Below are 72,089 nucleotides of genomic sequence, written 5' to 3' on the forward strand. Positions count from 1 at the left end.
TGAGAGAAAGGGAGTTATGAAAATGTGAGAGGCGATTCGTTTTGGTTTTAAAAAATTATAACCGTCGGGTTATGTATTTAAACATAACCGATGGTTATGTTTTCTGTTACGGGCTGTAACATGTTATACGGACCGTATCACGTGTTACGGTCTACAAAACGACCTCATTTCACTTATTCATTAATGACCTGGCAATACAGCCTACAGACCGTAACCTGTGATACGGTCCGTATCACCTGTTGTAACATGGTCAAAATTTCCAGTGAATGCCCAGATTTTGTATCAAAGTTACGACCATGTGTTACGGTCTGTAACCTGTACGACGGTCCGTAACTCAGACCGTAACACTATTCCTCCATCCTTCAGTGATTTCTGGGTTTTGTTCTAGCTTGTTACGCTCCATGATACGGGTCATAACATTAGTTACGGTCCGTAACGTGGACATCTCATTTGGAAAAACTCAGCAGGTGAATTGCCTCTTCGGTGCTAAAAATCCTACCACATTAGCACCTCAAAAACACACAAGAACACAAAGAAAATACAAACTTTAAATTACTTACAAAGCAGTAAATGTGAGTTGCCTCCCACACAGCGCTTGGTTTAACGTCACAGCTCGACGCGGTACCTCCTTTTCGAGTTCAGGAGCCATATTTCAAACTATACCTATCCACGACCTTACCATCATCAATACACCAATGGTAATGCTTCACTCTTTGTGCATTCACCTTAAAAGTCTTAGTGTCATCCTCGGATTTCACCTCAATGACGCTTCCATTTGGGGATACACTTACAATTTCAAAAGGGCCAGACCACTGAGACTTTAACTTGCCCGGAAAGAATTTTAGGCGCGAATTGTACAACAAGACCAAATCCTTTGGCTGAAAATCCCTTTTTAGGATCTTTGAGTCATGATAGTATTTCATCTTTTCCTTGTACAGTGTTGCACTTTGGTACGCATTGTACCTAAATTCATCCATCTCGTTGATTTGAAACAACCGCAGCTTGGTTGCTTCATGCCAATCCATATTCAGCTTTTTCAATGCCCATAGGGCTTTATGCTTAAGCTCAATAGGCAAATGACATGCCTTCCCAAATACCAACTTATACGGTGAAGTCCCTATAGGCATTTTGAATGTCGTGCGATATACCCATAAACCATCATCCAATTTTTTAGACCAGTCAGTGCGATTCACATTGACCGTCTTGGCCAAAATGCTTTTTATTTCTCTGTTTGAGACCTCAACTTGACCACTCGTCTGAGGATGATATGGAGTGGCAACCCTGTGATGCACGCCATATTTTTCAAGAAGATCAGCAAATGGTTTATTGCAGAAATGAGAGCCACCATCACTAATAATAGCTCTAGGAGTGCCAAATCTGGTAAAGATGTTCTTTTTGAAGAATGCATTTACTCTCCTACCATCATTGTTAGGCAAGGCCACCGCCTCCACCCATTTGGAGACATAATCCACCGCGACAAGAATGTATTTCAGGCCATAGGAGCTTACGAAGGGCCCCATAAAATCAATTCCCCATACATCAAATAGTTCCACCTCAAGCATAAAATTCATCGGAGTTTCATGCCTCCGACCTATTGTGCCCTGGCGTTGGCATTTATCACAAGAACGTGCCAACATATTTGCATCACGATATATGGCTGGCCAGTAGTAGCCACACTCTAGCACCTTGGCTGCGGTTCGATTTCCACTGTGATGTCCACCAACCGGAGAATCACGACAAGCCTTCAAAATATCCATCACGTCAGATTCCGCCACACATCTCCGGATCATGTTGTCAGCACACGTTCTGAACAAGTAAGGCTCATCTCAACAATACTTTTGTCACGACCCAACTAGGGGTCGTGACGGGTACCCGTGGCTAGCCACCGAGCACCACTCGCTCTAATACTCATTTTACTCATTTAATGCCTTTTTACCTATTTTATACACGAATTGTAAGAAAATCATATTTTATATAGAAACATAAATACTTATATACATTTGCCTCTCGGCCATCAAAATAATATATACATAATAATAACATCTTGTGAGACCATCTGACCCACACTGCGTATCTACGAGCCTCTACTGACATACTAAACATATAGACGGAACAAGACTCCGTCGTGCCCAAAATATGCATATATACCAAAAGAAGAATCATAAGCACCTCCGGACAATGGAGTGCTCTCAATCAGCTGACAGCTACTAAGGGTCTGGACCAAGCTCACCTCCCTGTCTACCTGTGGGCATGAACACAGCGTCCAAAGAAAATGGACGTTAGTACGAACATTGTACTGAGTATGAGAGGCATAAACAATGAAGAAAGACAGTGATAATATAATGTGAACATCAATATGAAACATCTGAATGACAATCATAAAAGAAGTAATGCATGCTATCTTACTCATACTCATCATAATCTCATATATGCATAATATGCAAGTTGTCCGTCCATATCGGAACGGTGTGATAATCAATAACATTAGCCCGCGTCCAGGCCTCCCGCTTCTGGGGTACCATCTCATGCCGCCCACTAGTGGTGTCTGCCCATGCCAAAAGGTCATGGTGTATTCGTATAGCTGCCCGCCTTGGCGGTGACTGCCCGGCCAACTAGGCGCGGTGTAATATGATCATGACATGCTAAAAAAAAATACTTGTAATAATATGCTTATCATATTACATGCATAAGACTCAAGATCAACTGTACTCTGTCGGGGTGGCGTAAGGTCGTGATCCCCCGATTTCATTATGAAGCAATTATTGACATTCTGCCTCACCTTGAAGGAATTAGTACATAAGGTGGGTGTAAGAAATAAATAGCATCATTATCAATATGGCATCATCGTATCATATCTCTTATCTTATACAGACATTTATGAACTTAAGCTTCTATCTTTCCGGAAAATAGGAACTCATGAAGAGGAAAAGAGCTTATGCTATAGGATTCATGCCATTCGAAAGAAAGGACTAGCCTCACATACCTTTGTCGTTTAGCTATGTTATCGTTCACTTGCTCTCCCCAATGTCACGTCATTACCTTCACGGGAGAATTCATATTAACATTAGTTAATAGATTATAAGAACGCATCGAAAATTCTAGAGAAAATTGGGAAGCATTTCCCCTTTAAACTTAACAATCCTCGAAATTCCAACTTAGCCAAACGTCAATCAAAATACCAACAACACCAACACCAACAATTTCATATCAAACTAGACTTAAATCCATTCTTTAATTACTCCCAAAACAGCCCAATATACATTCGGATGCCAATGCTTGTATACACTTCTTTATTTCCGTATATTCATAACATAACAACAACAACTACATCCAATCCCCCGATATTTCAGCCCACAAAACAGTCCATAACGACCATAAAACAATCCCGAAAATATCATCGCAAAACAGCCACAATTATTATACCAAACAGCTCCAAAATATAGTCACAAAATAACCACGAAAATTACATAAAGCAGCTCCAAAATATTGTCATAAAACAGCCACGAAAATTACATAAAACAACCCCAAAATATTGTCATAAAACAGCCACTAAAATTACATAAAACAACCCCAAATATCGGCACAAAACAGCCCGGTATACGCTTTGTATACAATATCTTTATACACTTTATTCTTCCAATTCAAGAGCAATAACTTATCAACAACATCAACAACAATATCAACAATTATTATACATCATAACTCAGCTAATTCCATCCATTTAATCCACCTAAAACAGCCCCTTAATCCATAAATCCCAACAAAACAACAAATGAGTTTATAATGTTATTTTCTCCGTTCTAATCCGTTAAAACTCTAAATAAACTTGTTAACCATGAAAAATAGTACTTAATCTTACCTTAAGTATGCAGCAACCACTTCCACCCTCTCCTTCTTGGCTGATTTTAGCTCAAATTGAAGGCAACGCGACATACAACACTTTTCTCTTCGCGCTTCGCGATTCGGGGCTTAGATTGTGGTCAAAATTCGGTTTATTTCTCTACCTCTCCTCTCTCTCTCTATCTCTGAAATTTTCTGGGTTTGTTGAGGTCAAAAAATGAAGGAGAATACCGAACTTTTTCATTAAATGGCAAAGAAAATGGGCCTGACCCGACTTGGAATCGGGTTGGACCGAATTCATTGCCCAGCTTGACCTTTCTGTCTTAAAATATCCATATCTCCTTATCCCGATGTCACATGAAGCCTCACGACCTATGGTTGGAAAGATAATTCAATTATCTACAACTTCTATTTATTGGTATTTTTCCAAATTCCCAAAGTACGATAGAGTTATGACCTCCCGAAATCAAATCACCCGAAAGCGTATCTTGAAAATATTATTTTGGAGGGCTTTCACTTTGATTTGGCTCAAGGATCCTTCTTGGGTTTTGTTTTACTTCTCATATATTATTCATATAACTTGTCATATGTTCTAAAAAAGTATCTCGACATGTGTACCCCACCTCAGCTTATGAATAATTCATCGTACGAAAATACGGGATATAACATCCTTCCCTCCTTTGGAACATTCGTAACACTGATGATTTCAATGAAAACTCTCTGAAAATTTGGGCCCTGTTACGTTTCAATGGCACTAACCGTAACATGAGTTACGAAACACGTTACGGTCCGTAACATGAGTTACGGACCGTCGCTTAGCTCCATTTTGTCCGTTTTTCAGCATTTCATCTCATTTCCGATCCTTAGTTAATCAACCCTATAAAATACAAAAATAACATAAGAAATAATGTAAAAACACTTAAAATCAAGCAACATTTCTAGTTACAAAGGCATAAAATGTGCTAAAATTCACGGCACATCAGCAGGTGCAGCATTCTGTTGGTTATAAGGAAACTCGAGTTTCCAATCAAAGGTGGGGGCTGAATTGCAGCGGCATACCCTGCCCCCGCAGCTTCTTCACCAACCGCTCCTGCTGGATTTTGGACAGGGATACCATCCTCATCCATATTTCCTGCACAACAAACAACAACAACACAAAATAAGAAATGAAAATAAAGGCTAAAAGTAAAGTTTTACACTAGTTAGTAATTTTCTAGACCGTACTCCCCGGTAACGGCGCCAAAATTTGATACACTCAAATTACACCTATTAATGGTATAACGCGGACATTATCAAATATAGTAACCCAACAAGGTTGGGGTCGAATCCCACAGAGAATACGATGACGAAGAATACTTAATAAGTGTAACACCCGACTGTTAGTTTATATTTTCAGGGAAAGGGAAATATAATAAAAGTTTGATTGTAGTTTGTTCATTAAAAACTGCGAATGATTATAGAATGTAAACAATTGGTAAATGGGACTAAGGTTGTGGTTCAAATAGAAAGCAATACGATTGAGTATCAATTCAACTTATTTATATGCCTAGGTGTGTTAAGCCAAGGGTTACGTGATTCTTGCCAAAAGTTTTCCAACCAAATCAGTAAATTTCATCCTAGGCTTTTCCAAGCCCTAGAATGTTTCCTTTAAGAGAACTCCCATGTAGCCTCAACTAGCTTTTCTATTCCTAGCTCAAGCTATTAGATGGATTTAATGACCCAAATTGTTTCTATTAACTCTTTTCCTAACCTCTACTTTCTTTTCCAAGCAAAGTAATGGTATTAAGGCACAAGTAATGTTGTACACCATCACAAGACATTAATGCTTGAAGAATTAATAGAAAACACCACTAGCATATAAATGTAGTATGAATATGAAACTCAATCACATAACTAACACATTTGATACCACAACCTCAGTTGGAGGATTAGCTACTCATATTCATTAACAGTAAAGCAATTAAGTACAATGTATTCATAAATCTTACAAATGTGTTGGATGGAGAAGATAACAAAAGCCAAAAGAATCTCTTAAATATTTCACCAACCAACAATAAATGAACTCCACAAGAAGTGATGCTAAAAACTGCAGAATAATATCAATCCAAAACCCTAGAAAATCTATTTATAGCATGTCCAAAACGGGAACAATTTCCAGACAAAAATGCCCTTGTGCACCAGATGTGCCTCGCACATGGTGTCGCAAGTGCAACATGCGACTCGCATATGGTGTCGCATGTGGTGTCATACATGGTTTCTTATTTAGCCTCTTTCTATCAGCAGATGCTGCATCACATGCAATTCGCATGTAGCACATGCGATTCACATGTAGCATATGCGACTCGCATGTGATGCCATTGTTCAGTTCAGCTGACTTTTTGCTTCATTTTCCTTCATTTTGCTTCATTTTGCTTTAAGTAACTTCCGGCACATGTTATTCTGCAAATTGTCACAAAAACACGAGAAATGACATCAAAAGTACTTGGGGATGTGCAAAAGACTAAGTAGTTGGTGTCGAATATCGTGTAATTTCACGACTCATCATCCATCGAGTTTATTAAGAAATTAAGAGAATAACAATATACTAACAGTAATAGATTCATAACAATAGATAAGTAATTTACTCAAATATTATCAACATAATATTTTAATAAAACATAAAATAATTTACATAGTAGGGATATTAGTACAGAAAACATAGATAAAACTTACATGACTTGAACATGCAGAGAGGTTTCCCTTTCGGGAAACCCGAAAACTACTTCACACTAAGAGAAAATTACTGGAAAGCTTAAAACTATTTTACAGGGAAGTTATATTACAAAGGTTTTTATTGGGAAAAGGAGTTGGGGCATTTGTGAAAGGGAAGAGGAATATGGAGTGGTTGGCTTGTGAGAGGAATGTTAGGAACTTTTCTCGTAGATGACTTTTCTCTTGGTGATTGTTCTTGATTGATTCTCTGCTTCTTCTGTAAACACTGCTATTTATAGGAGTCTTGGCGGACTTTAAATGCGGACTTCAAATTTGTGAAGAATCTTTTGAGTTCAGCCGAGTACTATTAGGGCCCCATCGTCACGTGAAACTTTTCAAAAGATACTTTATAATTTTATCCGTTTGCTGAGTTGTCCCATTTCTAGATAAAACTACTACTTTATTAAAGCTGCTTTAATAAAGTCTAGTCTTCTTTTTTCTGAAGTGTCACTATCATTTCTCTACTCCAAAGTGTCTTTTCTGAAAGATCACAAAGTCCTTTAAAAAAAGTCTTCTATTATTGCCTCTGTTATTGTCTCATGTCCCCTACTTTAATGATGCCAAATGTTATTTTCAATACATTTGTCTTCTTTTCTTCATGTTTCACCGAACTAAGTCTTCCAAGTCTCTTTCCTTTCATGACTTTTGCTTTACTTCACCTTTGTCTTTTCTTTTCATGACTTTTTCTCTACTTCACCTTTGTCTTTTTCTTTCATCTACCTTCACCTACCATTCTTAAAATGTCTTCCACCTTTTTTTTTTTATCTTTGTGCTGACTAATGTCTTCAATCCCCGTCTTTATTATTTCTTCCATTAACTGATCTAGGTGTCTAAATTCTGTAAAGCAATTGAATCAAAACTCATGACTGAGTCCACATCATTTGGATCTTGCGAGTCTTGAAATGTACTGTCTTGAAAATTAATATCATCTCCTTCAAAATCTGAATTATGGACTGGTGACATCCCTTGTCTTGGAGATAATTTCGAACTAGGATCTTTAACTATATTTTTGTCTTGTTCTTTGTCTGGAAATTTTTTTCTAGTGTCTCTTTTACTATATTTTATATTTTTTCATTTTTCTTCTTTTTTGCAAGTGTACTTTTCTTTGCAGAAGTCGCTCCTTGCGTAAGTGTCTTTGGTAGTCTCCGTCTGGTTTGTAGAGATGAACATCCCTCATCTTCACTTTTTGGCAAAGTGACAGCCATTAACGGATTTGATAAGTCTTTACCGGCTATCGTTTGAACCGGACTAGTTGTATCCTTACCCGATACAGTGGATCTAATTGCATTCATTGGGGAATGCACACCCGTCTCATCCATTTTTGTCTGAGATGGAGAACTCTGAGACTGCATTAATTCGAACTTTACTGCTTGCAGTCTTTGTTCTAATGTCTTCACCTGATCTAAGAGTTGCATTTTTTCTTGAACCAATGTCTCTTTCTGTTGGTTTAATCTTTTGACCACATCAGTCATGGTAGAACAATGATCACAAAAGATTATCTTGTCTCTATCTTTTTGTACATTGTACTAGGGGATTTTGTTTGGGTTTTGTCTGAGAGCTGGAGAAATATAGTAGTTTGGACCCAATACTCCTCTAGCATAATCTAATGCTTCAGTGAAATCATTAAATCCCTTAAAAAGAGGTTTTCTCATGTCTTTAATGGAGTCTAAAACTTCTATCCAAGTTTGAAAAATACCATTAGTTTTACCGTGAACTACAACATAAAATTTAAATTTTTTGTCTAAATTTCGGTCTGTAAAATACTGACAAAGTGCATTTATAGTGGCTACAAAATGTTTATGGGCTTTTCTATTATGCGAAATCCATAAATTATCCACTAAGTATCTTTGTTGTTTGTCTATTACATATTATGGTAATACTTTAAAAGTCCAATTTGATGGCTGGTAAGCTACTAAATTATTGGCTCCGAATTGTATTCTTTCTTCCATAGTATTTCTTTCTAATAAAGATGTAGGTCTAAAATGAAGGTTACCTAATACTGTCTGTCTGTATGTGTCTTGGGTTGAGGCTATGCCTTTCCCCTTGTCTGTTGTCTGAGAACTGGAAGGTCTCATGCTGTCCAAATAAAAAATTTAGTTAGCAGTAATCTTTAATCTACTTAATTGGTTTGCTAAATTATTATCTTTTCCTTTTATATGTTCAAATTTAAAATTGTAAATTGAAATGGTATCTAAAAAATTTAGCCATCGCCTTCTACTGCTATTTTTATCATTTATCTTTTGATAGAATTTAACTATAGCTTCGCAGTCTGTTCTAACTAGTATTTCTGGTTTATTTAGAATATATAGTCTGAAATTATTTAATCCATATATTACGGCTAAAATTTCCGCATCTATACTACTCATATTTCCTTTTTCTTTATACTTACCACTTTGATAAGCACATATCTTTTCTTCATTTTTATTACTATATTTATTAGGTTTTGCCTTTAGTACTGCTCCCCATCCTTCAAAACTACCGTCTGTCTCTATAATTAAATAGTCTGTTTCTAGAGGCATATTTAAATCGGGAATGTTTTTTATTTTTTCTTTTATTTTTTGTACTAATTTAATGTCTTCAGTATAAAGTGTTTTTGACCATTTGATCCAGTCTTTGAATATAATGGTCCTGCTATTTTTCCTAGATCTTTTATAAAATTTCTAGCATAATTGACTATTCCTAAAAAAATTGGTAATTCTTTAACATTGTCTAACTTATCTGGCATTTCTAAAGCTTTTTTGGTTATATGCGGTGTTTTTTGACAATATCCATGCTTTGATCATCCAAGCATTTTGTCAAACACTTGGTGGGCATGAAGATCTACAACCTTCATTAATGGTGTTTTCTTCACCCAAACCCTATTCTATTACTTCTAGCTGACTCTCCAATCTCAATTAGATGTAATTAACATCATTCTTCATCACCCATATGAGTAAAACAATCCCAAGTCAACAATCCAAAAATCCTAGCATAGTTCATATAATTCTCTTTATCAAACCCATTTACTATTCTACCAAGAATTCATCAATTCACAACTATAAATGATTAGGGAGTAGAAGCATTACCTTTAAAGTCCAATCCTCTTGAATTCGAGTTCTAGGGTTTCCACATCCAACAAAAATGTTCCAATCACAACTCTATGAATTAGAAGGGTTTACTCAAGTTAGAAAAGGGATTAAAGACTTGGATTCAATCTAAAATTATGTTAAAAACTTACCTTGGAAGTTATTGAAGTTTAGGACTTGTCTCTCTCTAAATTTGGGATGAGTTTTCGTGAATGAGGTGTGAAGGAATGAAGTGAAAAGTGTTAAATGAAGTTTTAAACTTATTTTCAGGCTCATTTTACGCCCAATTTGTACGGACCGTATATCATACCGTATAATCATTCCAGTGATTTGGACATTTTGGACCAATTATACGGCTGGAATATACGGTCCGTATGTTCCACCGTATAATTTTTACGGTCCGTATGTTTTCACCGTAAACTGACAGAATATTGTTTAGTAAAACGGGCATAAGTTTTTGTACAAAATGTTGCTTAGGCTAGAAACCTACCGTTGGAAAGTTATTTCAAAGATCTACAACTTTTATCAAGGAAGTATTTCCAAATTATCAACACATTTTCATGAAAATCTCCCAGAAGACATACCTACTAAAACTTAGGCGAATTTAAGAGCCCTTAAGAACTTCGATTGTTGGTTTGACTTCAAAACGACTGTCTTCCACCCGAATTCATTAAGAATGGATTCACATAGATAAAATATCATCTTAATACTAGATTTTAATACCATCTCAAGTTTACGGGGTGTTACAGTACTTTAGACGAAAATAAAATTACAGACACAGCTTTTATGAATATAGAATTAATACAAGACGAGTTTGCGGTAGACGAAGCTATAGAAAAACCAAAAAGACTTCAAAAAGAAAACTAAAATATGCTTTTTAAATGTAAAGGATGTAAGTTAGGAGAATTAACAATAGAAGAAACCATAAGTCATTTTAAATTATGTGAAGCCTGAACTGATAATTGGGGATATAGAGTAGAACAGATATGCCAAAAGAAATCAGAAGATTTTGATAAAATATTAGAAGATATGCAAAATAGTGATGACGAAATAGAAATAGACTCTATAATAAGTCAAAAAAAATAATGGAATATAGTGCGTCTAGTTCTAGTCCATTTCAAAGAACAACGGTGGGAGAACAATATACTGTAGATACTAGCACAGGAAATGTACCTAGAAGAAGAGTTTTTAGAACAGCAGGAGAACCCTTAGACAATGTCAAACCATCAGGGAAAAGAATGCCCATAGAAGAACCCATTATTCTTCAAGAAGGAGGTAATAAAGGTAAAATATTAAACATAGCAGCACATGATCCACAAAGATGGAATTCGTTAATAGATCTTTGGAAAGAAATAGTAATAGCAGACTATATAATAACATATAGTGAAACAAACGCAGAAACAATGCATAAATATTTAGAAACCTTTTTAGGAGAATCAGCCAAAGCTTTATGAGAAGCTTATAAAGAAAATTTTCCAATGGAATTCCAACACTTAGTATCCATGGGAGCAAACCCATATAATTTTACTAATAAAATACATACTTTGATTACAGGGGAAGATCGAAATAGTGGATTATTAGTACTACAAAGAATGCGGTAATAAAATTAGAACAACTAAGCATAAGTAGTTGGTTTCATATTAAGAATTTTTTAAACGATTATTTTTACTACTGTACTATTAGCGGAAATGCATTTGATCAAGAATTAGGTAAAAAATTATTTAATAAACTACCAGGAGCCTTAGGAAGAGAAATAGAAGATAGATTGAATAAGAGAGACGGAGTAGTACAGAATCCTAATTTAAAATGGTCCATAGGACATAGAATACAACATATAATGGATATACTACAAGAGAAATGTACCCATATACAAATACAAAAACAGTTAAAACAAAATGAAATAAACTTCTGTAAAAGCGTAGTTTATACTACTCAAAGTTATGACAAAGACAATTATAAAAAGAAAAAACATAAAAAATATAGAACACATTATAATAAAAATTATCCTCAATATAATAGGAAGAAATATTATCTTAGAAAATCAGCAGCTAGAAAACCCTATTTAGACAGAAATAGGCATGTAAGAAAATATCAAATAGAAAGAAATTATAGAAATAAATTAGAATGCTTCACTTGTGTAAGTGTAGAGCACCTAGCAATATTTAATATAATTTAGGACACAATAGTTAAGTTCAACTTGGAAGGAAAAAGAAAGCTTAACGTAAGAAAATTTTAATTGTCAGTATTTTCCTTTTGTGATTTAATTTGAAAGGAGTTCTACAGAAATATCTGTTAATATAAAATTTTTTAACTATTTATATTTATTATAAGTTAACTTTGTTGATTTCTGATTCCACAATATCTTCGCATTAAATATTTTTGACATTAATTGAATACTGTAATATGTTTTGGTAAAAAAGTAAGTTATCCAATATAGGTTTAATTCAAAAAACCAAGTGAAATTAATATAACAGATGGAAATATCAATTTAGATTATCGGAGACTTTAATCTCAAAATATTTATGTAAGATATTAATTAGAAGAGTTTTCTATTGCTTGATTTTTTTTAAAAAAATCTAATACAACTAAGAAAAATGTTTTCTAATTTTTATATACGTTTATGTACATTAAAAGTTTTGAAGTCTTTTGAAAGTGTTAAATTAATATTATAAAAATATAGAAGCAAGAACAATTTTTTTTAAATATCTACAAATTAAATTTTTAACATTTGTTTGGCCTGGGCTTAGCACGGACCAAATAACACTAGTATAATTGCTATACATAAAAAAATGTACGTACCGATATGTAATAAGAAAAAAAATGTAAATAAAAAGTTTATTGATATTTAAAAAAAAATATAATGTGCTGTAAAGAAATTAAAATATAATTATTTAGTGAGATAAAATTGTAGTGTTGTGTTGTGTACATGTGCAACTAATTGTGAAAAAGGTAATGGTTAATGAAATTAATTTAAATGATAATAAATTGATAAACTAATTTCAAGAACTATGAGTAAAAATTGGGTGTCAACATGTGTGATTATAAATCATCTTATTAAGCGTAGAAATGAGAAATTTTAAGGATAAATTATTTCTTAAAGAGTTAATGGTTTAAAACACACATATACTATCACATGTTCATGAGTTTCACACCTTAACTAAACTATCTATTGTTCCATTTACCTATCTATACTATCACTTCATTTATATAAATTATGCGGAATTCAAAATAACTAACCAAACACACGTATTTGGTGTATTGAACATTTTGCTTAATTTATACTGAATTCATTTCTTTGTTTTTCTCATGTAAAGATGGGTAACTTCAGCTGTTAAGAGAAGTGGAAAGGAAATTGAATTCTACACAAATGGAACTAATGGTAACCTATTTACGATTCCAACTATTAAATGTGAAAGTTTTTTTTTTTTTTCAAATTCCAAAAGAATAATATTCTCTAAATTTAGGCAATAAGATAGAAAGGTCAAAAAGGTAAAAATGGGCGGGGCCTACATATTATGAAAAAGAGGAAAAGAAATAAAGGGGTAGATAGGGGTTGGTAGGACAGTAAGAAAAAAAAACATGTAGAAAAAGAACATGTAGAAAAAGTGTGAGTGTGTTCGTATATATAAGGAGAGAGAAAATTAGTCAAAAGTGGAGTTTTAAAAGCCAAAAATGAAGGAACATGTTTTCCCTTTTTTGGAGTGAAATAACAGATGTGATTTGATGATTTGATAATTTGCAAGCGGTGACTTTTGAAATGACTATAAATTAATTGTGTTTGTAATAAACTCTGTATTAACATTACTATTATATGTATATATATATAAAAGTGAGGTTAGTGAGTTTTTATAGTTTTCATATACTCATAACTCACTGATAACTCTAATAAGATGCTTACATATGATTTTTCCAATTGACTTCTCGTTGCATATTTTAATTTTTAATTTTTTGCTCTCATTCATTTTTTGAGACCACTCCACGTGGATTTTTATAATGACAACTTTTTATAGGCCACACATGAATTTATTTTTATATCTTTACCCTTAATTGAAGTTCTTATGACTTTGTGAATCCTCACACATTTTGGTAAATTTGAGAACTTTAGGGATTTTTTTTATGCCACTAAAAATAATGATATCATGGAAAAGGTTATAGTGGACGCCACAAAGCATACTCATATATATATATATATATATATATATATATGTGTGTGTGTGTGTGTGTGTATTTGAATTTTTATTATTAAACTTGTTTTAAAATATACCTTTTCTTAGGAATTTATTATAGACACGTAAAGAACTATCCCGTTATTCAAATTCTATCTTAATTTAAGCTTAATTATTGAATTAAAATATTATTCTTATAGTACTATTTAGTATTTGCTGATGTTTTTTTACTAATTATCATTTGCTATTTTCAATTTTTATTCGTCTAGTTAGACGCAAAGTTGTTTTATTTTCTCCTGTAATTTTGTGTCGTACATGCTGGCAAAATAAGTAATTAAGAAAGATTTCACTTAAGGTAGAATGTAGTTTTAAATTAAAGGAATAAATGCATATAAACTTATATTAATGTTAAATACTTTGAAAATGTATAATGTAAATTATAGTCCTTTCGTCTCAATCAAAAAATGAACTTCGAAGTACAGTACTAATTAATCAAATATTATATGAGCACACTTTTAACATAAAACTTATCTAATAACTTACTATATTAGAAGAGGAACTATAAAATATTATTTTTATCTATATTCTAAAGATGTTTGAAAAAATATTATAGTTAAAGAAAATATAGTTTGATCTTCAAACAGTAACAATTCCAGACAATTGCAAAAAGTATATTTTTTTACTTTTGTTTTAATATTAAAATATTTTATAGAATACATAATCAATATTTAATATAATTTAGGACACAATAGTTAAGTTTAACATGAAAAAGTTATTAAAATGATGATTTCATAAAAAGGTTCATTAAATTAAAAAAAATATATTACTTTTTAACATGCATCTTTTGGAAGGAAACAAAAAGATTAACGTAAGAACAATTTAATTTTATTGACTTTTCAGTATTTTCCTTTTGTGATTTAATTTGAAAGGAGTTCTACAGAAATATCTTTTAATATAAAGACTTTTAACTATTTATATTTATTATAAGTTAACTTTGTTGGTTTCTCATTCCACGATATCTTCGCATTAAATATTTTTGACATTAATTGAATACTGTAATATCTTTTGGTAAAAAAATAAGTTATCCAATATGGGTTCAATTCAAAAAGCCAAGTGAAATTAATATAAAAGATGGAAATCTCAATTTAGATTATCGGAGACTTTAATCTCAAAAGATTTAAGTAAGATATTAATTAGAAGAGTTTTCTATTGTTTGATTTTTTTTTAATCTACTACAACTGAGAAAAATGTTTTCTAATTTTTATATACGTTTATGTACTTTAAAAGTTTCGAAGTCTTTTGAAAGTGTCAAATTAATGTTATAAAATAAAGAAGCAAGAACAGATTTTTTTTAAAAATATCTACAAATTAAATTTTTAACATCTGTTTGGGCTCAGGCTTAGCACGGACCAAATGACACTAGTATAACTGATATACATTAAAAAAAATGTAAGTACCGATATGTAATAAGAAAAAAAATGTAAATAAAAAGGTTATTGATATTTTAAATGTGCGGTAAAGAAATTAAAATATAATTATTTAGTGAAATAAAATTGTAGTGTTGTGTTGTGTCCATGTGCAGCTGATTGTGAAAAAGGTAATGGTTAATAAAATTAATTTAAATGATAATAAATTGATAAAAATCCTAGTATTTGCATAAATAAGGATAATCATCAATAAATTGTGTTAAAATTGAAAAATGTGCCAAAAATATTATTTTTTTGTGTATTTAACAATCTAGGAGCCCTAAAACGCTAATTTCAAGCACTATGAGCCAAAATTGGGTGTCAACATCTGTGATTATAAATCATCTCATTAAGCGTAGAAATGAGAAATTTTAAGGTTAAATTATTTCTTAAAGAGTTAATGGTTCAAAATACACATATACTATCACATGTTCATGAGTTTCACACCTTAAGTAAACTATCTATTGTTCCATTTACCTACCTATAGTGTCACTCCATTTATATAAATTATGCGGAATACAAAATAACTAACCAAACACACGTATTTGGTGTATTTAACATTTTGCTTAATTTATACTGAATTCATTTCTTTGTTTTTCTCATGTAAAGATGGGTAGCTTCAGCTGTTAAGAGAAGTGTAAAGGAAATTGAATTCTACACAAATGGAACTAATGGTAACCTATTTACGATTCCAACTATTAAATGTGAAAGTTTTTTTTTTTTTTTTTCAAATTCCAAAAGAATGATATTTTCTAAATTAAATAATAGTTTAACTATAAACTTTTTAGTTTACCCCATTGCAATAATTTATTTTATATTTGAAGTATTTGTTTCATTTTTAAACTCCGTATTCATTAAAATACCATTACATAACTTAAGACGAATGACCGGAGTTAGTGAATTCTGACCAAAGTCTTTCAATGTAATTGCCTAAATTTGTAGAGAAAGACTTTGAGATGCAAAAGAGAATCTCACGAATAACTTGTTGAGGTCTCCACTTAATTTCTATGGAAGGCAACTTGTACGAAAAGACCCAAAAGTAATTTCCAAGAACGTGAAGTATTCTTTAGTTGACTTGACGCAGCCATAAAAGCTGAGGGTATATGTAGCTCTAATTCACTGCGCTAGTCTCTTTACCAAAAATCATCCTTTCATTCTTGCATCTTATCAAACCTTTATTCATCCATGGATTCTCGATTCACTCAAGGACAATCATCTACATCCTCCAATATTCTATCTACGCAAGGAGAATCATCTGCATCCTTCAAGTTCTTTTATGATGTATTCCTGAGTTTTAGAGGTATAGACACCCGAAAAACATTCTCAGGCCATCTTTATGACAGATTGCGTCTACATGGATATCAAATCTTCAAAGATGATAAGAGTTTAAGAAAGGGTGATGTGATTTCACCCGCACTAGAGGAAGGAATTGAAAAGTCAAGGATTTCCATTGTTGTTTTGTCAACAAGTTATGCTTCTTCTCGTTGGTGTCTTGATGAATTAGTTAAAATTCTTGAATGCAAAGAGAAGTTGAATCAAAGAGTTATGCCTATTTTCTATGATGTTGAACCTACAGAAGTGCGAAAGCAAACTGGGAAATTCGGTACAGAATTTGCTAAACTCAAGAAAAAATGTGAGACTCAAAGAATGAAAAAATGGAAAGCTGCACTTACTGAAGTTGCAAATTTATCTGGAAGCGAATTGCGAGTACTTGCTAACGGGTATTGTTTCTTGATTTCATTACTCCCTTACTTTTACTTGTCATGTTTCCTACTCAAAAGTCAAACTATATAGACTTGTAGTAATACTTTTTTGTTTGCCTATTCTCTTCTGTTTCCTTATTTCTTCCTTGTTAAGCATATATAACTGTGCAAGAAAACAGACTAATGGCCGAAAGCACCAAAGAAAACAAATACTATAAAAATGGCAGTAAAGTATACACCAAAAAAAACTCCATATTCCGACTCATGATATAGTTTCAACAGCTTGCTAACTCAAGACAAATATATTAACAATAAGTCACCGTTGAAATAGCCAATATGTACCAATAATATATTAAAATTAATACACCCTTAGAGGATGTTCAAAAATAAACTCTAAATTTATATATGTGTATGTGTGTGTATATTATTTATCTATATATATAATTTCTTAGAAGGTCCTATATGAAAAGGTTAGTTATCTATTTTACTACTCCAAATTGGTACCTATCCTGTTTCAAATTGGAATACCCTTCTCTCATATGTAACTATACTGCTGCATCTTCTCCTGTCTATGTCTTGGTATCCAGGTGACTTATTATCTTTTAAAAAAAAAAAAAAAAATTCCGCCGTAGGTTGGTGCAACCTTTTATAACACCAATAAGAAATTACAAAGAGTGGGGGGCAACGAGTCCAACCCTAAATTACAGAACAAGCTGGAGAATAAACAATCTAAATCACAATTTTACAAGTTCTGCACAACATATACAAAGGGTCCAGTGTATTAAGGCAAAAAAAAAAAAGCTTCAAGAATCAACTGGACTCCAATTTATACAAAAATTGTTCCTCTTTTGTTTATGCCTTAGCGATGCCATCTGAATGAGGTCCAATTTATAAGGCCCAGTAGCTGTGGAGGGGAGACTGGTGTGTGAGTAAATCAACAGCTCTTCATTAATAATGCTTCATTTGGCTAGTGCATCTGCGACTTGCTTAGCTTCCCTATAGCAATGTTGAACTTCGCGCAGCTAATGTTCCTTGTAATGTTTTGAATTTGCAAAATGATATCTTTCATCTGCCAAGGAATAGTATAGATGCCTTTTATCATTTCTATCACAATCACAGAGTCACATTTTCTACAAAAATTAGTCGTAATTGATAATATGGTAAAATTGGTAATTAATGTGCATTCACTGAACGGTATAAAAAGATCTTTATACTATCGGTATATACAACTTAAATTATTTCTTTGAATTTCCTATATGAAGAGGTAAGTTATCTATTTTACTCCTTCGAATTGGATTATCCCATCATGTGCCTATCGGGTTTCAATTGTGATACAGCTTTGCTTCATCCCACTGTGTTATGCCTTAGCTATTGAATTTGATTTGTCTATCATATATTTCAAATATCAAACTTTTATTTACTTGTTTCCTCTTTTAACTTTTGGTTTTGCTTAAAATTGGTAGGGATGAATCAGAATTTATTAAAATTATTATGCAAGATGTCAAAAAAGAGGTCAACTCTATACCTCTAAATGTTGCTTCTTACCCAGTTGGAGTAGATTCTCGTGCCAAAGATATAATAGAGTCGTTATTGCAAAATGGATGTGAATATGAAGTTAGCATGGTTGGTATACATGGAGTTGGTGGAATCGGAAAAACAACTTTGGCAAAAAAAATGTACAATCAATCATTTCAACATGGACACTTCGATGGTAGTTGCTTCCTTTCAGATGTTAAATCACAAGATAAAAACATTGGTCTACACAAGCTACAAGAGAAACTTCTCAATATACTGCTAAAAAGCAAGGACTCAGTTAATTGTGTTGATGAAGGCATCAAACTTATGGAAACAAGACTTAGGTCAAAGAAAGTTCTAATTGTTCTTGATGATGTGGACACAGAAAAACAATTGAAATCCTTGACAAAAAGAAGTTGGTTTGGTTCAGGTAGTTTAATAATCATTACAACCCGCAATAAGCGAGTGCTACGTAATCTTAGAAGAAAAGAGAGATATGAGGCCAAACTATTAAATGACGATGAAGCTAGGTTACTTTTTTGTGAGCATGCTTTTGACAATCCTTCTCTGCCACAAGATTATGTGAATTTGGCACAAGATATAATCAAATATGCAGGTGGGCTACCATTAGCTCTTGTGACATTGGGGTCACATTTGCATGGACAATCAATAGAAGAATGGAACGAAGAATTCAAAAGACTAAAAGATATTCCTCATGAAGATATCCAAAAGATTCTCAAAATAAGCTTTGATGGACTTCCGCATGATACTAAGACTGTTTTTCTTGATATTGCATGCCCCTTTCAATATTTAAAAGAAAAAGAAGTTACCAAAATACTAAATGCATGTGGTTTTCATGCTAAAAGTGAAATTGCGACTTTAGTCCAAAAACACTTGCTCCAAAGGGAAGGTCACTGCTTGGTGATGCATGATCTAGTGCGAGATATGGGAAGAGAAATCGTTCGCTTGGAAGCAACTCAATGCCCTGGAGGACGGAGCAGATTGTTCATCCATAAAGAAGTCTCTGCTGTTCTACTAGGAAATACCGTCAGTAAATCCTTTTCTTTTTTAATTTAATTGCTTATAACTTTTGCTATCATCATAAGAATTAAATTCATTAGTGCTTCGTCTTTGGTTGTAAACTAGAAATGACATTTGCTAAAAAACTTTAATTAGGAAGGGGTTTTGACTATTTTACCTTTATTTACGTCTTAAGATGTAATATGTCTTCATTTAATATTTACTCTATTTATGTGTCATCTCCATCAATTGAGGTGTTCGTAGAATTATAGTCTTTAAGCACAATTACTACTAACGATATAATAGGGAAAAAATAGTTAATTTTGTCTTGAACTTCTAAATGACAAATAAATTATGATAACTAATTTTAAAAATCACGAGAGATAATTTGAGACCGGAGACCAACATACTTATGGGCATAGACCATATTTCTCCAAAGCTAGTTATTCAAAGATGTTTGGCTTTATCTTTTTCTTTTTTCTTTTCTCAATTCATCATTTTATGTTTTGTATATTTTATTGTTTAATTATGTTCTTACTGACTTTTTATGATTATCTAATTGTGGAAGTTACTGTTGCTCAAAGAATCAGGCATGTGAACTTTTGAAAAGTGTTATAAATAGGTACACATGTGGAACGTTTACGTTATTATTTCTAGAACTATATATACAGAATATTATTTGAATTATAATCTTATATATATATTCTATCTTTAATTGGTGCTATTATTAGGTTGGTAGATGCAATTTGTTCTCTTTTTTCATCTTTTTTCTTTCCTTTGATATTATCATGTGAACTAATTGAATTCTGCTAGCTAATTTTTGAAATATATATATATATATATAATATTCTATCTTTAATTGGTGCTATTATCAGGTTGGTAGATGCAATTTGTTCTCTTTTTTTCATCTTTTTTCTTTCCTTATGATATTATCATGTGAACTTATTGAATTCTGCTTGCTAATTTTTGAAAGACTCACCTTAGATTTTTGAGCAATTTTACTTTCTCTTCTAACATCCTATGATGTGTAATTTCATTTTTCTTGATACATTGTGTATTCTCTTTGTTTGTCTCCCAGTTTGTATATATACTCCTTTTGCACCAATTTATGTGATAATTTTCGCTTCTCTAGATTCAAACTGTATGAACTTTGACCATCATTTTAACATATCTTTTTCATCAAGTTGATATAATTAGAAAATTTGTAACTTATAGTAGTACTTTTCATGTATTTCAAATACATAAATTTTAATATAAGATTGAGTTAATGTAATATAAAAAAAAGAGACCACTTAGCCTTTTTTTCTTAGATAAAAAAAGAGTCCACTTAACAAATCAAGAAAGAATTAACCTTGTATTTTCATATTTGCCCCTATTAAGTATTATATGATTAAATTTCATATTTGTCCCTATTAAGTGTTATATGATTAAATTTCAGTGTCTATTTAATTAGAGGTAGTTTAATCAAATTACCTATTTTTATCTAGGAGTCAATATTTTCTTAAGAGGTGTGCAAATGGCTAAGTGCACTCTTTTTTTAATCAGGAAGGAGTACAATTTAGCTTCAAAATTTAATTAATTTGACTCTAAAAAAATAAAAAGTATCACATAAATCAGTGCGTAAACCATTTTCTCTCTTAATTTCTGGGACTTAACCTGACCTTAAGATACTTTTATTTTTACTGAACTACAGGGTACCGAGAAAGTGGAAGTACTGATTTGGGATACTGATCGAGTTGGGGCATTAGAGGGTTTGACGGTGAGCACTGAGGTATTTCAGAAAATGAAAAATCTTAGGGTTCTTATAATCGATGGTTTATGTGTGAGTGGAGATTTTGGGCTGTTCCCCAAGCAGCTCAAATATTTGTCTTGGCGATTCTGTCCTTTAGAACGTATGCCATCAAATTTTCCAGCTGCGAATCTTGTATTTCTAGATATGAAGGGTGGTTATATGGAAGAGTTTGATCTGAATTTGCAGGTTTGTTAACCCAATTCTATAATTTCATGTGTATTCTTGTTGCAATTACCGAGTGAAAGAAAATCTTACTTGAAACTGTATTTGGTTTACATTTAGTGTTGCCCAATGTTGAAGGAGCTGAATCTCTCTTTTTGCGAGCGCCTCGGAAGAACTCCAAAGTTCAATGGTGCACAAAGTCTTGAGACTTTGCTGCTTCAAGGTTGCAGACGTCTGAGGGAGATCGATCAATCAATATGCCAGCTGAAATCCCTTCAAGTCTTGGACATTTCTGGGTGCGATGAGATACAAACACTGCCAGTTGACCTTGGAAATGTGCAAAGTCTAAGATGTCTTTGTGTAATTGATACGGGTATAAAACGATTACCTAAATCTGTTGAAAAGCTAAAAAATCTTGTATCTTTGGAATTGGGATTTTTGAAGGGCGGAAGGATTTTTCCTCAAAGCAGACCCTTAAGGTCCTTGTCGACTTGTCTTTCCCATTTAGCCCTTACAAATTTTGGTTTCTCCGAGGCTGATATTCATGTCCATATTGGGAGTTTATCCTCCTTGATATGTTTAGATCTGAGTGGCAACAATTTTCATCATCTACCTTTTGATTTTTCTAAGTTACGATTCTTAAAGGACTTGCGTTTGAATGACTGTAAAAATCTTCAAACACTCCCGTCAGTATCAAATTTAGAGAATCTTGAAAGTCTCCAACTTAGGAATTGCAAGAAGTTGGTCGACATTAGAGGGTTGGACAACCTCCCTTCTATAAAGCGGATCGACATGATCGATTGTAGTTCTCTGCCGAATCCTTTCAATGAAGGCTTCTTTAGAAAATATCCATATAAGGTTAGTCTCTCTCTCTCTCTCTCTCTCTCTCTCTCTCTCCCCCCCCCCCCCCCCCCCAATCATATTATTAACGATCTTTTGTCTTTGTCTGATGAAGCAGTTCTTTCAAATTGATCTCCAATGCAATGAGATTCCAGATTGGTGCAGCAATAAAGTAGCAGCTCCATCTATCTGTTTGACTGTCCCCAGACATGATAAGGAGTATAAGTTCTTAGGAATGGCTCTCTGGTTTGTTTCAACTGGAAGCTTTGTTGTTTCTGTATCCCATAGAGAGAGAGCGCTTATGGGGTGGCATATCAGTAATTATAAACCCCAAGGACAAATATCATGTGTATATTACATATCTTACTTAGATAGACCTTTTGACGGCCAGATGATCAAAGGCGGGGAAAAGATAACAGTCCACGAGAGAGGCGATATATTCTCTTTCAAAGATAGAGTAAAGAAGATAGGGAGAGTAAAGAAGTTAGGGATACATCTGTTATACTTAGACCAACACGGTAATGTTACATCTTTGCCGGGAGAGGTGGATCATTCTTATTCTCCGTTTCCAGAAGAACGTTCAGCAAGGCATGAAGAGCAAAGTTTGATTTGAATTTGTAGGTTTGTTACTCAATTCTACAATTTCATGTGTACTCTTGTTGCATCTGAGTGAAGGAAAATCTTACTTGAAACGGTATTTTCTTTACATTTAGTGTTGCCCAAGGTTGAAGGAACTGAATCTCTCTGATTGCGAGCACCTCAGAGAAACTCCAAAGTTCAATGGTGCACGAAGTCTTGAGACTTTGTGGCTTCAAGGTTGCTCAAGTCTGACGGAGAAGTTCCGGTCCACTTTTGAACACGGTCTTCTACTTAAGGCTTTTCCACAGCTTGATTCAAGGAAAGAAAAAAATCTATTTATCTCGTGTCCGACCTTAGCGGTCAAGAAGATGAAAGGCAGCGCTACTTGGGCATTTCCTATTTGCTTAAGACAATGGGGAAGATTTCCCTTCATGTGGAGGATATGCAGGTGGGTGGTTAATATATATTAAGATCTCTGTTTGCTCCACTCTAAATATTTCTTAGCCTAGTACTGTTACCTTCAAAAAAAAAAAAAAATCTTAGCCTAGTCATTGCTATTTTATTCACTTTCTCTTTTTTTCAAACTATACATAACATTTTTGGCCTTATTCTCCCATATGTTGTGCGAGGAGCGAGTGTTTCATGCAGCGGAATGTGTGTGTTCTTTTGCAGATGAAAATTATCTTCAATTGTTTCAAATCAATTTCACCAAAGCTTGTAGATCAGAATAGATTGTTGTCCCCTGACGGTGAGGTTGATTGCCAAAGCTTTGCATATCATATGCTGTTGCCGCTGTACAAAGTTTGTGAAGGATTTGCTGGAAAAGTTATATCAGGTACGTCTCTCACGATTCATTCAATCTCTGGCAAGCTTATTGTTTTAAGGTCCATAATATCTTTGATGCAAAGTGGTAGTTGCAGAAGTGTATGATGTTACCTTTTAGTCATTTCGTTCATCATAATCCAAGATTTGTTGGCTTGAAAGCACTTCTAGTAACAAAAAAAGGGACAAAGGGATACACTTGATTTTGAAGAAAAGGCTACGGATCCATGCATTCTGTCTGTCAGGAAATTCGAGCAGTCTAAGTTTCCGTCAAGTCAATTTTCCCACCATTTACAAAATGCTTTTCACTTTCTTCTTGGTTTCCGAGTAATTAAATGTATATATAATGATTACGTTTGCATCGTATCTACAGATGACGTGAAACAAATGGCTGAAGAAGTGCGCGGGAGCATAACCAAAGTAATGGGACTGCAGAGTTTTGTCCAAATCTACAGTCATATAAGGAAGAATCTCAAATCCAAGAGGGATAACAGGAAACAAGAAGAGAAGGAGGTCATTGCTGTGATTAATCCAATGAGAAATGCCAAGAGGAAGTTGGCCAAGAGGAAGCTGAGGAATGCAGAAAAGCATAAAGCTCATAATAAAAGGAAAATGACTGCAATGAAATGGGAAGATGGATGTAGTTAGTTGGACTTTGTTAGGTGTGAACAATTGAGCATCTTCGACACGAAGAAGGATGGGCTCCATCTGGGGGTGAGAGTTGGCGTGATAACAAAGTAGATTTCCCCTTAGAACCTCCGCAGCCGGGGCAGCCCTCCCCTAAGTAGCTTTTATAGAAAGTTTTGTTTAATTTATTTGATCAACTATTTCATTGTCTAGTGCTAGTAGTTGCACTAAGCTTAATTAAAGAAGGAATCTGTATAGTGAATATAGTGGCCCTTTCATTAACCTACATTGCAAGAGAACATCGTAAGTGATTGAACAGTGTAATTTAAGGATTTTAAGTAATGGGGAATTGTCTTGGAGAAGAGTGTTCTTCCTATTTTGGGAATGCAAAGGAAAAAACAAAGGTTAAACATGGGGGTTTTTACTTGGATTATGTCACACTCACTGAATGGAAATAATGCAATTGGATTCCTTCGACTTGCATTCGATTATCTTAATTCCAAGCAAATTGGGTTTGGTTTATGAATATATTGTACTGCATATATTTACGGTACCACTTGAAGAACCTCTTGTTTAATTTTATTCGATTTATCTTATGGATGTTTCAATTTGTAATGACCTAAAATTTATAAGCTGTGTTATTTTATCTCAAAACTTAATTTTAAGAATTTGGCCTAATCATATTTCATCACTCTACAATAATATAAGCTCAAGATTTATGTATGGACTACGATAAAATAATTTATATACTCAAGCAAAAAGGTTAAATAAATATATAAATAAAAAAAGAGAAAAGTGTCCACAAACACGGGAAATGTAAATCAGATCGAAGCGAATCGAACTAGTTTGGTTCGGTATTTAGTGTCCACCTTCAAAAAATCGAAATCAAAATAGCCAAATCGAACTTTGATAAAATTGAACCGAAGAACCGAACGCCCACCAAAATTTAATACATTACCCAAAAAAAATAGAATAGTCCAGATCCATTAAGTTTAAGCCCAAAAAAACCCAATTGAACAAGCCCTTTTTTGTTTTTATATCCCTAGTTTTTCACTTCAGTTGAGAAAATAAAATACAGTCAAACCTCTCTATAATTGTCATTCGTTATAATGACATTTCACTATAACGGCCTGATTTCCTCCGGAACCGATTTTTTATGTTATATTTTACTTCTCTATAATAGCATTTCACCTATAACAGCAATGATATCCATTATAGTCGTGCACTCTTTGTAAATTACCTCTCTATAACAGTCATACTCAAATAGCTTGTAATAATATTTTATAAGAAATATGTGACAACAAAAGTGTCAATGAAGGACCTCAACCTACTGCTACTTGGAGATAGAAGAGTCAACTGTTAAGCACTTAGACAGTCTTCAAGCGAAATCTATTAAATTTCCTTTTGCAGAAAGTTGGGACAAAAGTCTTCGTCAGTTCAAGCGTTATATTATCACCAAGAGGCTACAATTTAAGAAACAACCTACAATTGTAGAGTTTTCGCATAAAACTTAAAATATTTAAATTCTCAATTAATTTAAAATGCATATGTTCCATAGATTTTAATTCTTTATTTGTGTGGTACAACTAGTTATGAATTTAGTAGTAATTATTAGTCTTTTCAATTTTTAATTTATGAGATATGAAAATCAATTGAGATTTTAAAATTTACAAGTATATTGTTTTCGTTTATAACATACAAAGTACAAAAAGTTAATTGTTTGCGTACTTTTGTTTATAACAGCTAAATGAGATCTAAATATTGAACGCCAATATACATGCATAACAACACCTTACTTACCCTCACAAGGTGTTTACACCAAATCAATATAACTTACTGTGGCTAAATAATTTAGTGGTGTGAATATATACATTAATTAACCATGGTTAAATGATGTTATTGTATATTCATACACATGACATGCATCCATTGGTTTAGTGTAAACACCGGTGCGGGTAAGTTTTTACCACCATTACATGTGGATATATATATGTAGCCGCTTCAGTGGGATCCTTTCCATTGTGCGATTATGAATTTATAGCAATTGAAGTATAATGCTTTAAAGAGGTAGGTTCTGAATTTTGAATATGAAAAGTGAGTTTAGATCAAATAAGTATGGGAAAAACTTGAAAACATTGGCAATTTACTATCATTGCAAAACGAGTTTGCTAGAATTGTTATTGTTTTGGCAAATTGATGACGGTAATTTGTTCTTTATGATATTTTGAAATATGCAAATTTAAGCCCATTTGGAGTAAATTTGAAGGTTGAACTTATTCATTTGTTTGTTTTTTCGCTTGGCTGTATAAATGATGAAAAGCATAAATCTCTAAATTAGACTCAATTTGTAATTTGCACATCTAAATTGTGGTGGGCAATTTGCAGGATTGCCCTTTGCTGGGGTGGTCTTTAATTTTCGTCCTTCACTAAAAATTCTTTGATTTCGGGTTCGAACCCTTGTTCAGTCAAAAATTCGAAAAAAAAAAAATCGCAAGGTAGAGTTTGGATTCGTAAGACAAAGTTTCAAACTCTGCCTTGTGAAATTCCTTTTTTTTTTTACTGAGCTGGGGTTTGAACCCAGAACCTCGAAATATTAGGTAAAGGGCAAAAATTAAAGACCGCCAATTTGAGGAACAAAAATTAAAAAACACCCCAAAAGAAGGTCAAAGTGCGCAAAAATAAAAAATAAAAAATTATGGTTTCCTTATTCATGACCTATTATCATCTTATCGTTCCTTGTGGTAGGAGAAGTGGTTTAAGCTCTTTGTTAGTGCTTGCAAAGGGAAAGTGCGAAAAAAAAAAATTATATGTGACTTTCTCTTTAAACAACAATAGCATATCAGTGCTATTTCAGAAACGGAGTCTAGGAAGGATAGGATGTACGGAGACTTTACTTCTACCTTTATGAGATAAAGAGGTTCTTTCTGATATATAGTCCCTCGACTCAAAGGGATACCGGTTAGTTACTCCTTTAATTAAAATTGTAATTAACTTTAAATTAATGACGCTCATCCTTGACTATCTATATACTATAATTTTGAATTTCCCTCTTTCCCACCAAGATATTTCATGTCAAGTTAGTACAAAATTAAAAACGTTGAGTTAAAAAATTTGTTTCTTCTTGTTTTTACCAACTAGAGACAACTCATCTTCTCTCATGAACACCTAACTCTTCTCAAAACTCAATTACTTACAACATCAACATGCTATATACATCCACAAAGGCATTACACAAATCTTCATGACAAGTGTATCTAACTCCTTATGCAGTAATTATGCATGGAAAATTCAACAAGTCCATTTCAGAGTCCCAACATTTCTTTAAATGATGACTATGTGAAAAATTAAAGTTAATTTTTTGGAAGAATAAATATCATAGATATTTAGAAGAGTTTCTAGAAAGCTATAATGTAATATCTTTGATATATATTGTATTTAGGAAATGTCTAAAAATTCTAGACACTTAGATATTTATAGTTGAGTATAGAATTATCTAGATCCTTTTGTATCTAGAATAATATCATGATAGTCTAGAATAGTGGTAGGAGATAAGAGTAACTAGATTTTTCTTATGGATGTATCTAGAAGTATTTCTAGAACCATTCCTACACAAGTATAAATAGGTGTGACCTTAGTCATTTGTAACCAACCCCAATTGTAAGATAATACTACCAATACAAGTCAATTCAAGTAAACTTTTCCTTTCCATAGCTTCCTCTTCTTTAGTTGAATCTTCCAATCTTATTTACCGATCTTGAGCTAGCAGAAGGTTTCCCCGATTTACTTTTCTTCTGCTATATTTCTCTACATGGTATCAGAGCCATAGCCACAGGGTTGGCTTCTAGATTTTGTTTCAAGATCGGGTTAGTGGTAGATTCAACTGGTTTCTCTAAATCGATTTAAGCGGTCGTGTTAATGGACTGGGGATGTTGTTGAATCAGTCCAATTACAAGGTATGGAAGACATGTATGGAGTCATACCTTGTGGGAGAGGATTTGTGAGATGTTGTTAATGGTAGTTACATAAGTCCTCCTACTGACAGACCGGAAAATAGCAGTGCATACAAGAAGTGGAAGCAGATTAATGCGAAAGCGGAGTTCATCCTAAAGAGGTCCATCTCACACAACTTGTTTGATCGTATTATAAAGTGCAAATCAGCTCTTGAAATTCGGAGGACCCTTGTTCGTTTGTTCAACAAGAAAAATGAAGCCCGACTACAAATATTGGAGAATGAATTAGCGAACACCACTCAAGGTAATCTTTCTATTACCGAGTACTTTTTGAGGATTAAGAACTTATGTTCAGAGATCTCTTTATTAAATCCGGATGAGGCTATCTCTGAAGCACGAATGAGAAGAACTATCATTCGTGGTTTGAAGTCAGAATATATTCCTTTTGTTACATCAATTCAAGGATGGGCTCAACAACCATCCTTGGAGGAGTTTGAGAATTTGTTGTCATCACAGGAGCTACTAGCCAAACAGATGGCTAGTGCATGTTTTAAAGAAGGGGAAGGGAATGCTCTTGTAGCCGACAAGAGGAACTTCAAAGAAAAAACATTCACAGATACGCCACACTCTCGATCTCAAAGTGTTTCCAGCTCGCTAGAAATGAGAGATAAGGGTCAAAACCACACCTTAACTATCACTTTTTGTTTAGTTTCATACCTAAGCTATCATAAGGTTGAGAAAACTACCTAAACTATCACTATCTAGTTTGTAAAACACACTTGAACTAAATGTGTAAACTCACTCTCCAAAAGACAAGTAAAGCTGAAATTTTCTTAAAAAGATTATCCACGTGGCATAAGTAATGCTATGGTGACATCTACATGGAAATTAAAAAATAATATTTTTTTTAAAACAAAAACTGTATTTTAAAAAAAAGCTGCATTATTTTTTTTTTTAAATCAGCATTTTTTTTTAAATATGAAAAAATAATAACTTTTGTAAAAAATTATCAAAAAAAAAAATAGAAAATCAGAGAAAAAAAAGATTTAAAAAATGGAAAAGTTGTTGTTATTTTTTTTTTAAATGTGAAAACTAAATAATCAGTTTTTTTTTTTAAATTACTTTTCCATTTTTTAAACTATTTTTATATTCTTTTACAAAAAATTTTATTTTTCAGTTTGTTTTTTAAAACTAATAGTTTTTAAAATTTCCATGTAGGTGTCATTGTGACATTATTTATCCATTTGAACAACACTTGGGAATATTTTTATACAAAATGGAGAGTGTATATCACATGTCATTCAAGAATGATTTGAGGTTTTTTTTCGCAAATTAGATAGTGATAATTTAGGTAGTTTTCTCAACTTTATGATAGTTTAGGTATGAAACTAAAAAAAAATTATAGTTGAGATGTATTTTTAATCCTTATCTCTAATTTATATAGTCAAGCATAAAAGATAAATAAATTTATAAATTAAAAAGAAATAGTGAGTACAAACACGAAAACGGTAACATTAATAGATAAATTTTACTTTTGTATACGAAAATGACTTGCAAATGACCTGACCCAAAATGAAGTTTCCAACAAAAAATAATTAGGCCTCTTTGACTTAACTTATCTAAAGCAGCTTATAAGTCCATCCAAACAGGCTCTAGGCTCTGAGCACGCGTATTACGAGTGTACCCAATATCAACATGAGTATAAACATTTAATATTACATGAATAATATCAAAGTTGTATTTGAAATGTAAAATATTTTTCTTAGGTACAAGCTCAATGATTAATGTTGATCACATTCATCTAACTCAATAAATCAAGCAATCATTCCCCCATAAAAGTCCTCGTATGTCTTATTGTAGTTTTGCTAAAGTAATTTTATATTTGCTTTAAAAGCTTATACTGACTTGTATTTCATGACTTATTTTATATCATAAGTTTTAGAAGTCTTTGTTTTATTTTTAAAATCTCGTGCTCATTAGAAAACCATTACATAATTGAGACGGATGAAACAAGTAAATTTTGACCAATTCTTTCAATTAATTTGCCGATAATGTAAAAGAGGTTCACAGAAAAAGACTTTGAGATGCGAAAGAAGAGATCCCCATAAACAGGTTGATGTTTCCACTTAATTTCTGTCAAGGCAATTTGTACGAACTAAATTAAATTCTTGACACTCAAAGTTGGAGCTGTGCTTCATATTATGTACTACAAGACTCTTATTTTTATCATAACTTTTAATGGTAAAATCAGGATTGGCTATATCTTGAAAACGGAAAAGGGCCAAAATTACCCCTGAACTTTAAAAAATAGTTCATCCATACCCTTCGTTATACTTTAGGGCCAATTATACCCTTATAGTTATACTATGGGGTCAATTATACCCTTATGTCTAACGGCTGCCACGTGGCATCATCTCAGCCCTTCAAAATTATTTTACCCTCAAATAATTTTTTACCCACTAAAATAACTCAAAACAACCCGAATTTTTTTTTCCAGCAAAAATAATACGGAATTATTTTTATATTTTTTCTGGAAAAATAATTTCGTATTATTTTTGCTGGAAAAAAAAATTCGGGTCGTTTTGAGTTATTTTAGTGGGTAAAAAATTATTTGAGGGTAAAATAATTTTGAAGGGCTGAGATGATGCCACGTGGCAGCCGTTAGACATAAGGGTATAATTGACCCCATAGTATAACTATAAGGGTATAATTGGCCCTAAAGTATAACGAAGGGTATGGATGAACTATTTTTCAAAGTTTAGGGGTAATTTTGACCCTTTTCCGTCTTGAAAATATAATAAAAGGATGAAACTAACGAGGTTACTCTTTCTAATTCTGGTCTTGTAGCTGACATTATAGAGTACAAACTGATGAAACAAGGTGTAAAAGAGACATGATGGACTCCAAACAGCAGTATCTTCTCATCACAAGTGCTAGAGTAAGTGAAAAATCTTAAACACGTTTCACAATCTTCAATCTCCAATACATGATATATCCTAACTTTTAACTCAGGAGAATAAGACATCCATCAAAATAAATAATCTTCCAGGCAAGATCTGCTGAAAAGAAGAAACTAACCGAAAAAGAAATAAGCATATTAAAAGCCAAATCCTTTCATCCTTAACTAAATATAGAACTGCAATACAACAACAACAACAACAACAACAACCCAGTGAAATCCCACAACGTGGGGTCTGGGGAGGGTAGAGTGTACGCAGACCTTACTCCTACCAAGGTAAGACGGCTGTTTCCGAGAGACCCTCGGCTCAATAAACACATAAAAAGAGGTCAGATAAGGCTAAGAGATTCAAAGTGATATGAAAATGAAGTAACGCAAGCGAAACAGATAACATAGAATAATCAAAGCACAGAAAATAACAGATAATAGCATACATCAGAGCACAAGAAATTATACTATGATAATGCAACTAGCTACTAATAAGACAGGATAATGAGACTATCTACTAGCCTTCTACCCTAATGTGGGTCCTCCAAACCCTCCTATCTAAGGTCATGTCCTCGGTAAGCTGTAACTGCACCATGTCGTGTCTAATTACCTCACCCCAATACTTCTTTGGCCTACCCCTACCTCGTCTGAAACCATCCATGGCCAACCTCTCACACCTCCGCACTGGGGCATCCGTGTCTCTCCTTTTCACATGCCCAAACCATCTCAATCTCGCTTCTCGCATCTTGTCTTCCACCGAGGCCACTCCCACCTTGTCCCGAATATCCTCATTCCTAATCCTGTCACTCCTGGTGTGGCCACACATCCATCTCAACATTCTCATCTCGACAACTTTCATCTTTTGAACGTGGGAAATCTTAACTGGCCAACACTCCGCCCCATACAACATAGTCGGTCTAACCACCACTTTGTAGAACTTGCCCTTAAGTTGTGGTGGCACCTTCTTGTCACATAGCACTCCGGAAGCAAGCCTCCATTTCATCCACCCTGCCCCAATACGATGTGTGACATCATCGTCAATCTCCCCGCTGCCTTGCATAATAGATCCAAGATACTTGAAACTACTTTTCTTCTGGATGGCTTGGGTACCAAGCCTCACTTCCAAGCCAGCCTCCTGAGGTGCTTCACTAAACTTACACTCTAAGTACTCTGTCTTGGTCCTACTCAGCTTAAACCCTTTAGACTCCAGAGTTTGTCTCCAATCTGTCGCACCCCATTTTAACCGGGATCGATTAAAGGAGTACGACGTATTGGTGATTCCTATTTATTTTGTTTTAAGGAGTCACCACCTAATTAATTTAACGGTGAATTAGGACACCTAAATATTAACTAAGGGAAAGTTAAAACTAAACATCAATTAATAGTCTGTTTAACCAGTGTGATTCTAGGTAAGGGCTCTATATTATCCTAAAGGGAAGGGGTTAGGCATCCTTTAGAATCCATTAACTTACGATTATCCGACCAAACTTAGGTTAATTAATTAAGACTAAATATAGTGTTTAAATTTTATAAAATAGCTTAATATGGCTAAAGTTTTAGAGGAAAATAATGTTAAAATAAGATTTACGGGAAATATAATAATTTGTATTAAAGGAGAACTTTAAAGGGCTATTTTAAAATAAGACAGGGTTGTTAAGATTTTGAAGAAAAAATATGATAATGCGATTTAGATATGATTTGTGAAATAATTTGCACAAAAAGAGATTTCCCATGCTATTTAAAATAAATGATAAATATTGCTAAACTTTAAATAATAATGTTATTTTAAAAAATGAGACTTGCATATAAATAGAAGCTTTTAATAGAAGACCTAGCCAATTTAAGCTGGAAATAAAATTACATTATATGAGTATAATAGTGTAGAAAATCTAAACTTATTTTTTATAAATAGAATGCAAAAAATAATGAGTTTTCTTTCTCTTTTGTTTAATTATGCTTGGCTATAAATATGTATAATTGGATGAATCTTGAAAACAGTGTTTATAAAATATACTTGAGTTTATATTTGTGTATTAGTGATGTTTTAAAATGTATATGATAGTAAGAATAAAATATGATTCCCTTTACTTAAAATATATAGTCATGTTATTTTGCAAATCAATTGTTCCAAATAAAATAAATATTAGACATTATAAATAGTTTTAACATGAAAAGAAGAGAATAAAACTTATGGAATTAATTATTGGTTTACTACCCATTACTAAGACTAAACCCCACTAATTTCACAACGGTTCATCTAAATTAACAAGTGTTAGTCAGGCGATACAAATTAAATGCATAAAAAATAAAATAGAGGAGTAAATAAGTTAAATGGGCTCAGCCCATTTCATGGCTGCTACGATCAGATTGTTGTTGGGCTTCAGCCCAGTAATTTCATTGTATTGCTGTGGCCTGCTGCTGTATGGGCTTGGCCCAAAATATTTTTTTATCTGCTGCGGACGTAGATTGATCCGAGAGGATTTTGCGTTGGGCTTTTAGTCCAACACCGAATGCGGAAGAAGACGAGTCACTCGGACTCGTATGCGATGGTCATGCATAAAACGAAAGGAGAAAGATTAGTATATAATCAACGGATGAGGTTAAAACATGTAAAATATAACTCAAAACAAGTCAATAGATTGTATATATACTGTGTATATTTTAGTATATCTTATGTATACACAAATCAGCCACCACACACTTATCACATACACCAATCAGCCACCACATTTGTTTCGACAGCAAATAGGTCATATTATTTATTTCTTAGTTTTCAGAAGTAGTTCCCGACATATTAGAGTTAGAGAAATAGAGTATGAGAAAGGGAGGTTCAGGTACAGCCATGGAGCAGTTCATGCAAACTAAAAAATGAACAAATGCTGATAAGAGAAAACTGATCATCAAGGGAAAGTATCAAATCGGGGGTTGGCCAAAGTGCAGGCAGTAAATCAGTCCAAAAAATGAGGTGAATATGGCCTAAAACACAGTAGAAAATGGCCAAAAATGCAGCAGCGTTGGCCTCAAATTGCAGCAGCAAAAACAGTCCCAAAATGAGGTGAAAATGGCCTAAAATATAGCAGAAAATGGCCAAAAATGCAGCAGCAGTTTGGTTAGAAACGCATGAGGTTCAGGCAGTAAATCAGTCCAAAAATGAGGTGAATATGGCCTAAAACACAGTAGAAAATGGCCAAAAACGCAGCAGCGTTGGCCTCAAATTGCAGCAGCAAAATCAGTCCCAAAATGAGGTGAAAATGGCCTAAAACATAGTAGAAAATGGCCAAAAAACGCAGGCAGTAGATCAGTCCCAAGATGGGGTGAAAATGGCCTAAAACACAGTAGAAAATGGCCAAAAACGCAGCAGCGTTGGCCTCAAATTGCAGCAGCAAAATCAGTCCCAAAATGAGGTGAAAATGGCCTAAAACACAGTAGAAAATGGCCAAAAACGCAGCAGCGTTGGCCTCAAATTGCAGCAGCAAAATCAGTCCCAAAATGAGGTGAAAATGGCCTAAAACATAGTAGAAAATGGCCAAAAAACGCAGGCAGTAGATCAGTCCCAAGATGGGGTGAAAATGGCCTAAAACACAGTAGAAAATGGCCAAAAACGCAGCAGCGTTGGCCTCAAATTGCAGCAACAAAATCAGTCCCAAAATGAGGTGAAAATGGCCTAAAACACAGTAGAAAATGGCCAAAAATGCAGCAGCGTTGGCCTCAAATTGCAGCAGCAAAATCAGTCCCAAAATTAGGTGAAAATGGCCTAAAACATAGTAGAAAATGGCCAAAAAACGCAGGCAGTAGATCAGTCCCAAGATGGGGTGAAAATGGCCTAAAACACAGTAGAAAATGGCCAAAAACGCAGCAGCATTGGCCTCAAATTGCAGCAGCAAAATCAGTCCCAAAATGAGGTGAAAATGGCCTAAAACATAGTAGAAAATGGCCAAAAAAACGCAGGCAGTAGATCAGTCTTTTTGGTTCCGAAGTTAACCAACACATATAATTAATGAGCAAATTATCCTATGCCTCAAACACATGGTTATCTTACTGATTTATACTTCTTTGATCAAGTCATATCCAACCATATTCAAACAGGCTAACAAGCAACCTAAGCAATCATGAACAAGCTTAAATTAAACAAGACCATGCCAAGAGTGAAATTATTTAAACACATCAGTTTCATTTCATTTACTTTATTCACCCATTCAACTTCAATATTTCCTTATTCCATCGAAATATCCTAGTTTCATGGATCATAATTCACAATCACGAAGGCGACAATAATGACTATTCTTTCGATACTTCTTCCAGTATCTCATTTTCTTCAGCATTCAAAACATCAAATGATTACCCAAAACTAATCCAAAGTAGTAATCTTTTAGCTAATAACGTTTCAACACAAGACAAACATTTTAAGCACGACAAGACAGCTTCATACTGATGCTTCAAAGTACTAAACAAGAACACGCACGGCCATAAACTTGTCAATTGGTAAGGGTATACATCAAGTAAAGTAACAGGGCACTTCAATTTTCAGAGGAACCCTTTTTTAAAACAGAGGAAAACAACGCGGTCCTGGGCTTCAACGTACTCGAATAGCACACACGTATACATGCATGCTTGCTTAATTATAAGGGTGTAAATATGATTAAGCAGTGATCATTTTTGGAACTTAAATCACCTAGTCTCTTGATTATGTTCATATAAACATAATAATCCAAAACTAGACATATGATATACTAATAGCTTTACTAAGCCAATACGTAAGCTTGAAACTATATTTAATCTCTAATCTCGAATTACTTGACATTACACCACTTTAGACTAATCTAGTTCGAACTGAACAAAACAACAAGGAGACTTGACATATGAGAGTAGAATAAATTAATTACTTAACTGTAATAAGATTACAACTAAAAATTCCGCACATATTGAGAAATACAGAATTAAAATGATAAACGCAATGTTAAGACGAAGAAGAGAATCACACACTACAAATCAGCAACCCAATATTAAATCTAACTAAATTAATCTAGACAAGTAAAATTAAGACGAAAGGGAAGTTACCTTTTTCGAGTGCAGCGAAGTGGGTACGGGGCCTCGATATCCACTCGAACACTCTCGAATCCGAGCTTGCGATGATCGAATTCAAAGCAATATCAATGCAAATGAAAGCAGAGAAAACTAATTTCGTGTTCTTAACTCGATATTCAGAACTATTACCACTACAGATTCAGAATCCCTTTTTTTTTAGGGGGATTTTTGGCTACTGGAAACTTGTCTTTTTCAGAGAATAAACGGGGGTTTTTTTTTTAGATCTGTTTCCCAAAACTTTTCATTTTTTCAACAGATTTTGATCACTCCAAAACTTGTCATATTCTAGGGATTTCGGGTTCAAAATCTGGTTTTTGCAAGGCAATTTTTGGGGGTTCTCCAACCTGTCTAATTTCGGATTCAACGCCGACCATTTATAGGGTTTTGGCTCTTTCTAGTTGAAGAAAAATGAGAGAGGAGCGGGGGGACAAGACGAAGGTGGGGAACAGAGGGAAGTGGGAGCGGGGTGTAGGCGGCGGTGGTGGGGTTGGGAGATGATAAAGGAGAGGAGCGGATGGGGAAAAGGGGAGAAGAGAGAGGAAGGAGAGAAAGAGATGGGGGTGGCGGCTTGAAGGAGAAAAAATGAAGGAAACCCATAAGTGAAAGGGGCGGGTCGGTTCGGTGATTTAATGGACTGGATTGGTTGTGTAATTATTTGGGCTGGGGTGAATTAAAGTGTGGGCTGGGAATAAAATGTGGACCGGTCAGAAAAATTGTATGAGTTGATTGGGCTACTACATTTAAATAAAAGACTTATTTAAATAACTTATGTTAAAATATTACTTAATATAAAATATGCAATTATTAGTGCTCAGATAAAAAAAATGGCGTCAATAATATTTCGAAAATCCACAGTAAATAAACACTATTATTTAATTATGCAAAGATAAATGTGATGCGTGTGCGTAAGCTGGTAAAATGCCGAAATGATAAAAATCATGAATTATAATAATAGTAATAAATAATAATAATAATAATAATAATAATAATAATAATAATAATAATAATAATAATAATAATAATAATAATAATAGTAACTGTAATAGAATAAAGAAGTGCCGGTATTGATAAGAGGCTAATAATTATAGTAAAAAATAAATATATATTTTTTAATTTTCTAAAAATATTAAAAGCGTAAATAAGTATTTTGGAGGAGAGGCGGGACAAAATTGGGTGTCAACACAATCCTCCAGCTTAGCGTTAACTCCGCTACAAGTCTCGTCGATCAGGACTATGTCATCCGCGAAAAGCATACACCATGGCACCTCACCTTGAATTTGTCGCGTCAATACATCCATCACCAAGGAAAATAAGAACGGACTAAGAGCTGATCCTTGATGCAACCCCATCACAACTGGAAAGTGCTCTGAGTCTCCTCCTACTGTCTTTACCCTGGTTTTGGCTCCCTCATACATGTCCTTGATCACCCTAATGTACGCCACAGGTACACCTTTAGCCTCCAAGCATCTCCATAGGATCTCTCTTGGAACTTTGTCGTAGGTCTTTTCTAGGTCGATGAATACCATGTGTAAGTCCCTCTTCCTCTCCCTATACTGCTCCACCAGTCTCCTCACAAGATGGATGGCTTCTGTAGTTGAGCGTCCAGGCATGAATCCGAACTGATTCTCTGAAATAGACACGCTTTTCCTTACTCTCATCTCCACTACCCTTTCCCACACTTTCATAGTATGGCTTAGTGATATCGTCCAAATCCACCCTATTAATTAGAATGGGCACGGTCATACGCAAATATAATTTACCCAACTATGAGTCGGGGTCGAATCCCACAGAGAACAATAAGTAGGCGATTAGGAAAAGTAGGAATTTTCACCAACTACGCTAAAGCCAAACGATGGATGATATTTTGGTTTTGTTTGAGAGAACATTATAACTAAAGCAAAAATGTAAACTAACCTAGAAAGCAAGTAAAATGATCAATGGCCACAAGCATGGATACAAGGGAAACTACGCTCAAGTAACGATCCAATGTACTTCATGATTTATAAATAATGGTGAAGTTATATTACTTAGCCTCGGATAATGACTCTAAATTAGCTTCTTCCGAAGACTAACTAGACTACCTAATTGAATATCCCTAAAGCAATTAGGAGCATTAAGAACACCCGAATATGGCTACAAGTGGTGTCGCCTATTCCTAGGTCGATTTCCATTAGATGAGGGTTAACGCCCCAAATTCTTGTTAATTAATCTTTCCCAATCCCGAGTTTGCCTCTTCCAAGTTTAAACCGAAATAAATGGGCAAGTCTTAGGGTTAGCTACTCCCTTAAGAATCATTCAAAATGAGATTAATTAAAGAAACAATAACTCACTTCATTAGGAATAAAATCATTCAACACATAAGCAAAACAAGAGATTCAATCCAAACTTTAATCAAGAGTATTTCCATAAACGAAATTCAAGTATTGAAATGAAATACTACACACATAAATATTCAATACATAGCAAGAGTAGAAGAAATGGGTAAAGAATTTCTCATTGGTGTCTCCAAATCTTCTCCTCCAATGGTGTTGGTGATGAAACCCTAGCCTCCAAGAACTTGTGTTGAGCCAAAGATACTGATGTTTTGCCCTCATTTTCTATTTATAGGAACTGGAATGGAAGAAATCGTCAAATCCCAGGTTCTGGTTGAAAATTGCCGAAAATCCTTCAACGCGATCGCGCCATGTGTCTGCGCGATCGCGTGGATGACGTTAGCTCCACTCGGTTCCTTCAGCGCGATCGCGTGCACTTTCAGCGCGATCGCGTGGATTTAAATTCGCGCGTGTGCGCGATCGCGTGGACTTGAAGCGCGAACGCGTATAGTAAATATCGCGCGTGGGCGCGATCGCGTGGGATACCTGCGCGAACGCGCAGAGTATTTTTCCACAAATTTTTCCAGAACCTCCAGTTGTTTCCAGTGATCAACGTTTTGTGCTCTGTTTTGCTTGTTTTCCACACTTAGGCTCTAGGGACCTTGTATTACCTGAAACATGACAAAAACTACGTAAAATGACATAGACTTGCTTAAAAACAAGTAAAACTTATAGTTAAAAAGCATCGATTGTGGCGTAAAATCACGCCACATCAACACCCCCAACTTAAAGTATTTGCTTGTCCTCAAGCAAGCCATACAAAACCATGACTCAATATAACACCTAGATATTATAGAATAACAATGTCTACATTGGTTTTGACTCTGAACTACCGGCATGCGTGTTTTCCTTTAAACGACCACCCCAATTTCTGTTTTAAAGCAACATACACAACTCAAGAACACTACGACTAACCATGAAGCTTCAATGAATGACATCATATTATCGAACATATTATGGTGCACACAAACACTACTTTAGGCTGTCACTTTATTTTGTTCAATTTTCATCCTTATGCCCTCACATAGACCAAAGAATGTCCCAACACACATATATACGACAAGAATGGGACGAAGACGAAAGAGAAGAGAAAGACACTCACACTCACAAAGACAATTCATATTTACACATGCAAATACCATAGGCTTGCCCTTATTTTCTATGTTTTCATCCTAGGCTCGTTCGGTTGTGATCACATTAGGACTTGTTTCGGCTTGTAATGTAGGTTTAGGGACGGGTCGGATACTTTTTGGAAATTAGTGACTACAACATCTTGTCACCTTAATTCGCCTCTTTTCTTTCCACCCCTTTATTTTCTTTCAGTTTTCGACCTCGATGTGGTTTTACTTCTAACCAACTTACAATTCTTTTTGCGTTACAATTTTCTGATTTTTTTTTTTATATTATATATATATATATATACGCAACTACCACATCGAATCTCCACTAGCAAACTCCACCACCCCCAACTTATGTTTTTAACATGTACTCCACATTTAATTCACCCCCAACTTAGGCATTTTGCCTCATCTAACTAGTAGCATCAAGGAGGGAACGGGTGCGAAGATGGATTAATTTCACAAAGGGTAAGGTTTCATAATTTGCTAGCCAAGAAAAAGGTCCAAAAGGCTCAAAAGGGAAACTAAGGGTATTTAACACTTTTGGTAAGGCTTATTTAGGCAAAGTGACTATTTCAACAAAGAAAGCCTAAGATCATTTCACAACCAAACTAACTTTCGCATTTCAAACAAGACCAACCGGGCAAGTTCTAGATTATACATGCATAAACAGAATCAAACTAACACTTCACACACACATCGGCATAAGGACAATAATTTTTACACTTGTGACTTCCTAAGTAGTAATTCATCACACACAACACCCCAATAATCACAATGTCATATAAAGAATCAATCATGTCAGACAATAACTGTTCTAAGTATGCATTTTTCAAAATTTCGAGGGGTCCAAAAATTTCAACAAAACACAATACATGCCATTAGTTGCCAAGTAGTACCAAATAAAACAAAATTACTCTATTCAACCTAAGTAACATCCTAAACATGCCAGTTTCAACAAAATAAAACCCCCCTCAGGAAAAGAACTCTGGCAAAGAAAAGCCGAGGAGGTTCCTACCCCTAACTAAAAAACTTGCAGTGTCCTCACTGCAGTACATCAACACAGAACACTTTTTTTTTACCTCCTAGCACTGCGTGCTATGGTCATCTCTGCTCACCCTCTGAACTGGAGCTGCTGGGCTCTGGCAGGACAAAATCGTCCTCATTTTCCTCCTCTTCATGCTGTGCGCCGCATACACTCCTCAGAATGCTCATCATTTTGTTCAGGAATTTGCTTTGCTTCTTGGCGTGCTCCCTTGCCTTTTTCTGCCTCCTCTTTATTTTTCCCTGCTTTTCTTTGATATGTTTCATGTCCTCCACAATACCTGCTAATGTTGGACCAATAGGAACAGAGGGAGCTGTAGATGTGCCTTCTCCATGTGGGCTCGCAGGGAGACTAGCCACTAGCTGCTGAAGCCGATTGTCCATCCCATGGACCTGGGTGGAGATATATTGGAAAGGCCTGGCTGCTTCTTGTATTGGTGGTAGGATTGGTATAGCCATAGGAGGAGCAGATGCCCCACCAGTAGAATCTGATACAGTAGATGTAAACTGCCCAAATGACGAGCCTGCTATATCAATCTTCCTTTTCTTTTGTATAGCAACAGACCCTTTCTTTTTCAAAGGATGAATTGGTCCCCCAGGCCCCTTTTCTTTGTCACCTGGCCTTGTGGGCACTCCATCAGTGGAGCACAGGTAAGTGATCAATGACGGGAAGAATAGACTCTTAGTCCGTTCAAGCACCACCTCCCGGATTTCTTGCATAATGAGCTTCCCCACGTCGACAGGCAACCCTTCCATCACAGCACAAATTAATTTGGCCCTCTCAATGGGCACGTCTGACTCATGTTTGGAAGGCAACACCCTGGATGCGACAATATCAAGCCAAGTTTTGGCCTCAGCAGTGAACTCTGCAGAGTCAATCTTTCTCTGCATTGTTGTCAGCCACTTTGGTTGCTCCCCACCGTGGAGGTGGGTCACAAACCATTGTTGCCGCAGTTGTTCATACATCTGTGTCATCTCGCTGTTGTCACCATCCTGCAGATTGTAATAGGCATTTATTCTTGAGGCATTGCACAGGACATCCACACCTCTGACTTTGACAATTGCCCTATGTGTAATGTCTGCATCTGCAGCATTTGCGTAGAATTCCCGCACAAGGGTATGGTTTGCCCTGATTGGTTCATCTGCAAAGCGTATCCAGCCGCTTGTTACCAACCTTCCATAGAACTCGGGCATCTTTTCTTCCAAATTTTCTGTTACAAAGCCCCTCTCTTCAATGAAGCTCTTTCCCAGCAGCCTATCATACAGCTTCGAACATTTTGCTGACTAGAAGGTGGTGGTGTCATAATATTCAATCAAGGGTACTTGGGCAGCACTGGATGATGAAGCCATTTTTTAAGTTTAAGTACCTACAAAACAAACACAATGCATATGAACACCTACAATGATGTATAATGAGGAGTTGGGTTAAGGAAATTGGTCCCCCAAGTTTTGAGCAGCTCTGCGCGAGCATTCTGTTTGGGCACTGCCATTTTTCCTTCAGCGCGATCGCGTGGCAACCAGGCGCGATCGCGCCAATTTGAGATATTCCATTAGCGCGATCGCGCAAGGAACTGGCGCGATCGCGCAAATTTGAGCCATTTATTCAGCGCGATCGCGTCTATGATCAGCGCGATCGCGCTGAGTCATTTCAGATTCTCAGAAACATTTTCACAAACAGGTTATGGGCATCATTTTTGGGGCTTCAATTCAATGATTTTAAGCACGTATTTTGCCCCATTGTTTTTCATATATCAACACCCATCTCTCAACTCACATCACTCAACAACAAACAACCATTTATATAACAAGAAATTCAACAATTTTATCATATATTCATGCTTAAACAAGTAAAAGAAGAAAGAAAGAAAAGAAAAAAAAAATTCTTTCACAATTTCTAACATGGAATGATGATAAAAACAACCCTAGAACAAGACAATGAAGGAATCACATACCTTGTGGTTGCAAGTTGAAGAATTTTTCTTAAAATTTGAAGTTGGTTTGAGAGAGAATTAGGGGAATGGGAAGAGAATGGGAGGAAAATGGGGGATTTTAACCCCCAGGTCTGTTTAGTTCCTTAAAAACGTGCCTCTGCGCGATCGCGTGATGATGTGGCGCGATCGCGCAGAGTAATTTACTCTTTTTTTTTTTTTAACGCGATCGCGTGGTGTCGAGGCGCGATCGCGAAGGGTAAAATTCGGCCCTATTTTTCCAGATTCAGAAAATAAGCAGAAACCAGCAGCTACTGATTTGTGGCTGTTCTGAAAACTCAACCTATTCAAAACAATTCCAAAAATTGTGAAATTTTGCAGATTAGTCACAAATCATAAACTAAACAATTCTAAAAAAAAAATCAAATTTCAAAAATGATTAAAAATTTTTAAAAACGATGGGTTGCCTCCCACCAAGCGCTTAAGTTAACGTCGCGGCACGACGGATACCAACTTTACCGCTTTTCTCGCCATTTGGAGCATATGAATTTTCGCCCCAACTTTGAATCAAGATTATGATGACGCTCATGGGGCGGTGGCAGAAAAACAAAGAGGCCAACTCTCGGATGTCTCATTTTGCACTTTGTGGCCTTTGAGTGAGGAATGCCATTTTGTCTTCTTGGCATAGCAAACTTTAAAATAAAAACGCTTTCTTCTTCATATCCAAAATTCTCTATTGGCTCGGTTAGTTCAACTTTCATATCATCAACCAAGCACAATGTTGAAAAATGGTTAGAATGTGGTCCAGCGCGCTCAAATTCCAAATTTGCATGAGTGTTGGCATCTTCACCATAAAATGAACTAGAGTCTTCAAAAATCATTTCATGAACTTTTCTATGCAACTCTAGTATCATTTCTTCAATCTTGGCATCATTCACTATTTTTGGATTTGTTGGTTGGTAATTTATCATTAGCTCTTGAAAATCAATAGTGGCCACTTCTTCATTGGAAACCAACTTAAAACTACTATCCATGGCCTTTTGATATTGAGTGTTACATTCCTCAATCTTTGCATTCAATTCGGCCTCCAATTTTTGGATAGCAATTTCAAGTGACTCCATTTCTTGACTTTGCTCAACATGCATTTTTAGATATTCTTCCATCATCCGTGAAAAGCCTTCACGGTGATTTTCATAGGCTTCAAGTTGTTGAGCTTGATTCATTAGCCAATCTTGGCTCAAAATTTCCTCTTTGTCAAGTTTTTCTTCATGGTGAGAATCGTCCAAAGCTTGTAAAAATCCTAACATGGTGAAATCCATGTTTTGGAAAGTTTCGTCATCTCCATGTTGAACTACTTCCCACCAATTGGCCACAATCTTCCCATATTTTTCATTTCTCGCCATAATGCCATTCAACATTTCCTCAATTTCCTCTTTTCGAGAATTGGAGATTTCTTCTTTATGACTTAGCTTATTTTCTTCAAGTTGAACCATTTCTTCACTTTCACAACTCTCGTCGTGGTCACAAATATTTTCGGGTTCATCCTGTGAACTTGAAACCTCGTCTTCAACCATTTCATTTTGAGGAATAGGCACATCCATGGAAATTGAAAATTTTTCATCCTCAAGTGATTTGTTCATTTCCAAAATGGATTGCCCGACGAGTTCTCGCTCCTCCTCCCTTTCCCGGTCAAAGTATGCTTGGAGCAATTCCATGATACCTTCATATTCGGTACTTTGCCCTTCGTTTGCCATATCATTATTCCTATCAAACTCAAAAGCACAACTAGCATTTTCGTTAGAACAACTAGGGGGAGGGGAAGTGAAATAATTGGGACAATCACCCCAATGTCCACCTTGACCACCACATATATTACAAATACTCTCATCATAGGATTGAGATGGTGCACACATCTCTCTCCCGGGAGCATATTCCCAATCTTGCCAAAAGTGGGGTCCTCCACAATATGGACATGGGTCATCAAAATATGGATTACAACCATCAAACCCATTTTCATTCCAAGATGCCATTTTATTTTATTTTTGAATAACATAAAACACAGAAAACACTTATACAAATATTTACGGGTTCAGTTCAAAGCAAGTTAGCTTATTTCCTAGATTGGCCAAAATATACCAATTGTTCCCCGGCAACGGCGCCAAAATTTGATACGCTCAAATTACACCTCTTAATGGTATAACGCGGACGTTGTCAAATATAGTAACCCAACAAGGTTGGGGTCGAATCCCACAGAGAACAATATGTAGGCGATTAGGAAAAGTAGGAATTTTCACCAACTACGCTAAAGCCAAACGATGGATGATATTTTGGTTTTGTTTGAGAGAACATTATAACTAAAGCAAAAATGTAAACTAACCTAGAAAGCAAGTAAAATGATCAATGGCCACAAGCATGGATACAAGGGAAACTACGCTCAAGTAACGATCCAATGTACTTCATGATTTACAAATAATGGTGAAGTTATATTACTTAGCCTCGGATAATGACTCTAAATTAGCCTCTTCCGAAGACTAACTAGACTACCTAATTGAATATCCCTAAAGCAATTAGGAGCATTAAGAACACCCGAATATGGCTACAAGTGGTGTCGTCTATTCCTAGGTCGATTTCCATTAGATGAGGGTTAGCACCCCAAATTCTTGTTAATTAATCTTTCCCAATCCCGAGTTTGCCTCTTCCAAGTTTAAACCGAAATAAATGGGCAAGTCTTAGGGTTAGCTACTCCCTTAAGAATCATTCAAAATGAGATTAATTAAAGAAACAATAACTCACTTCATTAGGAATAAAATCATTCAACACATAAGCAAAACAAGAGATTCAATCCAAACTTTAATCAAGAGTATTTTCATAAACGAAATTCAAGTATTGAAATGAAATACTACACACATAAATATTCAATACATAGCAAGAGTAGAAGAAATGGGTAAAGAATTTCTCATTGGTGTCTCCAAATCTTCTCCTCCAATGGTGTTGGTGATGAAACCCTAGCCTCCAAGAACTTGTGTTGAGCCAAAGATACTGATGTTTTGCCCTCATTTTCTATTTATAGGAACTGGAATGGAAGAAATCGTCAAATCCCAGGTTCTGGTTGAAAATTGCCGAAAATCCTTCAACGCGATCGCGCCATGTGTCTGCGCGATCGCGTGGATGACGTCAACTCCACTCGGTTCCTTCAGCGCGATCGCGTGCACTTTCAGCGCGATCGCGTGGATTTAAATTCGCGCGTGTGCGCGATCGCGTGGACTTGAAGCGCGAACGCGTATAGTAAATATCGCGCGTGGGCGCGATCGCGTGGGATACCTGCGCGAACGCGCAGAGTATTTTTCCACAAATTTTTCCAGAACCTCCAGTTGTTTCCAGTGATCAACGTTTTGTGCTCTGTTTTGCTTGTTTTCCACACTTAGGCTCTAGGGACCTTGTATTACCTGAAACATGACAAAAACTACGTAAAATGACATAGACTTGCTTAAAAACAAGTAAAACTTATAGTTAAAAAGCATCGATTGTGGCGTAAAATCACGCCACATCACTTAGCAGCTTAATACCTCTATAGTTGTTGCAGCTCTGGATATCTCCCTTGTTCTTGTATAGAGGGATCATTACACTCGACCTCCATTCTTCAGGCATCATTGTCGTCTTAAAGATGACATTAAACAACCTAGTTAGCCACTCCAAACCTGTCGGGCCCGCACTCTTCCAAAATTCCCCAGGAATCTCGTCAAGTCCAGTCGCTCTTCCCCTGCGCATCCTACGAACAACACCCTTAACCTCCTCAACCTTAATACTCCTGCAATACCCAAAATCTTGACGTCTTCCTGTATGTTCTAAATCTCCCAACACAATATCTCTGTCCCCTTCTTCATTTAAGAGTTTGGAGAAGTATGACTGTCATCTCCGTCTAATGAGAGTCTCCTCTACCAATACTTTGCCATGCTCGTCCTTGATGCACTTCACTTGAACCACATCACGTGCCTTTCTCTCCCTCGCCTTGGCTAGCTTGAACAATTTTTTATCCCCTCCTTTATCTTCTAGTTCAGCATAAAGACGTTCAAAAGCTACCGTTTTTGCCGTCGAAACCGCCAACTTCGCCTCCTTCCTCGCCATCTTATAAAGTTCCCTATTCGTCCACTGCTCCACCTCATCCTTGCTTTCTATCAACTTCGCATACTCCACCTTCTTTGCTTCCACCTTCCCTTGAACTTCTCCATTCCACCACCAGTCCCCTCGATGCTGGCCACGACTACCTGTCGAGACCCCCAACACTTCTCTTGCTACCGCCCTAATGCAACTAGCCGTCCTATCCCACATACTTGTCGCATCCCCACTACTATCCCAGGCCCCCATAACCTTCAATTTCTCTCCCATCTCCACGACACTAGTCGTGGTCAAACTCCCCCATCTGATCCTAGGTCGGTCATCCACGACCCTCTTCTTCCTCGTCATCTTGATCCCTAGATCCATCACCAAGAGCTTATGCCGGGTTGTAAGATAGTCGCTCGGAATAACCTTACAGTCTTTGCACAGACCTTTATCGTCCTTCCTAAGGAGTAAAAAGTCTATTTGGGTCTTAGCCACTGAACTACGGAAGGTTATCAAGTGCTCCTCCTTCTTTGGGAAACTCGAATTGGCTATCACCAACCCGAAAGCTCTTGCAAAATCCAAAAGTGAGACTCCTCCTCCATTCCTGTCCCCGAATCCAAAGCCTCCATGCACATCATCATAACCTCCCGAAATAGATCCGATGTGCCCATTGAAATCACCTCCCACGAATAACTTCTCAGTAGGCGGTATGCCTCCCACTAATTCGTCAAAATCCTCCCAAAAGCGCCTCTTCTCCTCCTCGCCTAAGCCCGCTTGCGGCGCATATGCACTAATAATGTTCAAAGTGAGTCCTTCAACGATCACTTTAATCGACATCATCCTATCAGTGTCTCTCCTAACCTCTACCACCTGGTCCCTTAAATCACTATCTACTAAAATGCCCACCCCATTTCTATACTTCGACCTACCAGAGAACCACAGCTTATCCCGTCTACCTCTTTAGCTTTAGGACCTACCCATTTAGTCTCTTGGACACAAGCTATATTAATCTTCCTCTTCTTAAGAATCTTAACTAGCTCTATGGACTTCCCCGTTAACGTCCCAATGTTCCAAGACCCTACTCTCAACCTAGAGGCTCATTTAATCCACTTACCCCTCATAACCCTCGCCCCCGTCCCCGAACGAGAACATGACCCTAGTCTACCATCACTAACCAAAGCCACGAAAATAAGTATGAACTAATAAATTATTCAAAGGTCTAAAGTCAGCAAAATATAACTACAATTGTATGGACAAATAATGGATATGGCAACCGGAGGTACCAACTCCAGTTGAACTGAACCTGGTTTCGCTGGAAAACACTGTTCACGGTCGAGTACTGTTCATGGTCGAGTACTGTTCACGGTCGAGTACTGTTCACAGCCGGAAAAATGTTCACAAATACCTGAAAGGGAGGAGAAAAGAAGAAAAGAAAAATAAAAGAAAAAGGGAAAAAGGAGAGAAAAAGAGGGCTGGCCGGAAAAAGTCGTCGGAGATGGCGCAGCTGCGTACTGGCAGCGCCAGGAGCAGATTTATAAAGGAAAAAAAGGAGAAGAGAAGAAGAAGAGGAGAAGAAGAAAATGAAAGAGAGAAAAAAAAAGTAAATCTAGCCGGAAAAAGTGGCCGGCGTTACCTGGTCGCCGGAGTCACCTGAACAGTGGTGATGTATGGTCGCCGGACGGAGTGGCGGGTGGGCAGATCTTTGAGAGAGCAGAGGAGAGAGAAAGCAGAGGAGGAGAGAGTAATTATCTATAAAGTTACTTAAATATAGAACTGCAATAATGTACAACAATAACAAAACCAGCACCGCCTGCAATCCAAAAGGCCCAAGTCCTCTTCTTCATTGGTTGCTTTTATAGCATTTTATACTACATTAATCTGTAGAATTGATGAGTCACGAATTTATTACCTTATTATTGCGTAGGGATTTAAAAGGTTAATGTTAAATAATGAAATCTAGATAAATGCATCAGACAAACTTTATAACCTATTACTTAATAGGAATTAATTAGAGTTTGAAAGTAATTCAGGTGAGTTGAAAAGGCTGTAGTACAGGATGAAAGTCCAAGAAGTTATCTTTTGATTTACCCTACTCATTGTACGTAATTGAATGAACTTTAATTTTTTGGTAATAAACGTAAATTTGTTTTCTACAAAACAACATAGTAATATTTATTGAAATAGTGTACAAAATGGTCATTTAGCTTTTAAGGGGTATTTTTCTAATCTAACTTTTCACTTTGGGGCTTCTTACGTTTAGTATAATTTGATGATGATTATGTTAACTGGTTTTCTCCACATGAGTGTTGAACGTTGTGGAATACCGGGGTCAGGTAGCATGCATCGGATTTGCAATGGAGACCTAATGGTGAGGAGTTGTTGGATTTTCATATGTTTGCCTCTTTATGTTTGAAATATTATAGGATCATGAGATTATATATGGACGAAACAGGAAATTCAAAATTTTAGTTGTTTGATTATGAAACTTGTGGTGAGTTTGAAGATTTTAGTAATACTTTAATGGATTTGTTATTTGATTTCTTTACAAGAAATTTGTATTTATATGATTAGCTAAAGTGTAATTATTTGATCTTCTTTTTTTTTTTTTTTTTTTTTCCCTCCCATTTTAGGAGGAATTATTTGATCTTCAGATGCAGTTCCTACGGATTTTTTTTTTTTTTTTTTTTTTTTTGCATTTCGGCACCTAGTTCGAAGGCTTATCTCAGTTGCGTTTCAATTAAGTTAAGGGATTCAATTAGTTTTCTTGATATATTATCTTTTGATGTTTTTGCTGTAAATAAATATGTGGCAATTTCATAGGACTTAAAAGCATATCGGATTAGGTCTTTTATTGACTTCTTAAACTTTGCCTTCTGGTGCAACGGTAACTTCTGAATTTTACTATAGTTCTTTTTCATCTTTTTTATTTTGCTCCTTCTGGGTGTGCTTGGCATGAAGGAAAACATTGAATGAAAATGATACGAGTTGAAATTAAAGATCATATGTTTTAGTTTTAAAATTATTGTCATCCACCAAAATGATATTTGGCAAAGACTTGCTTGCCTCAACTTGCTTCTCGTTATTTAGGTTTAGTTCTGACTATTGATTGGTCCAACTAAGTTGATCACTGTGCAATTTGTAATAGTATTTGAGTTGCTGACCTTTTAGCCCTTTGACACGTATGAGGTATGTTTAAGTGGGTTCATGTTCTCATTATGATTGTGGCTGACAACTTTTAACATTTTACTTTTCCATTACTCCTATTCAGTTGGATTTGTTTCAACAAAGCATAAAATTATATTCCCTCTATTCATTTTTACTTGTTCAATTTTGACTTTTTACGTTATTTAAAAAATAATAAATAAAGTGTATATTTTATCAGAATGCCCATATTATATACTCCCTCCATTCACTTTTACTTATTCACTATTCCTAAAATAAATTTTTATTTTTACTTGTCATTTTTCACATATCAAGATAAGACCAAAAAAAATTCTTGTTTTACCCTTAACATTAATTACCCATTCCAAATCATTTTTCAAAACCAATACCATTATATACCAATTAATATGAGCATCATGGTAAAATACACACTTTATTTATTATTTCTTAAACGGCGTGAAAAGTCAAAATTGGATAAGTAAAAGTGAACGAAGAGAGTACTATTTTGATTTTCGACAAGTAAAAGTGAACGGAGGGAGTACTAATGTGAACATAGTGCTTTTATTTTCATTTTTTACAGCTTAGGTTCGTTAGATTCAATTGTTCTGAATTTAAATTGTGGTTATCATTTTTTTCCTCACTCCATTTGTGCTAATTTACGAGGCATTTTTCATTTTTCGAAATTCAAATTATATAAATTTTGATCAAGAAGTCATAATTTACTCCCTCCGTTTCAATTTATATGAACCCATTTGACTAGGCACGATATTTAAGAAAGAGGGAAGACTTTTGAAACTTGTGGTTCAAAATAATAATTTCAGACTTCTATAGTTATAAATTGAGACGGAAAGAATAATAATTTCATACTTCTATAGTTATAAATTATTTCATTTAGAATTACATTGCCTAATAGCCAACAGTGAATTAGTATCTCTAACTCGATATTTTTTGTCACAGCCATCTTCGAGTTCCAAGAAATTATTTTGGTAAATACTGAACAACTCACAATGTTTAGATCAAATAAGATTCATCCTTCTAAACTAATAAAAATGAAATTGGTAACCCTAATAAATAATTTTTGAAGAGTTGTGCTAATTAAGTTAACAAGGACCAAATAAAATGGAATAAAGGGAATATTTAATTATGGAGCTGTTATGAACCAATTTGGACAATTTTTGATGCCAAAATGTATTGCTAAAATTTGTGTATAAGTTCCGACAATCGGTAAGGATCTGCAAACAATTTGCACAAGTTATGACACAATCAAGACTTGTGGCAAGACACCGATCCATCAGAACTTTTGATGATCCATCAAGATCTTGTGGACCAATTGATAATAAAGTTATGACACAATTTGTATGAAAGTCTTGATGATCCGCCCAAACTTGCATAAAGCGGGCCAAGTCTTTTGCCATTCGAACCTCTAGGCATCCACCAAAACTTATGCACCATTTGTTTCAAAATTAAGACATAATTAGTACTAAAGTCCTGACAATCTGCTAGAACGTGTGACAGGAAAAATATTTGTTCATCCATCAGATGTTCTAACGATCAGCCAGGACTTACTATCATATTGTGACGCCGGAACTATTTTTACAATATGAGTCAAAACTTGAAATAGTGTTACTAGACACAAACAATATATGAGGATCATATTGTGACGCCGGAACTATTTTTACAATATGAGTCAAAACTTAAAATAGTGTTACTAGACACAAACAATATATGAGGATTGAAAATGTTGAGCCCGTGCTCAACGATTATCTAGTATCACTAGAAGAGTAAGTAGGCGTTTGGTCGTGAAAATAAAAAAGTTTTCACTTTATTTGAAATTTTGAAGTTAGAAATTGAAAATGGAGTTGTGATCGGTTATAGTTTTTGCAAAAAAAAAAATTAATTATTTGAATGTACTGAAAGTGAAAAAAGTAAAAGCAGGACTTTAAATGTTTTCTAAATTTCAAATAAAAATTTCACGGCTTTATTTTCAAATTTAAAAAAAAAATCCGAAAAAAATTGAATGGCCAAACGGTTGCAAATGAAAAGGAAATAAGGATAAGCTTAGCCATTAAGCCAACAAACGTCGATTCAGAAGAATTGTACTATTCTTATTGTCTAGCTGTCCAAAAGGGTAAAATGACCATTGAGTACCTTACACACTAAAACAAAGAAAAAACAAAATCCTTTTAACACTTTTTTCGCCTTTGCTTTTTGGGTCATAGCCATGGTTGCTATTATCACACACGCATTATGGTGCGTCGCCACTGCAACGCCTCTACTATTAACCGGTATCATATCAGTCCTCCGCAATATCCATCCTTTTCCAGCACTAATGATTGTGCCTCCCAATGATTAATTTTTTAAATATATAAATACAAGATATTAGTTTAATTATATAAATATGTGATAAAATTAAAGACTTAGTTAAGTATGTTTCAATACAAGACATTACCATGTGATTTGATTAATTATGATCAAACTATAGTTTAACTATTATCAACTTTTTAAATAGGACTATTATCCTCAATTAGTTTATCCTAACTACGTTATATTATGTATAACTAGGAAAGTTAATATTATTAACAACATTCTTTAAGCCATAACAATTATCTGAATTAATTGAGCACCATGACTTTTAAACTATAGCTTTAAAGTTAATGTTATAATCAACCTTTTTCAAAAAGTCCTCCAGCCTAGATTTCACATACTTTTTTTTAATTGTCTTTTTAATTGATTAAAAGGAAAAATATTGAACTACAAATAACAAATACCATGGTCATAAAAGCGTATATACTAATATTTGATATATAATAAAGATAACTAAATAGTGTAATAAATACAAATAATACTATATACACTGTTATGAACATGATATTTATTATTTTTAATTCAAAAAAATTTCATCTATAAATTGAATATAAAATATAAATACCTGAATTAATCTTTCGAATAAAAGAGAAAAGAAGAAAGAGGAGGAGCTCAAATATGAAATGTGATGTAAATGAGGAAGGAGTACCGAACAATTTCATACTCTATGTAAATAAATTTAAAGTTTATTGGACTCTGAAAGAAAAATGACTAAAGAAAAATTTGACATTTTGACTAATTTCTCTGTAAGGGGTACAAGGGACAATGACCCGAATTCTTGACAAATAACCTCACCTCATGCGCAACTCGCAAAACAATAATAGCACGATTGGTAAGTTATTTTTGTATAAAATTAACAAAATATTTGGTATGCGAATTTAGAAACTCACATAACTAAAACATGTATCAGTTATGAAGTAATTTATGTATTAGTATAAAAGGTGGAATAATTATATTTCGCATAACTAATACTTGCATAAAATAATATAAAAATTTCCTCATAACTAATCTTTGTATTACTAATACCCGCATAACTCTAACCAGCTACCAAACGATCCCTAATAGTCCAAAGATGTTAGGTAAACACCCAACAATATAGATGCGAAATATTAATTTAAGAGATTTTTAACCTATTCACACATTAATTTTCGCAAGGGAAAGTTGTTAAGTGGAAACATTCAAAAGATATTTGTGGGGATGATCGAGTGCAAGAATATCACCCTGCCAAAAAAACGTACATTTAGTTAGGGACATCTGCCTGACGCCATCCTGCCCTCATTTTTTCTAAAAAAAATATGATATGGTTGAATGCAACTCCAATTATCACTCCAACTTAACTCATGCTGTGAGACTGTGGTCTGTGAGTCAAAGTCTTGCTAGAAAAATGACATAAAGAAAAAGCAAGTAGCTCAAGTTCCGCAACTTTACAGTCCACACACCATCATAATTAAGTTTTGCAAAATAAACAAAAGGCCAAATGCATAAGCGTGTGCTGACAATTTTCACTTTACAGCTAGCTAAATCACTTGTACATATTAAGCACTCTAAAGTACTCCCTCTGCTCACCTGTATTTTTTGGGCAATTAACAGGCATTTTATTAATCACCAAGTATTCATTGTACCTAACCAGAGCACACCACATCCCCGTTGCTCATCTCATTTTCACCTATCAACAAACTCTATTTCCAATAGACACACAGTAATTCCTATAAAGAACAAATTGTATAAAAAAGGATCCTATTTTCACTAACTCGTATGCATTCTGTTCACTTTTACTTATTCAGTATTTTAAAAATATATTTTTACTTTTATTTGTCACTTTTAGTAGATCAAGAAAAGATAATATTTTTTTCTGTTTTACCCATAGTATTAATTACTCATGTCAAATCATTTTCAAGTCCATTAAAAATATACACCAATTAATATGAGTATCACGTTAAATTATGCACTTTCATTTATTATTTCTTAAAAATGTGCAAAGTTTATAGTGAACAAGTAAAAGTGAAAGGAGGAAGTAATTCAAAGTGTGTCCATAGAACTCATGGCATAATATAATGAGTGATTTTCACTCACAGTTGAGAGCGTGAGTAAAAATATAATTTTCTTTTTTATCAACTAATTTTTTTCTTTTTTCTTCTTTTCCTTCATTTTCTCTAACCCTGTCACCATCTCCCACGCAGTTTATTACTCTTAATATCTCCGGATTTTCTTACGGAGGATTCAAAAATATTGAGATTAAATTCCTTGAGTAAAAAATATTGAGATTAAATAAATCCACACAAGTAAATATTGTTTGATTAAATTCTTATCAAGTCAATATTGAGATTTACCATTTTGATTTATTATCAAAATTAATAGGTGAAATCTTGGGTTAGCAATTGATTCATAAATATACTTCAAATTTTGAACGATAAGAAAACAACAAATAAGCAGAAAAAAGACGTTATAAAAAGAAAAAAAAGAAGGAAAAAAAAAAGAGTGCTTCATATAATGTAATCATCAACTACACAACCCACAGAACACCAAAAATGGAAGAAGCTGCAAATTTAATTTCACAAAGCTGCAAGTAATATATAATAGTAGTAGTGTTTTGATGACATTTATGATTATTAACAATATAAGCTGCAAGTAATATATAATAGTAGTAGTGTTTTGATGACATTTATGATTATTAACAATATAATTAGTACTATTAGCATATTGATAATTGTTTTGTTGAAATTCTTGCAGTGTTAAAGATTGATAATAATGTCTTTCAAATGCATCAATAAAAATAATCAACAAAAATATTTATCTTCTCTAATAAATTTCATAATAGTAAATGCATACAATTTCTTATTTATAATTTTAATTTACCTTTTAATAACTATAGTTTAATACACTTAGTTACAAATATATTTCGTAAGGAGTGTAAGTATAAAATTTCTTATCCATGTACACAAATAATTCAAGTAATCATTAAGATAGTGGAGGTTTCAATTAATTCAGGGAAAATAACCCTCTATGACTATTTAGGAAAAATAATTACCCGAAATAGCCCATGTTTGTAAAATTACCTAAAATGGCCCAATTTATACCCTCACTTCAAAAGCATGTTGTATATTTGTACCCTCACTACAATTGAAAAAATGTTGTATACTGTTGTATACAATTGAATTTTCTTGGATATAAACACCTCTTATACATTATTATACACTTTTATACAAGGTTAATACATTGTCTACTCCAGATGTATAAAGTTGTATATTGTTGTATATTGTGAAGAAGTGGTTATGCGGGTGTAATTTTAAAATATGACTACGCAAATGTAATTTTGTATGCTAGATTATACATTATTGAAATTTCCCCATATATTTATAGATGGGTTTTCAATGGATATACCTAATAGTTTCTTGGTTTTTGAAATATATATTGCCTAGAAACTTTTGAGTTAGTCTTCACAAAGAGATTTAGCTAATAAATTTTGTATGTGCCAGCGTTTGTTAAATTCAGATTTTATGCTCACAAAATTAATTAAACAAATAGAGTATATTAGAAAGGGCATATTAATCAAATCATAATCTTTTTACATTAAAAATTAGTGGGTTAAAAAAACTGTTACAAAGAAATCAAAATAAGGAAGGTAAGTGTAATATTGTAAACCAAAAGGGCAATGAGTGTGATAAAGCCAAACGTGAAAGCAGGTCTCTGAAATTATTCCTTAAATCTTTCTTAAAGAACATCAATCATGTATTTTGTGCGGATTGCTTAGCAAATATCTCTTTTTCTCTTTCCAATATATGTACCTTAAGCAATATATATATATATATATATATATATTTTTTTTTATTATTTTTTTTTTTTGTAGAGTCTCCCTAGTCCCTTGCGTATTTTGATACGATCAAATGTAAATGGGAGGTGCCCTCTTGTATGGTTAGTAGTGACTCTACTTCTTCATTTCGTCTAAGATTGAATTTGTTCAATCTTCACTAGGATTTAGGAGGCAAGGTCTCTGAAATAAATATATTTTGGATAGTGGATAAGACACCAGTTGAAGCTTAGAGTGGAATGAAACCTTATGTAAGTCATTTTAAAATTTTCGGGTGTATTTGTTATGCTCATATACCTGCTGAAAAAAGAATAAAATTGGATGAAAAGAGTCAAAAATGTATATTTCTTGGTTATAGTGATGTGACAAAAGGCTATAGGCTTCTCGATGTCAAAACTAACAAACTTGTTGTTAGTAGAGATGTCATTTTTGATGAAAAAATAGCATGGAATTGGAAAGATAAAAAGGTGGAGAATACTTCTATCATTTCTTTAACTATGCCAAGTCAAGAAGAAGATGAGGAAGAGGATGATGTCCCTCAAGGGGGAGAAATCTCAGATCCAGAAGATGAAGAACCACCTCCAAAAGGAACAAGAATGTTGAGTGACATCTATCAAAGATGCAACTTTGCCTGTATTGAGCCAGAAAATTATGATGGAGCAAAGAAAGCTAATAGCTCACTTTACAGGAGCTTGATTGGAAGCCTGCTATATCTTACTTCAACAAGACCTGACATTATGTTTGCTGCCAGTTTATTATCCAGATTCATGCAAGAACCAAGCCAAGTGCATTTTGGAGCTGCAAAGCGTGTTCTACGCTACTTGCAAGGAACAATGGATTATGGGATAATGTATAAATTTGATGGAGATTTGGACTTAATTGGCTATTCTGATAGTGACTGGGCTGGAAGTATAGATGACATAAAGAGTACTTCTCGTTATGCTTTCTCATTTGGTTCAAGCATTTGTTCTTGGTTGTCAAAAAAGCAAAGTGTTGTTGCTCAATTCACTGCCAAAGCAGAATATATCTCAGCAGCTAAGGCTACTTTTCAAGCTATTTGGCTTAGGAGAATTCTTGAAGATATTGGTGAAAAACAAAAAGAAGGGACTATTTTGTATTGCGATAACAAATCAGCGATTGCCATTGCCAAGAATCCGGTCAACCATGAAAGATCGAAGTATATTTCCATCAAGTGCCATTTTATCCGAGAAGCACCAGAGAAAGGTGAAATTCAGTTGCATTATTGCCAGACAGGATAACAACTTGCTGACATCTTCACCAAAGCACTTCCTAGAGAAAAGTTTTGCTATCTTCGAGAACGCATTGGAGTTGTCAAGCAAATGCATTAAGGGGGAGTGTTGGAATTAATGCATTCACAAGGATACTATCCTTGACTTTTATGTTTTCTAGGTGTCACGCCCCAAATGTCGCTAAGTCGTGCGGGCACCTACCATAACTGTAACACCCCGTACCTTTAACGAAAGTTTTGACCACGATCCTAGACTTAGAACATCAGATAAAGAATGTGGGAATTGAAATTTGTCCGTTCAGTTGTGATATGGTGGTTTACGCCCATGAACAGTGGTCGTATTCCAATTTACGACCATGAACAGTGCCCGTAAACTAAAACCAAGAATTTCTGAACATTCTGGAATTTGACATTTTGAGGTCATATGGTTAAATACGGACCGTATTGTACTTTACGGCCCGTATTTCAAAACTTGTTTGGAATTTGGGAAAACTTCCTTGATGAAAGTTGTAGAGCATTGAAATACCCTTCCAACGGTATCTTACGGGGGTCAAAAGGACATCTGTGAAAAGAGTTATGGCCATTTTACTGAAGAGAGGCAGTGCATTCCATATGGCAGAATACGGACAGTATTGCAGTTTACGGCCCGTAAACTTGAAATACGGCCAGCACAGTGCTGGACGTAAACTGCATTTTGCAGAATATTATATGTTCGTTTATATCAGTTCAAGTCATTATTTTTCATTCCCTCAAACCCTAGAACGACCTCCTACTCTCCTCCAACATCAATAACACCAAGGTAAGTCCATTCCAATTATTCCAACTCAATTCTAACATATATCCTTGTAATCTAAACAAGAAATAATCATTTCTAATCTAGGGTTTTCAAGAAAACCCATCTCAAGATTCAAGAATCAAGATTTAGGAAATCTTCTTCAAAATCCAAGTCTTTAATTCAAGTTTTGGAACAACTAAGGTATGTAGAACTTCCATCCACATGAGGGAATCTCTATGTTCTTCCCCATGCTTCGTTTCCTTGATATCCATGAAGTTCAAATCTTAGGGCACTAAATCCAACATATTGGTAGCCCGTATTTAAGTATTTATGTACATGAATTTTGTATCTATATTCGTTGTTGTATTCCTAATCTTCTATTACGGTTATTAGGAACCCTAGCTGAATCCATGAATCATGAATTCTTCCTCATGTGTTCTCATTATGTTCATATGAAACTTAATGATTTTAGTTTGCAAGTTACAAGCATGTTTTCAAGTCAATTACAAATATATGATTATGAACTATTGTATTACTCATAAATCAAGAATATGTTTACAAGCTATTTCATGAAACCATATTTACAAGCTATTTCATGAAACCATATTTACAAGCTATTTCATGAAACCATGTTTACAAGTTATTTCGTGAAATCATGATTTTAAGACAAGTACAAGTTAATTCACGAAAGTCATGGGCTTCTTAGCCAACTATATTATTTTCATGTTCGGGAGTTGTATTAATACCGAGAAGGCTCAGATAGCCTGAAACTACGTATGCCAACGTAGGATAAGGGTCGCTCCGCCCAGATAGGACGATTCCTTCATATTTTCCCCATTGAGGGATTTGGATCCATTTATGTCAGATTCATGTCTCGTGCCCCGGCAAGGTACGAGATAGCTTAGCTGATCGGGCAGAGATCAGACTCCACGTTTCTCCCCGTGGTGGATCATGTCGGTATTACAGATTATTACAGACTATTACAGATTATTACAGACTATTACAGATTATTACAGACTATTACAGATTATTACAGATTATTACAGATTATCACAGATTATCTCCTACTTACAGTACTCATGTTCATGTTCAGTTCCAGTTTCAATTTCATGTTTATATACTCATGCTCATGTTCATGTCCAGGTTTTCAGTTTCAGTTCTTATCATGTTATTTCATGTCCCATGTTATTTCATTCAGTTGTTTTACATACCAGTACATTCAATGTGCTGACGTCCCCTTTTATTGCCCGGGGGCCTGCATTTCACGATGCAGGTACTGATATATAGGACGACGCATCTGCTCAGTAGGACAACATTCGTATCAGCGTATTGGTAAGCCCCATCTCATTCGGGGTTTAGTCAACTTTTGTTTTATGATTAATTATGCATCTAAAGGTATGTTGGGGGCCTTGTCCCAGTAAGTATGTTTTCCAGTCAGACTCATGATAGAGGTTTCATAGACTAGACAAGTCAGTTATGTTATGTCAGACATTCGGAGTCGTATAGCCATTTTTGGCTCGTTCATGTTATTTCAGCACTCGTGTTTAAACAAGTGTTTTTATTAAGTATTATGACTTACTACGTTTTATAAAGGCTCATCATGCATTCACGTTGTATTTTCGCTCATGTATGCCTCATGATAGTTCAGCAAGCCATGTGGTTCGCTCGGTCACATGCAGTCAGGCACCGAGTGTCGTGTTACGTCCAGGCCATGGTTCGGGGCGTGACAATAACCCACCTCGGTAGGCCTTCCCTTAATCAGTTATACAACAATAATTACTAAATAAAGCGAAATTAATGAAGAGTCTAACATATATAATAAATACCAAGTGCGGAATTCCCAATTCTAAATACCACCCAAGGAAAATGGTCAGAAATAGTACAAGAGCCACTGATCAATGTGTCTGAATAATACATGAGTCTCAAAACTAGAAATATTGTCTAAGGATCAAAGTAAGACAAGTAGTAAAGAAGGAGTCCCAGGGTGGCGGACTCGTCCAATAAGCTCACCCTAGCAAACTCCGCAGATAGCCTCGGGATCAATGTCGAAGTGCAGAAGTGGTACCGATCTCGTACTCTGCACTCAAAAAGAATGCAGCAAGGTAGGGTCAGTACAAACAAAAGTATTGGTAGGTACCATAGGCCGACAACAACTAGCTAACATATACACAGGAAGAAACTGAAAGATAGGCATGCTCGCAATCAAGTACAAGTAGAAATCACAATCCACTATATCAGTCTAAATATAGAAAGACATATACAGAAACCAAGGCATAAAAGAATGATATGAAGAATGAATACGCAACGCAAGGCAATACAATACAATGCAATGCAATGCCCGTACGCACATTCTATGGCGGTGTAGATCGTTGCCCAACAGCCATGACCCATGGGGGACTCGCGAAGTCCATGTACCACTCTTACTATCCCAGTAAGGACCTCGGGCCTCGTTTACTCTCACGATCCCGGTAAAAACCTTGAGCCTCGTGTATTCTCAAGATCCCAGTAAGGACCTCGGGCTTCGTGTACTCTCTTGCTTATCATCACTTCCAATCAAGTCACAACACAACCATATAAGGCTACAAGCCAACAAATCAGTCAACAATACCAACCTAGTCCATCCCAACTTCGTACTCGAAAGCGTACATGCTTTCTCCGACAGTATCTAACTATACATATGTTTCGCTAATCGAAGTCTAACAAAAAAGGTAAGCCATAATTATCTCGAAGCCAAACGAGAGACACGAACAATCAAACTTGAGCTTTACCCTTCCGGAACGCTTCCGAACGATCGAAATCGAACGATTAAATATTCTATGTTAATAAATTACAATTCCATCCACAAATAGGCTCACAATTCATAAATTCTCATATATATATATATATATATATATATATATATATATATATATATATATATATATATATATATATATATTTTAGGACTAGGACTCGAAACCGTCAATTACCCCAAAATCTTAATTTAGGATTAATATCTCACTCCCCACAGTTCAAATACCATGAACTTGAAGTTGTACATATAATTCAGTACCCTAATATTTTATCATATAGACCCAATATGTCCAAATTGAAGTTTTAACCTGATGAACAACTTAAAAAACGGAACTAGAAAGAAAATTTCGAAAACTGAGTAGTATGAAATAAGTTGTTACAGTAAACCAAAATTATACCTTTTGACTTCTATTTCCCTTCCTAAATTGTGAGAATATTCCATTTAAAAACCAAGTGCTAAAGTACAAGTGCCAATTTAATAATATAAAGAAAGATTCTTTACCAACCAAACAATGTAAGCAACTTCCACTATTAATTGTTTAACAATTGACCCTTACGTTTCCCTATGTTGAATTAATCATTAACAAAACAAAGTATTTAATCATGTGACCAACATTTTCGTACTGTACGAAACCATTTGATTATTAATCAATAATAATTTCCATCATCATTACTTAATGATTACACAAATAAATGAATACCAAGAGCAAAAAGGTAACATAAATGTACCTACTTAATTTTTATAACTTGTCGCCCATGTGAAAAAAGTAGTTCTCTTCTTATATGCCGTAAGAAACTGTCTTATTTTGTGCTGAGACTCAGAAATAGAAAACCCTACCACCTTAATTCATTCTCTACATGGGTTATGTGATAAGGATATTAAAATATATGTGGGCCTAGTTCAATTTGTTTTCACAGTAACTTCCTTAATTCCCTAACTATTTGTCTACTTTAAAAATTATCCACTCCATCAAATACTATATTTACCAACTTATATCTTAAATGGGTGCAAATAATATTCCTATGAATAAACTATTCACACACGATTAATAAATAAATAAATATTCAAATGTTTTCCCGTCAATTAAATAACCGAGTTACCCATTACCGCAAGCTATAAACACTAAAATAAGACCACAGAAAGGATGTTTTAGGAATATTAGGTCTAAAATTGCCAGACGGCCAAATGGGTCGTTACACTAGGAGTTCTTTATTGTTTCAAGAATATCATTTAGAGCCTGTTTGGATGGGCTTATGCCTATAAGCTGCAAACAGCTTATAAGCTAAAAAATAATAATTTGGGGCAGTCTAACTTTTTTTTTTTTTTGCTTATAAGTTGTTTTCAGCTTATAAGCTGCTTTAGATAAGCTAAGTCAAATGAACCCAATTATTTTTTTGAGCTTATTTTAAACACAAAATGACTTTAAGCTGGCCAGCCAAACACTCAAAAAAGCTGAAAACAGCTTATAAGCAACTTACAAGCAACTTATAAGCCAATCCAAACGGGCTCTTAGTCTTTCAATATTATCTCTCAGTTTTTCAAAAAATCTTTTAAAAGTTTGTGATGCATGTATCTAGTGAATTGTGATATATGTATCTAGTTATTTGTGCAAGACTTTTGAATTGGTTTTTTGAGTAGTATAAATAGAGATGTAATTGATGATTGTAATCATCTCAAGTGGCCTTAAGTAGCCTAATACAACTTGAGCATTCTCTAAGAAAAATATTCTCTTCCTATTCTTTCCTACAGGATACTAATAGTCAGGGGCGGAGCTACAGTGTTAAAGGGGGGTTCGGGCTAACCCAATAGCTTTTGCGTAGACCCTGTATTTTTACTATAGAAAAACAGTAAAGGTAGATATTGTTTACTTACGAACCCACAAACACAAATAAGCGGATGGTTCAGTGATAATGCAGAGGTTAGAGAAGCTCTCTCTTTCCAGGGATGTGAGTTATAAACTATGGGTTAGAAACCCCACCAATGCAGGTTTTTGTGTTATAATAAGCAAGATTCTCTTTTAATTCACTTTTTAAAACTAGAAGGACGTATAAATTGAACTTGGCAGTTCTTTTCCTTTGGGGTAACTTTTTCCCTTCTTGCTATCATACATAATATTATACAGAATTCTTTTAACATTTTATATTTTAAAAACAAATTATAAAATTGACAAATCAATAAGCAAAAAGCAAATTGAATTCTCCCGATACTTGCTGCTACCATTCTTTTTCATCGTTTTCTTTCACAAATCCAAACCCAAAATTAGATTTTTAAAATATATTAAATACTGATACTTGTTCGTTAGTTTGATGGTTGTTATCATGGATGGCTCAAGGATGAAGCTAGTAAAACCATTGCTTTAGCCCCCCAAACTTTTGAGGCCCCAAAATTTTTATGGTTGAATTTTATGACTTTATTTTTTCTTAGACAATATTGAAGATTGTAAAAATAAGTACAAAATTTATACTCCCTCTGTTTCAATTTATGTGAACCTATTTCCTTTTTAGTCCGTGCCAAAATGAATGACCTCTTTCCTAATTTGGAAACAAATTCACTTTATGAAATGATTTATAGCCACACAAATATTTAAGACTTATTTTGAGCTACAAGTTTCAAAAGTCTTCATTCTTTCTTAAATGTCGTGCTCAGTTAAATGGATTCACATAAATTGAAACGGAGGGAGTATAATAAAAGAAGGGAACAAACTATCTACTTTTTAAGAGAAATATTTTAGAACTTTGAACTAAATTAATCAAAATATTCATATTATTAAATAAAGTTTTTACAACAATATCTAAGATAATGTATTTAAAACATATGACTAACATCTTATTAACTTGAATTAATCCTCACTATTATAAACATTAATGATAATGTTACCATATGAAGTAAATGCAACAATTATAAAAAAACAAAAATGCAAGACTAGAATTTTTTTATGTATGTGTAGTATATATTTAAGGTCTCGGATTAAAATTTATCTTTAGGACATTAATTTTATTGAGACGTCCTTGGCTGTTATATGTTAGCTTGAGGTCGTTGTCTTGTCTTAAAATTCTGAACCCCCAGACCTCAAATTCTGGCTCCGCCTCTGCAGATAGTGATAGTCTTTGACGGAAGTGCCAATAGAGAGTCCATAGAAAGCATACAGTAAGCCCATATCGGTCCCCACGGGCCTCAATAGCATGTCGATGGAAAAGACAGAGACAAATCCCAAAAAAAAAAAATGCAAGATGGAGCTCGAAAGTCGCTGCCTGCCTACAGTATAGTCCAATAAATACAATCCCCCCGAGTACAACTCCTACAGGGTTGCACCACCTCATTGACTCTGGAATAATAGCAGCTAGCATCTCTTCACCTCGACGAGCTGGGCCAAGATACAAAATAATCATCCAACCAAATACCGGAAGAAGAAAAACAGGTAAAATGATGGTGGTAGAGCTCTCTGTGCGCAGACCATCAGCAAAGACTGAAACCAACGTAGTTGTACAAGACAACACTGAGCACCAAGACCAAATACGTCGTTCCCATATAGACAACATCTCTTTGGGCAGTGAGGAACGAGTTTCCGTGTGAGAAATGGAGTGAAAACGACGAGTTGAAAATAGAGGAAATGAACCGTGAGGAAGGAGAGTAGAGTAGAGTACAAAAAAGGAAAAAGTAGTCCGTACGTGATGGAGAAAAAAAGGTCATGTTCCCGTACATATATTAAGCCAATTCTTTTTTAGGCTGGTTAAAATGATTTGGTGATCAGATTAATTGGGGTAAATAAAATCTACATAACTAATTTTATGTAGGAACGTGGAGATTTAACAAAGTAGAAGAAAATATGAGTTTTTTTTAGAGTACAATATATCAAAAAAGTATAAATATGACTTATTTATACGAGTACAAAGGCAAATATGATCGTTTTCCAAAAGAGAAGTTTTACTTTGATTCCAAAAGTCAAACAAGATAAATTTTGACCGCAATTTATTCGTACGCCATTTCAACTGTTAATTATTGTAACATATATATTACTTTTTATGTAGTAATTTTAAATATATAAATTATTTTTCAAAAATTTAAAAATTGTAGGTCCGAATTTAAGATCAAAATAAAAAATTTGACTCTCAAAATATCATATAAATTGGGATTGGGATAGAAGTTCATAAGTTAAACTTTTTTCAACCTGGAAAAATGTCTTATGTGTAGCCTTTATTTAATGTAACACGCAACAATGACGGCTACTTTAGGGGAATTTTGGGTTTACCTCAAAAGCCTTTTTGTCACCACTCATGAAACATTCACATACGCACCTACCTATGTGTGAGTTATTCCAACATAATTAAAAAAAAATTGACTTAATACATTGATTATCCATAACCAAAAAAAAAGGAGTGAGGTTTTCAGCGAGAAAATAAACTTAATTGATATTTTAGTCTCCAATAAACACACCCATTATAATATTATACTTAAAATAATATTACTGAATCATTAATTAGAGGAGTGATGCAAAAAGAGTTTATTGCTTATTTAATGATTTCTTAGCCGAGCATTTGTAAGTTGCGGCTCAGATAACTCCTTTGGAGATTATTTAGGCCATTTGTTTAACTCACAAATTTGCTGCAAAAGTTCTCATGGTCACACAAATTATTACCTCATTTTGCTTAATTTGTACTCTCATCACTATAGTTTTTTTTTTAAAATTAATAAAATGTTTTTGCTTCCATTTATTCATGGAATTTGCAGGTAGATCATTGCTTTATGAATTGCCTCAGTTTTATCTGCTTCTCAAGTATGCTTCTTTCTTTCTTTGGGTCTTCAAATTCTTGTTTTTTCTTTGTGAAATTTTTTGGTTCAGTTCTGCTTCTTAGGAGTAACAAGTATCAATCTTTATCTCTTTCCTTGGAAAACTGGTGTGAATTTTTGCTCATAAAGAAATGTTTTTTTTTTAACACTTCCCCTATGCTTATGCTGAATATGGGACAATTAGTCTGAAAAGAAATACATGACTAGTTTTGCAAGGAAGAAATTTCAAGGGTCGTTTGATTTGCAAACTATAGTTTAATTGGGGTTATAATTGGGGACTGATAATAATGGATAAACGTTTTTCAGTAGATGTTTGGTTCATTGGATTAAAAATAGGATAAAAATGATTTAACCTTGATCTTTCTAAAGAACTTTAGAGGAAGAGCTGTGGATAAGGGTATTTATGTCGTTTGATTGTTTTATCCCGAGATTGTTATCCCACGATTAATGTGGTATAAGAATAATATTCTCGAAATTAATTTCAGGATGCTTATACAGGAAACAGATATTAGTGATATCTCTTGATTGATATTAGGATATCTTGATTGATCTTCCATATCTCTTAGTATCTCTATTAGTGATTTAGTTTCTATTATGATTAGGAGAAGATCACAATTCTTTATTAGTTGATTCTTGCCTTATTTGTTGTTGCTCTCTTGTATAAATACACATTCTTATTAATACGATGAAACACTTTTCTCCATAAGTAAACTTCTATATGGTATCAAAAGCCTAAAAAAAGTTTCACAACATTTTTTTTTCTGGGCGTTTATATTTTTTCACTGCCAACAACAATGGCTGCTTCCACCGAGAACACCTCAGCCACATCTTCTCCTGTAACTGCCTCCCGAACAACACAACCCATACCAAATTCTCCAACAATTCTTACCATGAATAACAATGAGCAGTTGATCAATATCAATGTTGTTCCTCATGCACCTCTAAAGCTCAACAATACAAACTACCAGTCATGGAAATACCAGTGGGATACCATCCTCACTGCATATGCTTTTCTCCACTTTATTAAACAGTCACCAGGTTCAACAGACACACCTTTTCGTCAACGACAAGACCATCTCATCCGGAGTGCCATCATTGTATCTCTATCTCCTGATATTGTTCCCTTTGTCATTGATACTAAGTCTTCCTATGCTCTCTGGAAAAATTTGGCACCAACCTCTGCGAAGCCATCGCGTGCTTGTATCATAAGTCTTAGAGAGTCTCTAAGCAACATGAAAAAGAGTAACCTCTCTATTACTTCATACCTGCAGGAGATTAAACAAATCTGCAGTACTTTAGCCTCAGCTGGCATTCAAATTTCCGTGGATGAGCTCTTCCTTCATGCTCTCCATGAACTTCCAGCAGAATTTGACATTATTACTGCAGCTCTGCGTGCTCGGGAAACTCCCGTGACATTTGAAGAGCTTCATGAGAAGCTCATTGATTTTGAGCAGAATCTAGTTCGCTCATCTTTCTCTACCACGGTTCCAATTACAACAAATTTTGTTGCTAAACCATCGCCTTACAACAACCGTTCTTGATCTAATCATGCTCCGCGTCCGGGAAACAACTCGAATCCTACAGACAGATCTGCTGCTAACAATTTTGGTTCTCAACTTGCTAGTTAAAACAACCACAAGAATCGTCCTCGCATTACTTGCCAAATTTGTGACAAGCCTGGTCGTCATATGAAGCAATGCCGAAAATTCTTGGCAATTCTTTCTCTAATCAATGGGTCTGGATTAGATGGACATACAAGAAACAATGCTCAGTCTCAAACATAGCAACCACGTGCTAACTATGTAACTCACAACACTAGTAATGATGCAAATTGGCTGGTTGATTCTGGTGCCTCGCATTATGTCACGCAGGATCTTCAAAATCTTTCCCTTCACTCCGATTATGACGGCAGTGAAGACATGATGATTGGTGATGGTAACGAACACAACATCACTCATACGGGATCCACTTCTTTACCTTCATCTTCTCGGCCTTTAACTTTATCCAATGTTTTATATGTTCCTAAGATGAAAAAGAACCTTGTTTCTATTTACCGACTTTGTAATGATAATTATGTCTTTATGGAATTCTCACCTTACTCGTTTGTTGTGGAGGGCTTTTGCACGGGGGAGCCTCTACTAGCAGGGAAACCTGAAAACGGTGTTTATGCATGGCCTTCATTTTCCAGGTCTCCAACCTCTCCTCAAGCCCTCGCCACTATCGTCACCGGAACAACTTCAAATTGGCAACGACATCTCGGTCACCCATCTTCGCCCACTCTTTGTCAAGTTTTCAAACTTTTAGCTATTTCATCCTCTTTAGGAAAATCTTTCTTTTGCAATTCCTGTAAATGCAGTAAAATGCATAAGTTTCCTTTCTACAACTCTACAATAAAGAGCAGTGCTCCTTTGGAATACATTTATTCCGATGTTTGGGGTCCTTCGCCAGAAATTTCAATAGATGGTTTTCAATATTATTTAATATTTGTTGATCATTATGTGAAATATATCTGGTTCTTTCCCATAAAATGAAAATCTGATGTATCCATTATATTTCCCAAATTTAAGAAAGTTGTAGAAAAGCTCTTCCAAAAGCCCATCCTCTCCTTTTATTCTAACGACGGTGGTGAATTCATCCATCTTCGGTCCTTCTTTGAAGACAATGGGATTTCCTACCTTTTTACTCCTCCACATACCCCAGAACACAATGCAACTGCCGAGCGTCGTCATCGCCATATTGTTGAAACAGGTATCACCCTATTAAATAATGCGAGTCTCCCTCTAAAATTTTGGTCCTATGCCTTCACTACCGCAGCATACTTGATTAATTGCTTACCAACTAGAATTTTAGAGAATCGGTCTCCCTACTTTCAACTACATGGAAAAGTACCAAACTATACCAAGCTTAGGGTCTTCGGTTGTTTATGTTACCCATGGTTACGGCTTTATAATCAAAATAAATTGCAACCTCGTTCTAGCCCATGTCTCTTTCTTGGCTACTCACAGAATCAAAGTGCTTGTCTTTGTTCTGATCCCGTGAAGTCTAGGTTGTATGCCTCCAGGCACGTGGACTTTGTGGAGCATCGTTTTCCATACTCATATATGGAAATTAAGGCCAATCGGCCTGAGTCTAACACTGTTAATATATAGGTTCCCTCTCATCATACTATTCCATTTACATCAAATCCATCTGGTAATTCCTCTCATGTTATATCTACAATATCGGATTCAGGAAGTACCTGTCATGAGGTTGCCACCAGCAATCGCTCTCCATCAGACGAGCCTGAGAACTCCATTGCGTCTTTTCTAGGTACGTCTTCTGCCTCTTCTTCTTCTTCTACCTATGCTTCCTCGTCATCTTTATCAATACCAACCCCTTCCACTTCTCCATTCCTTCTTATGCCCCTATACCAAATCACCCCATGGTTACCCATTACAAAAACAATATTAGTAAGCTAATTCAAAGACTTTGTCTCAGTGCTACTGTATCTTCTAAAGCCGAATCATCCATTGCTGCACAACTTTCTAAATTGCAATCCAGTTTCTCAAATACCAATACCAAAACCTTGCCTAAGGCCACACCTACCAGGTCCTCTGTTTCTTCCTGTTCAATACCTAAACCTAATCCTGTTAAGCCTAGGAGTCCTGAAGGGCACTTCGCGCAGCACTTCACGCAGATTGCGCAACGTCTAGTAAAACGGAGATAACTTCTAGCACAGAGCTCCGTTTGAGCTCCATAATATATGGTTTGAAAGGTATTTCAAAGTAACTTTCATGTTTTGAGTTTTCTGAAATTCCTAACGTCACTACCCGAAAACTGGCCATAAGTACAGACCATCTCAAACTTAGACGAATTTAGAAGGCCTTAAGAACTTCACTTTTTGGTTTGACTTCAAAACGATTGTTTATCACCGGAATTCATCCCGAATAGATTCATATAGCTAAAATATCATCTTTATACTAGTTTCATACATTCACATCTAACTCGAATTTACGGGATATTACTGATATGATTTAGTATGAGAGCACGAGGTGTTACACATAATTGTACCAATTAAACAAATCTTATCAGTCATAGAGAATACCAAATCAAACTTAGTTCTCATTGTTATAAAAAATGATTAAAATGAATCTTAATTTTCCTCATTTGATAATAAGTATAACAAGGACAATATGTAAGTTGGGTAAAGGAGTACTAACATGAATCATGTAGTTTCAACTTTACGATCGCTCAATATATGGAGATTATAGGAAGTTAACAGATTGTAACATGTATAACAAGTATAACAAGGACAATATGTAACAAGAAAGGCTATTTGTTTTAAACTCTAAATTCAGTCACATCTTAACCTTAATTCATTTCAGCCCAAAAATCCCTTTCAACATCAGCCCAATTAGGGCAATTGGCGCGAATGCCCTTCAAATGCGCTGGTCTTTAATTTTTGCCCCCGTAATGCGTAGTCTTTAATATTTGCCCTTCTAAGCTAAAAGATATTAAGAAAAAAACTTTACTATCCCTGCCCATAACATATAAAAATCTAAAAGTCTGTAACGAACCCCAAACATCCAATTAAACCTATCCATCATTTCAACAACAAACCTTTCAATCGTTCCATCGTTCCAACATTTCACCGGAGAAATCTCCATTGATTTTGCTGGTACAACATCGAAAAATATAAAATACATAATATATAGCGTTCAATTGAATGTAATTCAACTCAATTTGATGCTTTATTAAGTTTAGATTTGTTAATATTTGAAAACAACAACAAATCATCTTCTATGAACTAAACAACTGATATGCAGTTGAGATTCAACATTGCGAATCATAATTTTACTCAACAACATAGAATTGATCAAATTTATTGCTTTGTTCTGATTTTGATTAGTTTATACGTTCCATTTGATAGTATACAATGCTCAATGACTTAGACTTGAAATTATAGTAACTTCAGTTGACAAAAAATAATCAGGCAAAGTTCTGAACAAGTATGCCAGAGGAAGCAGAAATTTACTTTACAAAAGAACAAAGTATGCTGTTAGAGGCAAATTTCATTTTCATAAGCAAAATAAAAAAAAATACACAAGTGTTAAGAATTAGACAAGTATGCCGGAGGAGGCAGAAGTTCACTTTACAGAAGAACAAAGTATGCTGTTAGAGGCAAACTTTCATTTTCATGAGCAAAACAAAAATTTACGCAAGTGTTAAGAACTAGAAAAGTATGCCGGAGGAGGCAAAAGTTCACTTTACAAAAGAACAAAGTATGCTGTTAGAGACAACTTTCATTTTCATAAGCAAAATAAAAAATTTCACAAGTGTTAAGAATTAGACAAGTATGCCGAAGGAGGCAGAAGTTCACTTTACAAAAGAACAAAGTATGCTGTTAGAGGCAAACTTTCATTTTCATAAGCAAAACATCAAGTATACAAGTGTTAAGAACTAGAAAAGTATGCCGGAGGAGGCAGAAGTTCACTTTACAAAAGAACAAAGTATGCTGTTAGAGACAACTTTCATTTTCATAAGCAAAAAAAAAAAAAAAATACACAATTGCTAAGAATTAGACAAGTCTGCCGGAGGGGGCAGAAGTTCACTTTAAAAAATTACAAAGTATGCCGTGAGAGGCAAACTTTCATTTTTCATAACCAAAACAAAATATTATTAACAAAACAACACCAATAACACATAAGATTGCATAAAAATCAAAATTATTAACAAGACAATACCAAAAAATCAAGACACACATAAATTAACTTAATTCATGAAGTTATGCCACAACAAGCATAACTTTATGCCGGAACCGGCATAACTTCAGTTTCAAAAACCATAAACTCTGCCAGACCCGACATATGTTGCTTCAAACAAACACATTCTTCAAAAAATCAGATTATTAAACAAAAACAGCAGTAACAACATAAAAAGCTGTTCAAAGGCAAAACTTCAAAGATTCAACAAAGAGAAAACCAAAACGCATATCAAAATCAGCTAAAACATATTACGACATTCATAATACGACATTCAAAAAACCAAAATATATACATGGGGAACGAAACTAAAGTTAAAAAAATCGTAGAGACACTATAACAAAACACTATAATTTTAAATAAAAAAGGATCAATTAAATATAAAAAACGCAAGTGTTAAGAACTAGAAAAGTCTGTCCGAAGGGGAAAAACTTCAATTTACAAAATTATAAAGTATGCCGTGAAAGGCAAACTTTCATTTTTCATAACCAAAACAAAAATATTATTAACAAAAC

General features: G+C 34.7%; 1 protein-coding gene and 1 long non-coding RNA gene across 5 annotated transcripts; one reads left to right on the top strand and one right to left on the bottom strand.

Moving 5' to 3' along the window:
- Window positions 1-16,256: 16,256 nt before the first annotated feature.
- Window positions 16,257-24,710, top strand: LOC132609012 (disease resistance protein Roq1-like). Of its 4 annotated transcripts, none has more exons than XR_009570643.1 (8): window positions 16,257-17,009; window positions 18,455-19,553; window positions 21,220-21,504; window positions 21,601-22,338; window positions 22,436-22,937; window positions 23,034-23,347; window positions 23,572-23,734; window positions 24,095-24,710. XR_009570643.1 is itself a non-coding variant. In XM_060322841.1 (6 exons), the coding sequence occupies exons 1-5, from the start codon at window positions 16,474-16,476 to the stop codon at window positions 22,931-22,933; spliced, it is 3,156 nt and encodes a 1,051-aa protein (XP_060178824.1). In that variant the 5' UTR covers window positions 16,258-16,473; the 3' UTR covers window positions 22,934-22,941; window positions 23,034-23,350. The 4 variants fall into 4 exon arrangements, 1 of the variants encoding a protein (XP_060178824.1); XR_009570642.1 differs by having other exon boundaries at window positions 16,258-17,009; window positions 22,436-22,941; XR_009570644.1 differs by having other exon boundaries at window positions 16,263-17,009; window positions 22,439-22,941.
- On the bottom strand, window positions 17,599-21,692 carry LOC132609013 (uncharacterized). The gene is made up of 2 exons (XR_009570645.1): window positions 21,574-21,692; window positions 17,599-18,060 (listed from the first exon to the last, which is right to left on the bottom strand). It is a non-coding gene; the product is annotated as an uncharacterized LOC132609013 (long non-coding RNA).
- Window positions 24,711-72,089: the final 47,379 nt, after the last annotated feature.

Source organism: Lycium barbarum, chromosome 9 (genome assembly GCF_019175385.1).
Source record: "Lycium barbarum isolate Lr01 chromosome 9, ASM1917538v2, whole genome shotgun sequence".
Lineage (NCBI taxonomy): Eukaryota > Viridiplantae > Streptophyta > Magnoliopsida > Solanales > Solanaceae > Lycium > Lycium barbarum.

Excerpts from the sequence above, each read along its gene's own strand:
- LOC132609012 (XM_060322841.1), top strand. The coding sequence starts at position 16,474 with ATGGATTCTCGATTCACTCAAGGACAATCATCTACATCCTCCAATATT. Across the intron at positions 19,554-21,219 it reads CTGTTCTACTAGGAAATACC|GGTACCGAGAAAGTGGAAGT; the intron begins GTCAGTAAATCC and ends ACTGAACTACAG. Across the intron at positions 22,339-22,435 it reads TTAGAAAATATCCATATAAG|CAGTTCTTTCAAATTGATCT; the intron begins GTTAGTCTCTCT and ends TGTCTGATGAAG.